Source organism: Phoca vitulina, unplaced genomic scaffold, assembly GCF_004348235.1.
Source record: "Phoca vitulina isolate PV1807 unplaced genomic scaffold, GSC_HSeal_1.0 scaffold40, whole genome shotgun sequence".
Taxonomy (NCBI): Eukaryota; Metazoa; Chordata; class Mammalia; order Carnivora; family Phocidae; genus Phoca; species Phoca vitulina.
The window spans coordinates 4,165,216-4,234,805 of NW_022589743.1; the positions used below are offsets into that span (position 1 = coordinate 4,165,216).

At 54.7% G+C, this 69,590-nt stretch overlaps 2 protein-coding genes across 2 annotated transcripts; one reads left to right on the forward strand and one right to left on the reverse strand.

Moving 5' to 3' along the window:
* Positions 1-26,263: 26,263 nt before the first annotated feature.
* DLX4 (distal-less homeobox 4) lies at positions 26,264-30,833 on the forward strand. Its single transcript, XM_032428512.1, has 5 exons — positions 26,264-26,534; positions 26,964-26,977; positions 29,455-29,458; positions 29,978-30,174; positions 30,591-30,833. The coding sequence occupies exons 1-5, from the start codon at positions 26,264-26,266 to the stop codon at positions 30,831-30,833; spliced, it is 729 nt and encodes a 242-aa protein (XP_032284403.1).
* Positions 30,834-47,087: 16,254 nt separating this feature from the next.
* Positions 47,088-50,578, reverse strand: DLX3 (distal-less homeobox 3). The gene is made up of 3 exons (XM_032428478.1): positions 50,254-50,578; positions 49,031-49,221; positions 47,088-47,435 (listed from the first exon to the last, which is right to left on the reverse strand). The coding sequence occupies exons 1-3, from the start codon at positions 50,576-50,578 to the stop codon at positions 47,088-47,090; spliced, it is 864 nt and encodes a 287-aa protein (XP_032284369.1).
* Positions 50,579-69,590: the final 19,012 nt, after the last annotated feature.

The following is a 69,590-nucleotide window of genomic DNA, read 5'->3' on the forward strand; positions in this document are numbered from 1 at the left end:
ACTATTTTGATATTCATTAAGTATGGTTTATATTTTGCCTTTCAGTTTTGATAGTTACACTAGAATATTTTAGTCCCATAAATATCGAGCCGTATAAAAACCATGGTTTTACACACATGTTTAAATTTTATTGCTATGAAGGTTGAGAAAGGCAAGAAGAACATATTGTACTTAGCAGTTTGGCATCTCGATTTGTGGGCCTCTGCTGTCCCCTCATCCCCACACATTTTAGGGGTGCCAGGCTTCATTGCTCCCCTTTTCCTGTTGGACTCAGCAGCATGACCCACAAAGGCCTCCACAGCCCAGCTGCCCCCGGCTTCTCTAGTCTTGTCACCCGATGTTTTCATGCAGCCCTGATGTGGGAGTTCCCAGGAGAACATTCTGGGCCTGCCGCGTGCCTGGGGTGACCTCTCCTTGCCTCGCCATTGTTTCAGTGGGAAAATACCAACTCATCCTTCCAGTCTGAGCCCACGTGTGCCCTCCCCTGGCCCCAGCAGGCACACAGGTGCCCTTCCGGGTGTCCCACTGTTTGGAAGGTGCCTGTTGAAGCAGTTCTTTCGGGGCGGGGCTCGCAGGCTGCCTGCCTCATGGACCTGGACCTTTCTGTGGGCAGGGATGGGTAAGGGCTGCGGGAGTAGGCGGGGGCTTCAGGGGAAGGACACAGAGGCTGTGTGTGGTGACCAGAGCTCAGTTCTGACCTCCAGTGCCAGGACCATTGAGGCTTTGAGACCTCTGAAGTCTGTAGAACTTGGGCCCTAAAGAAACAAAAAATTCTAGGACAAACTAGCTGAGACCTTGGTCTCTGCCCAAGTCTAAACCACCTGAGGAGAAGCCAGAGAGCCAAGTCCCGTCTGTGAGTAGGTTGGTGGGAACCCCCAGCGGCCTCCCTGCCGGCACCCTGTAGCCATGGGGAGCGGAGGGACAGGGGAGGCGAGATGCCTGGAAGTAGCCAGATGGGGTGGTAGGGTCAGGATGGCTGGAAAGAGGCAGAGGTCAACCAAAGAGCCCAATTGGTACTTTCATCATCATCTCTGGTTCCCTAGAGGAGTGTCCTCTTGTTGGCAGAAATGGGAAGGGGGACAGCTGGAGTATGAAGGGAACCCTCCCTTCTCTCCCTTCAGAGGACAGCTTCAAACATGTGGGAACCCCAATATTTGTTGAGCACTTACTATGTGCCTGCCATTGTGCTGATGGGCTTTACCTCACTTCCCTAGAGAACCATGGCCTGTCTGTCGGGGTGGCATTAGACACGGCCTCTTCCAGTTCTCCCATTGGACAGAAGAGGAAAACTGAGGCTCAGAGACAGGGGGGTAACTTGCCACAAGGTGAGTGAGAGGCAGAGCCCAGACTGGGGTCTGAGTCTCCCGACTCCGTGTCTGGGCTGCTTTCACACTGTCCCTGGGACCTTCAGAGCCGAGAGCCCACAGCAATGAGGACACAGCCCCAGTCCCCAGCAAGGTAGTAGGCTCTAAGGGAGAGCTTCCTGATGCTGCCACTTTCTGCGCCCCACCCAGAGCATGGTCCATAATGCAGAGCGGCAAAGGAACTAGGAGCTGGTTCAGCCTCAGTTTCCCCTGTCTCCCATTGGTTGGAGAGCCTGGTCTCCCTGGGCTTTGCCCCCTGCTGACCTGGCTATCTCCTCTCTGGGTCTCTGAGCCCCAGCCCACCTTCAGCTCCCCTAAAGCCCAGCCCCCTGGGATCCTGCTTCCTCAACCCAAAGGCCAGAACAGGAGTCTGAGACAAACCCCAGGGGCTGGGTCCCTTGTTTTACCCTATTTATTTTTTTCATCATCATCATGGTCATCAACATCCTCACAGCAACAAAGAGAACATTTGAGGGCTTGCTCTGTGCGTTTCACTCTGCTTATAAGCCAGAACTATTATTTGCTCCGTTTTTCAGCTGGGAAAACTGAGGTCAGAAAGTGTCAGAAAGGGGCTGACTTCGCGGTCTGTGGGAAGGGCATAAAGCCAAGCAGTTCTACCCTATCTCTAGTAGCTCTGAGCCATGGCCCCTGGCTCTTCCTGCTTCCATTGGAGCACCTGAGAAGCCTGCCATGCCCCTTGCCCGTGTCCTGCCCTTGCCCTACGGCTGCAGCTTGGTCTACCAGAGCAGCTGTCGGGAGCCGTGTGCACCTGCGGCCCCACCAGAGAGGGAGCTGGGTTTCCTCCTCTCTGCTTCTGTCCTCTGGCTCATCCTGCCCTTGGCCGTGCTCGCATGATGTGCCGTGAATGGACAGAAACTCTGCTGATGGCCCCTGTTCATTCGGCCAACAGACATGGACTTGAGCTCCCCTCCTGTGCCCCACACCGTACTAGGTCCTGGGCAGACAGGGCCAGGCGTGAACTCCATCCTCTTGGAGCTCCCCATCCAGTGGGGGTGACGGGGGAGAAATCAGTGCCCACCAATCATTCTGTAGGTGAGGAGCCCCAAGTGCCAGGTACTGTGCTGGGCACTGAGGACCCACACATGAACAGAGCCGCCCCCGATCCCAGCCCTCCTAGAACTCAGATTCTAGAAAAGGGAAACAGAAAATAATTAAAAGAAATAAGCAAGTGATATGGCCTGTGGAAGGGCATGGGCTGTGGAGAAAAGCAATGGGGGAGGGGGGCGGTCAGAAAATGGATTGGGGCTGTGACAGCCTCGGGGCTCCAGGAGAGTAAAGTAGGGACCTCAGACCCTAGAGGGAGAGCGGAGCAGAACTGGGGAGTTTGGAGCGCCTGAGTCTCAAGCCAGTGGTCCCTATGCATCGTGGCAAAGAGTGGGAACAGCGGGGCCTCCCGAAAGGATCTCTGATAGCCCCCTGTGTCGGAACCCGCCGTCTCCATGAGTACCCAGAATGCACAGGGGCCGGCCCATGCCCACCTGGACGTGGGGGTGCGTGTGGGTGCCTGCTATCCAACAGACACCCAGGTATGGAGCACCCATGCTATTTCATGCACCCTGTCCCCAAGAGGCTCAGAGTCTTGTGGCCAAGAAGAGAAGTCATGGAACCACAGGTGGCATGAAGGCAGGGAATGCTAAGGGCAGAGCCACAGAGCGAGAGGGTACAGCAAACTTCCAGAGGGCAGCAGAAGTGGAACCAGCCTGGGTTGCCTCCACCCGATTAAGCCCAAATAAGTACTGCCTTCCCAGCATGAAATGAAATGGGCCGGCTCAGAAGGTGGTGAATTCCTCTCTGGGACCTCAAAGGAAGCTTGACGAAGAGGCTTCACCGACTGATTGGGGGATAGTACTGATGTCTTCTAAGGTTTCCGGGGTCCCGTGAAGTTGGGGAAGCCCCTGGAGAACTGGAAGGAGGAATGGCGGGGTCCAAGTCCTTTGGACTTTGTTTTAGAGGGCAATGGGGAGCCATGTGGGGTGTTGGAGCAGCAGAGAGATGCAAGGAAAGCTGGGGCTCAAGAAGGTGAATCAGACAGCAGCACTGTGCTGGACCAGATTGGAATAAGGAGGGATGTGGAGGGGAGGAGACCAACGACTAGACCAGCCAAACGCCCCAGTGGGCGTGCGTGCATGTGGACACATGTACAAAGTGTGTGCAAGCAGAAATCTCCAATGACTGGACAACCATCAGTTGCGAGAGTGCTGATTGGTCTCGGGTCTTAGAGCAGGGGCAGACCTAAATGGTCCTTCAGCCCCGTTTCCCAAGTTTTAGTCACCTGCACAGGTATGTGTGAGCGTGTGTGCACACGTGGTACACGCGAGTATACAGCTGGCCTTTAATAACAGGGGTTTGAACTGCATCAGTCCACTTACACACAGGATTTTTTTATATAAATATAGTACAGTACCATAAATGTATTTTCTCTTTGATTTTTTTTTTAAAGATTTTATTTATTTATTTGAGACAGAGAGAATGAGAGAGAGAGAGCACATGAGAAGGGGTGAGGGTCAGAGGGAGAAGCAGGCTCCCTGCCGATGCGGGACTCGATCCAGGGACTCCAGGATCATGACCTGAGCCGAAGGCAGTCGCTTAACCAACTGAGCCACCCAGGCGCCCTTCTCTTTGATTTTTTAAAAAAATATTACTACCTTTTTTTTTAAGATTTTATTTATTTATCTGACAGAGAGAGACACAGCGAGAGAGGGAACACAAGCAGGGGGAGTGACAGAGGGAGAAGCAGGCTTCCCGCGGAGCAGGGAGCCCGATGCAAGGCTCGATCCCAGGACCCTGAGATCATGACCTGAGCCGACGGCAGACGCTCAACGACTGAGCCACCCGGGCGCCCCACTCTCTTTGATTTTTTTTAAAGATTTTATTTATTTATTTATTTATTTGAGAGAGAGAGAACACAGAGGGAGAGGGAGAAGCTGACTCCCCGCTGAGCAGTGAGCCCGATGTGGGGCTCGATCCCAGGACCCTGGCATCACCTGAGCCGAAGGCAAACGCTTAACTGACTGAGCCACCCAGGCGCCCCACCCCTCTATTATTTTCTTAATAGCATTTTCTTTTCTCTAGCTTACTTTATTGTAAGAATACAGTGTATAATACATACAAGATACAAAATGTGTGTTAACTGTTTATGTTATTGGTAACGCCTCTAGTCAACAGTAGGGTATTAGTAGTTAAGTTCTGCGGGAGTCAAAAGTTATACACAGATTTTTGACTGAGTAGGAGGGGGTCGGTGCCCTAAATCCCCAGTGTTGTTCAAGGGTCAATTAATGTGTAGTTCAGCACCCTTTATTCATGGAGCTCTGGACAGTTAACAAGAATGTACACTGTGCAGGGGTTGGGGCTGGGGTGGCTTTGCAGGCCTCCATTTGGGGTGTAGCTGGGGAGTTAAAGATATGCATGCCCTTATGGGAACCCGTGGGAAGGGAAGTTCAGGAACTCCGCTGTCACAGGTGTGACAAACAGGCATGTGTGTGGGTATATACGGGCAAACGGAAGGAGTGGGGAGGTCTAAAAGGTGTGCGAGGTCTTGTGAGTAAATCTGGCTCATGAAGGCGCCGATAGAGGACTAACCTGGCGTGTGGCTCCAGGTGAGAATCTGACTTCCATTCGGGCTGGGGACACCCGTATTGAGGATTGCTGCTGGCCAGAGGCTTTCTTGCACAGCAGCCCCCAATCCATCCTACTGCCCCACGAGGTGCAGACTACTGTTCCCATTTCGACAGGTGGGAAACCCAGGACCCAGGAACCCGGGGTCACGGTACGATCCAAAGCCAAAGCTGAGACCAGGCTTTCTGACTTTGAGGCTAGCACTCCTGCCTCAGTGGCCCCCTCCACCATCTGGAGAGCTGGGTCACCAGAAGACGGCTGTGGGTGACAGTGCTCCCTTCAAGCATCTCCTCCCAGGCACCCATATGTCTTCAGGATCCCAGGCTGAGTGCACCTGCCTAAGTTCTCTGCCTCCATCCCTGCCCTCACCCTGACCCCCTCCTGCCACTCACTCCCAGGCTCATCTGCTCCTCGCAGGCCCCCTCGCCCCGCAGATCCACATCCCTGCCACCTCCCAGGAGCACCAGAGCAGCTCACCTGCTCCGTGCATTATCCATATGTTTGCACCCCCAGCTGGGTGCTGGGTTATTGTTCTGGCGCAGGAGGGCGAGGGGGTGGCTTGTGGGCGTAGCGACGCCGGGCTGTCTGCTCATTCTCTGCTTGTTATTACCTCTCCTCCAGGCTCCCATTAGCCAGCCTGCCCCAGAGGCCTGCGCAAGCTCCCTGCTCCTCGGCACCTTTGTTCCTTAATTATCACTGGGGAGACCCGCTCACCTGCCTGCCACTTTCTAAGAAGCTGTCTGGCTCCCCTTCCCCACCCTGCACCCCCAAGACCTAAGCCCCTTCACCTCCTGGGGCGGGGGCTGGTGTCTAGCTGCCGCTGGCCCCAGGCTTAGGCAGGCTCCTGGCCAATTCGGCCCCTTGTAGAAGCCCTTTCTTTTTGTCGCCTCCTCTGAGAACCCCGCCCAGATTGATGCTGTCTTGGATCTCAGGGCTGGAAGGGACTTTAAACTATCATGTGGTTCAGCACCTGCCTCCCCACTTACTGCCTGGATTGGGCCACCTACAGAAGGCACTCAATGAATATTCAGTGAGAGTGTGGTTAACTTCTGTAGCCTCTACTTGAATGCCTCCCCAGCGGGCAGCTCACTCTCTCCCGAGGCAGCCAGTGCCACCTGGAGATGGCTGGGACTTTCAGAAAACCACTCACCCACACCCCTCCCCAGGGCCCTTGGATTTTTGTGGCCTTCCATCTAGAGACCACCTTACTGTATTTCTGAGCCTGGGGCTCAGTCCTGTCCTTCCTGCTGGGGGCTCGCTGATGCCACCTCAGGCAGGAAACCCCCAGGGTGAGACTCTGTCCAGGAGGCATTCGATGCTCTTGTTGGGCTTGGAGACAGCCGTGGCCCAACCTGGCTCTAGCCCCTGGCTTGCCTCCCATCTCAGACCTCTGGCTGCTCTTCTCGGGCGGAAGGTAAGGGGGAGGAGGCACCAGGGCGAGAACCCTCAGGCCAAACAAGCTCTGACAGCCGACAACAACCTCGGAGGAGGGCGCTTGCTGCACACACAAGCCAGGGCTGCGGGAGGGAAGGCCTCAGGGAGTCGGGGCAGGAGACAGGAATCTCCCCTCCCCAGCCAGGCTGCCGCCCTGCCTCCTGACCCTTGCACAACTCCCTGCCTCAGTGCACTGTGGGTACGAGGGGGTCAGAGACGGAGCTTCCAGATGCAGGAGCCAGGGGTGAGCGAGCTGGCCCACGTGGGCACCAGGGGCCCCCTCATGTTGGGACAGTGCCTGCCCGAGGCTCCTAGGGCACAGCGCTTCTCTGCAAGGGCAGGGGAGTGGTTGCCAAAGCCTGTGGCTGCCTTTGGGCCGAGCCCCTCACCCACAGTGGCACACGGGAAGGAGACAACCTGGGCAGAGGAACACTGTGTGGACAAAGGGTCTCAGAGCCGGGGCCGGCCTCATTCCCACTGCCCTCCTTGGGGGCCACTCCTCTCCATGCTCCCTCCCACCACCACCATTTTCTATTCCAGCTTTGATCCAGTTGGAGAGTTTCCTTTTGATCTCCAACTTTGTAGTCTCTAAGTGTGTCTTGGTCTTCTCCGAGGCCCTTGAGGGCAGGGGCGTGTCCCTCCCTGAGTCTGGGGGGTTCTGGGGGACCAGGGTCACGCCTCTGGGCCCATGGGGAGGGTGGAGATTGGAGCCCAGCCACCGACTGGTCTTGGCCCTGAGCGTCTCGTGTCCCAGGAGTGCTCCAGCGAGGCCAGGAAGGCGCCTGGTGCATGTCAGAAGGCCCTCTGGACAAACACCAGCTGGGGGTGGAGGATTCGGGTTGGGAGGCCACCTCCAGCCACCAGACTGTGACCTCAGCCAGGCCACCCCGTGCTGCTCTCCGGATCTGACTCAGGCCCTTCCCAGTGCTGTTGGGCGTCCATCCCCAGGGTCAGACCCCAGGAGGTCTGCCAGACTCCTCAGGCCCCACCCAGACAGAGGCCGCCCCCCGGCCCACCTGGGCACCCAGGGGCTCTAGCAGGACTTGAGGGGTCAATAGAGGGCAAAGGTCACCTGCTGAGCCATTGGTTCTACCACCTCATCCCTTCTGTCCTCATTCCATTTCTCCAGACCTGAAATTTCTGTCTAGGTGTTGGTGTGGACCCTGGTCAGGAGCCCCTGACCCACAGGTACCCCCACACCAGGCTGGGAAGGAAAGGAACCCCCACAAGGCAAACGAGGCAGTTCTATGACAGCCACTCCCCTAGGGGTCTCTCAAGTCACCCCCAGGACCTTCTCATTATGAGACAACAAGGGAAGGCACTTCTGTAGAATGTTCCCTGAAGCCTGTGTATAGTCGTGCGGAAGAGGCTGGGGCTGCAGGACATCAGGATCCTGGAAGGCAAGGATGAAGGATGACTGACTGATCAGAGCTCAGCCCCTCAGCCAAACAGGTCTTGATAAATGTAAACAAGAACACGTCCCTCCCCTGCAACAACCACCCTTGCCCCAAGGGCCTCTCACCTCACTCAAAATAATACGGAAACTCTACAGGCCCTACACCCTCTGGACTCTGCCTACCTCTCGTGCCTCATCTTTTCCTACTTTCCCCCTCATTTATTGCATTCCAGGCTGACCAGCCTTCTTGCTGTTTCTCACATTTGCCAGGCTAGCTCCCACCTCAGGGCCTTTGCACTTACCATTCCTTCCAACTAGAATGCTCTTTCCTATTCTTTTCCTTATTTTTGTCATTCAGAGCTCAAGAGATCTCTTCTTAGAGATGCTCTAAATGACCCGATCTAAAATTGTGCCTCTCGGGGTGCCTGGGTGGCTCAGTCGTTAAGCGCCTGCCTTCCGCTCAGGTCATGATCCCAGGGTCCTGGGATTGAGCCCCGCATTGGGCTCCCTGCTCAGTGGGAAGCCTGCTACTCCCTCTGCTTGTGTTCCCTCTCCCGCTGTCTCTCTCTGTCAAATAAATAAATAAAATCTTAAAAATTAATTAATTAATTAATTAATTAATTAATAAAACATAAAATTGTGCCTCTCTGTCTCTACGACTCTGCCTTCTTCTTCCTCATGGCCCTGTCACTACCCAAAATGAGTTTCTCTTTCATTCCTCGGTTATTGTCTGTCTCCCCCACTAGAATGTAAGCTCTCTGAGGACACAGTTACATCCTTGGGGCCCAGAACAGGCCTGGCATGGTGGGTGCTTAAGTGATAATTTTTGAATCAGTGAGCGGCCTGAGGAAGGAGAGAGACTGTGCAGGTAGCCCAAGGGCTGGTGGCCTGGGTACCAACAAGGACCAGGGAGCTGGTCCTTTGGCTCCCAGGCCTCAAAGGGCACGCCATGGGCTGAGGTAGGAGGAGGGTGGGAGGTGGTAAGGGAGGCTGCCAGTCAGCATCTTTCCAGATGCCCCCCAGGCTCCACTCTGAGGGCCAGTGGGGAGGCTAAGGAAGGAGGTAGCACAGGCCCCATTCCCTGGGTGTCTCCAGTCTGGAAGGGACAAGCAGAGTACTTGGAGTTCAGTCTTTTCTGCTAAGCTTGAAGCCAAGGCCCTTTCTGCTTGACCCCTTGTGTCAGGCTCAGCGTGTCCCAAACCCGACACCTCATCCTTCCTGGTTCCTGGACAGGCAAGGCTCGAAGGCCCAGCATCACTGCTGACCCCCCCTCAATCACCCCTGCCCTCCAGACTTGTCCTTGGGTAGTCACTGTAGACTGGTCCCTGTTGTCTCCGTCAGCCCGTCAACCCGCGGAGGCAGCTTCACCTCCACTGGCCCCAGACACTCCCAGCCCCTGAAGCAAACTCCACCAAGGGGTGGGGGAGGGCGGGGAGAGGAGGAGGGGTCCTGCTGGAGTCTGACCCCCATGCTCTGGCGGAAACTGGGTTGTACTGGCAAGTGCAGGGGCTCTGGACTTCAGCAGACTTCAGGTCTCTCACTCTCTCCTCATTTCTATGATCTTGGGGAAGTCACTTAACCTCTCCAAGTGTCCATTCCCCCACCCATAAAATGGAGACAATGCATATTTTACTGGGTTTCTTGGAGGTTAAGTGGGAACACATAATAAGCACCTAGCAAAAATCTGGACAACAGTTAATGCTTAATAAATGGAAGGCCCATCCCTTCCCTTTCAAACTCCATTCCCTTGCTCAAGAACCTGCTGTAGCTCCCTGTTTCCTACTGTGTCTGATCAAAATGCCTCTACTCAGCACTCAAGGATCTCCGTGTCTGGTCTGAACATCTTGATCCAGTCTTCACTCCCGACATTTCCCGTACATTCTCTCTCTACTCCTGTGTCCCCGGTGAGCACACCATGGTCATCCCTCTGCCGTGCCCTCTGTCCACATTGCCTTTCTGGTCTCCTCTGCCTATCCTACTTGTTGTGCAAGGCCTCCTTCTCCAGGAAGGCCCCCTGAACCCCTCCTGCCCTGACCATTCTCTGTCTCCTCAAACCCTGCTGTTGACTTGGGCTGGTATGAAAACCACACTGCTAGAGTGGTCGGATGTTCCAGTGCTAAACATACAGTAAAAGGGTACTCAGTAAATATCTGTCTTTTGATTTGTTACAAAGCAATAAGTAGGGGAAGTCAGTATATGGTAAACTGAGGCATTGGGGGGATTCTGGGAAGGGTGAAGGTGTTGAGCTTCTCACCTGGGGCAGGAGCTAAGTTTGGTGCTTCATGTGTTATATCTTCATTCTCACTACCCTGGGAGATAGTATTAGCCCCATTTCACAGATAGTAAGACTGAGGCTCAAAGAGGTTTAGTGACTCGACCAAGGTCACTTGGCTAGAAACTGGCAGGGACAGGACTTGCACTGAGGCTGAGGGAGGTGTCCTGGAAGAGCTGCTTTCCAGAAAGGGAGTAGCCTGCTCAAACGCTCAGAGGAGAAGGCTGAGCAGAGTATGCAGAGGGAGAGAGTGGGCAGATAGATTGGAGGAGGCAGAAGGTACATGAGGGAAGGCGTCAGACTGCCCATTTAAAGAGGAGGGAGAAGGATCTGGAAACATCTCTCTGGCAGGCTAGAGAAAGATTCAACACGACCCTCCTGGGGAAGTGGTTACGGCTCCAGAATTTCCCTTACCAGAAAGTGCCACAGCTAATCCCGAGTCCATGCCAGCTAACATGCTCAGCCTCCTGTCCCCGGGGCTCAGGGACAGAGGGGCAGAGAAGATGGCCTCTCCACCCCCTCCCTGCAGAGGCAGGGTTGTCAAGAGAGGCTGGGAGTGATGTCACTGGTGACCTCAGGTTTCTCACCCATCTTCTCAAAAGCATATTCTTCAGAGTCACTTGTCCAAGTGACCGGCCCAAAGTCCTTATTAGATCATAGACACTGCCGCTGTCGCCCCAGCACTTGTCCCCGGTGTGGCCTCCGCAGAGCCTCGCCGGCCCCCAGTTCTCATTAGGGTGCCAGTCTTGAATTCTCCAGTTGTCAGCGCTTGGCACAGAGACCCTCACACTTCCCCAGCCCCCCACCAGCCAAGCCCTCCCGCAGGCAGCCAGGCCCAGCTGGAATAACAGCTTCCCTCCCTCCCTTACACAGACACGGGACTATTTATGGCTCACCAGGGCCTTCACACCCATGAGCTCACTGGAGTGCTCCCCACCCGCTCTGGGAACCCAGCAGGGCAGGCGTCATCAGCCCCATTTTGCAGATGGAGAAACTGAGGCTACATGCCTTGCCCAGTGATTTCCCCAAAGCCTGGCCTCCTGACTCCTTAGTCTGAGGCTCTTCTCAATTCCTCCAGGAGGATGGCCCAAACACCCCTAAATTTGAAGTGGGGGAGTTTGGCGCCAGGGCCAGGTGGGTGGAGGGGTGGGCTCTGGTGACTTAGCCAGCTCCGGGAGTGGGAAGGAGCCTCCAAGGCCGTGGGTGAGAAAGGTGGCCATGGAGGGAAGTTTTCACGGCCTCAGCTATAGTAAGAGTCTGGCAGGGGCATCTGCAGGGCGGAGGTGGAGGCCTATGGTCTGAGCAAGCAAGCTGGGTGTGCGGTTGGGGTGCTGGCTTGCTGGGCTAGGGCAGGGGAAAGGGATGGTCCCCAGCCTCCAAGCTCCCTCCTGGACGAGCAGACACGGCTAGCTGTATGCTCCTGCAGCTGGAGGGATGCGGGGTCCACACCAGAGGGGATTGCCTGTCCACAGACTGTTCCGTTACAGCTCCTCTGTCACGTGGCCAGAGTCTAGCCCAAGCCCTTCCTATCACCCCACGCGAGGACTCTGCCATCTCTGTCTTCCCCCCTCACCTCGCCTCCCGTATCTGCTCCACCCCCAGGCCCTCCTAGTTGTCCACCGTCCAGGATGCACTCCCTCCCTGCTTGCCCCGAATCCCTTGCGGCCCTTTCCAGAAGCCTTCTCTGATCCATCTTCAGACTGGGAACATGACTCGTCTCTCAGCCCAGGGAATGATCGTTTGAATTCTCCTTGTTCTTTGTCTCAGAGCCTGTGCATGGGAAGGTTCTGACTCCCCCATAAGACTGGGGCGCCCCGGGGGACCGCCACTGTGTCTCTCCCACCAAACTGTGCAGGTCTCCATCCTGGAGCTACTCTACCTCCTTCAGCCGCGGCAGCCTCCGCCCATAGGGGGCGCCCAAACAGTGCTGCTGAGTCAGGGCATCCCTGCTACTGCGTGAATTACCTGTAGGGACACGGGTCTGGGTGAGATGTCGCGTGTACCCTCAAAGCTCCGGCTTGCTTTTCAACTGACCTGGTCACTTAAAGGGAGGGGAGAACTCTTCCAGAAGGAGAGAGGCCTTCCCGTTTGGGATAGGAGGCAGGGACCAGACAATGACCTCTATAGAAGGCTCATTGACCTTCCAAGCTCGCGGAGGGTGAATGGCTTGAGGTGCTCACACGGCCTGCAGTGGACCCAGATGTCTCCCTTGGCCCTGCTCTGGAAGTTCCCGGGGCTCGTGGGCAGAGGCCCCAACCAAGCAACCCCTGTTTCCTTCCCCAAGTCTCTCGGAAAGAGTGGTGAATCAGTTGCGGCCATGAACTCATCCGAAGCAGTAAAAACAGGAAAACAAACAGGCGGGGAGGAGAGGGTTAGGGTGAGGGGGAAACGGGTTTCCCCCACGCTGGGCAGAGAGGACAGCCATCTTTTGAAGTCCTCACGAGTGAGGCAGGCGTCCTCACGGCCCCTAGAAGCTCAACCACATCAAAGCAGCCCAAGGAAGGTGATTTGAAGGGCATGCTGTCTCACACACAGTCACAGTCACACACGGTGACACAGCCGAGTCCCTGAGGGACACACAGCGACACACACCATTGAGGGCGCCTCTCCGAGCTGCGCACACAGCACCAGCGGGCCCACAGGCAGCGCCCGGCAGGGTCCCACGCGAGCCGCACGGCCGCCACGGCCGCCTCCACCCGACGTGCACGCCGGCCATGCGGAGCAGCCTGCAGCCACACAGACAGCCACGGGCCACGCCCAGCAGCCGGCCGCTGCCCGAACCCGTCTCCCAGAGCCCCACAGAGCCCCCGTCGGCCGGCGCCCGGTTCTCTGCGCACGGTCCCACAGGCACATGGCCGTGCTGACGGGCCCCTCACACTCCCACACAGGGCCCGGGGCCACACCCAAGCCACACGCAAGAGTCACAGGCATGCAATCTCAGTTACCCACTAGTCACGTGCTGGCAGTCACAGAGGCCACATGCCCACATGACCTGCGCCGTCACTGAGACCCGGTCTGTTCGCGGAGCCCTCTGGGCCCGAGACCTGCTGGGAGCCGGCCCGTGGCTGCCGTGGGGATGGGGACGTATCTGGGGACGTGTGTGGTTCAGCTTAACCAGCTTAACCCTGTCCGCGCTCCTGGCTGCCCTTCCCTGGCGACCGTCTGTCTGCAGCGCCCGCCCTTTGGCGTTCTCTGGGCTTTGCTGAGTCCCCACACCTCCTGCCCCTGAGGAGAGGGGCCAGCAGCCCTGGAGATGATGGAGTCCAACCAACATTGGTCATCGTCCATTTATTGAACATGCCATCCTTCGGCCCCGTGTGCCCCCTGCTGCGCTAGGTGCTGGTGGATAGAGAGGTTCTTCTCAAATCAGACCACAATTTTCCGCCAGTCAGTGTGATGTGACAACCCCCCCCACCCCCGTGGATCTGCTCCCACACCTTGACGTCATGGAGGCTCCCAGCAAGTTCTAGATGCTTCTGTCTCATTTGGGCAGCAGCCATTTCTAGGAGGGTGACTAGGTCTCGTATAGTTGACACACCCTCTGTGGGGGTCCCGGGGGGATACTCAGGAAAGACGTCTGTGTGGGCTTCCCCTCCACGTCTCTCGGGGAGTGAGCCCTGACGGATAGCTGGGTTGGAAAACATCCTGGACCAGGGTCCAGAGAGCCGGGCTCCTGTCCAGTTCTGACATGTCATCTTGGGCCAGTCTCCTCCCCTCTCAGGCTCAGCTTCCCCGGGGGTATGAAGGGAGCTGGGCCAAATCAGTTTCTCAAAGTGGGTCCTTATTAATATGCAGATTTCCAGGCCCACTCCAGACCTTCTTCAGCCCAGAACTGGAGATCCCATGGCTCTGGGGACCTCTGAGGTGCCGTCCAGCTGTAAGAAGAACGACAGAACTTTGAAAGGGAGCCAAGGGCTGCTTCAGGGGCTCCTGAGGGCTCCTCTTAGCCTGGGTGCCTGGCACGCAGGAGCTACCAGCACTCTCCAGGAGGCGCCACCTCATCTGGCTGGTTTAGAGGTTTGGGCTGGTGAAGGGCTTGTGGTTAGGGCAGGTGAGGGCCAAATCAGAACTTCTGGGCTCTGTTCTTCGCTAAGGCTAGACTTCTAGGGTAGGCCACACTGTCTGGGGACTCTTGGTACCCTTTTCAGGGCAAATGATGTCCAGGCTCTCTAAGGACTAGGTCCCAAGTCTAGACCTTGGGACTCACCTAAGAAGGGGGCAGGCAGGGCAAAGTAGAGAAAGTCCATGGGATGGGTCAAGTCCCTAGGGACTCTGAATGGGAGTTCTGTTTGTTTTGAACTGTTTCCTCCATTGAGTCAATCCGTTTCCTGGTTTCTGCTTAGCTCCTTTCCTGATGCTTATGGAATAGAATCATCGGCTGTTGGAGGGACATTAGTGGGCACCTACCCCATTTCTCTAGCCCACGATGGAGCCCCTCAACCACATACATCATAAAAAAGCCACATTATGGGCTTTCCATGTGCTGGGCACTCTGCTAGTCACATATAGTACGTCATTGGATTCTCACAGCAATTTTATATGGTAGGCATTATTAACTCGATTTTACAGATGAGAAGAATGAGGCTCTGAAACTCGAAGCCACCTGTCCCGGTGGCAGACTGCCATCTGTCCCCAAGCCCAGGGTCTCAGCCCCATCTCAGAGCATCCCTCCACTTCTGCTCGAATCCCTCCAGTGATGGAGACTCTCAAACACTTAGTGAGGGCCAGTTGTCCATGTACAACGGGGGAAGCAGAGCTCTAAGAGAAGCGGACCTGCCCCCTAGAACACCTTACTCCAACAGAGGAGATGAGGTGTGAAATAATCACTCCATACAAGGTAAAAGGAGTTGGTGCCTAAGACGGGGTGGAGAGTGTGCTACTTTTGGAAGGCTCTAATTATTAAAAATGTTTTCCTTATATTACCCCTAAGTCTACGTTCTTCTGACTTACATTTGGTTCTCAGTATTCTGGCCTCAAAAATCACACAGAATGAGTCTGAAGCCCATCGCGCTCTTGCACACAATTCTCACGTCCCCGCTGCCCTAATTCTCTCCCAATCTTGACTCCTGTCATTTTACCACACCACCCCCCTTGCAGAGACCGGGGTTTCACTCAGACCACCCTCCCACACCTGGCCAGAGGCCCTGTTAGGCCATGCAACAGCCAGTTGCTAACAGCTCTGTCCCTATCTCCTCCTTCACACATTCAGAGACAGCTGGGCTGCTCTGGAAAAACCCAGAGAACCTCAGAGTCAGGAAGCTGGGGCTCCAATTCCAGCTCTGCCCCTTAACTGGTTGTGCAATGTTGGGCAAGGCGCTGAGCTGCTCTGAGCATTGGTTTCTTCATCTGTGAAATGGGGACAGCAATACTTGCCCCACCTGACCGGGTGGTGAAGGTGAGCTGAGATCCCCAGTGTGAAAGTATTCCACATGCTGCCAAGGGGTCAGACCCTCACAAGCATCCCTGGACTTAGGAGGAGCTGAGAGAGGCTTCAGGATTAGCTGGAGAATGAAGGCTGCCCCGCACACCTCGGTATTCAGGGCATGGGGAGGATGAGGTGCTGAGGAAGGCAGGTTGTCTGCCCTGCAGCGTTCTGTCCTGGGAGTGACACCTCCAGCCATCACCAAGTCCTCTGGGAATAACAGCTTTTTCATCAGATTGGCTCTGGTACCCTCCGGGTAGATGAAGTGATGGGGACAGGCATATTCCTTGTGGGTGAGTCAAAGGAACCGAGACCAAGAAGGGGAGCAAACAATTTAAAACACCTACTATGTGTCAGTCACTTAGAGTAACTCACTAAATCTTCACAATCCTGTGAGAATGGGCTTCTTATTATGTCCATTTTCAAGGATGAGGAAACTAAGGCACAGGGAAGTTTTATTTGCCCAGGTCAGGAAGGTGTGGAGGTGGGGTTAGAATTCAGATCTGCTTGGCTCCCAAGCCAGTGGGCTTCCCATGGCACCTGGCTGGGCTGTGGAGAGGGCCAGGATATAGAGATGGTACGGCCGCTCACCCCTGAAGAGCAACAGGAGGGTGGGGAGGGAGAAGAGGCCCTTCGGTAGGAGCTTACCTCCTGAATGTCACCCTATGGCCTCCTATAAGGCCCCTGCCCTTGGGATTTCTCATAAATGCAAAATAACACAGGTACACCGTTTCATTCATCCTCATTCATTCATTCATTCATTCATTCACTGCCTGTGCACCGACCAGGTCTTACACACCTGGTCCTGTGCTTGGATGCTGTGTTCCCTGAGATGGGACCCATCCTTGCCCTCCTGTGGGTGGCCGAGAGCATCTCAGAGGGATGGTGAGGCTGAACACATGCTCCAGAGGAACAGGAGGTGGTTACAGTCTGGGATGAGGAAGTCAGGGGAGGATGTCTTAGAATCTACACACTGTCAAAAGAGAGCAGAAAGAATCCTAAGTACCGTATAACTCTATCGATGTAAAATTCATCAGCAGGTAAGAGTAAGCAGACCTAGGTGACAAAACTGTAAGGAAAAGCAGAGAAGTGATGAACACAAAAGCTGGGGTACCAAGGAGGAGAAAAGGGTTATGATCCAGGAGGGTCACTCGGGAGTCCTGGGGAGCTGGCCGAGTCCTACTTCTTGACCTGGTACCTAGTTTTCAAGTATTCCTTCTCTCTCTCTGTGTGTGTGTGTGTGTGTGTGTGTGTTTTAATTCATTCTTCTTTATATATATTTTTAAAATATTTTATTTATTTATTTGACAGAGAGACAGCGAGAGAGGGACCACAAGCAGGGGGAGTGGGAGAAGGCGAAGCAGACTCCCCACTGAGCAGGGAACCCGATGCGGGGCTGGATCCCAGGACCCTGGGATCATGACCTGAGCCGAAGGCAGACACTTCACTGACTGAGCCACCCAGGCGCCCCTATACATTTTTTCCACAATTTTCATACACATAAATCGCTAAATTCACTGTTGGGTGGGACCGAGGCCAATCCTCCACAGTGCCCTGCACAGATTCTGTGCCTAGTAGGTACTTAAAAAGAGAGGATTGACCTGCAGTGAGTCTTAAGGAGCTGGAAGTAGGCTGCATGGTCCAGCCAGACAGGAGGGGTATGGCCTCAGGTCCAGAGACAAGAGCTCACTTACTCGCTGAAGTTCTTGAGGAACAAGAGGCTTAGAGGCACCTTGACCATGAATATCTAGACATCTGAGGGGGCAGCAGTTCCCCAAATGGAGTCCCAGACTGCAGAATTAGCTTCCCTTCCCCTCAGCCCAGCACCAAAGCATAGGGTAGTATGGAGAGCACTGAGTCAGAGGGCCTGGATTGAAAATCCAGCTCTGTACTAAGCAGGCTTTTCCTGGCAAAGCACTTCATGACATGAGCCTCAGTGTCTTTATCTGCAAAATGAGGCTAATAAAGGACCTACATCACAAGTTACTATGAGCCCCCAGTGAAATCGTATCTGTGAAAATGCTTTTAGGAATGTCACGTGCCTGGTATACTTACACATGCCATATTACCCAGGTGTTCTTCCTGCCCCGTTTGTACACAGTTTTGCAAGGAGAGCTCAGAATAAAGCTTTACTCTGATTTAGAAAGTCCTTGGCCTCAGCTCCCCCGGGTCCTTTGGGCTGGTGATCTGGGTCTGAGCTGCGGGGCGATTCCAGGAGCAAGTTCCCCGAGTTGGAGGAAGCCTGGCTGGGGAGGTGGCATTCCATGCGGCATGTCCGAGGGTGAGTCAGGGCGAGGGCGGCACTCCCCCTCCCCTGGCTTTTGGCGACCGGCCCAGCCTGGGTTGTTTTCATTTGCATACATCTGCATATATGCAAGTTTCACCTGAGCACCCGGGAAGGGCCCTGGGGAAAGACACCTGTGCAGGGGCAAGGAGGGAAACCAAAGTGGCTGGCTGCCTGCTGGAGCATCCAAACCTAGAATTTTGGTGCATGGTGCATCCGCCCATCAAATGCCTAAATCTCTGGACCAAACACACAGCTTCTTCCCCAGACTCCTGTGGTTGCCCAGGCCAGGAACTTCAGAGTCATTCTTGCCTCTATCCTCTTGTGGTACAGTCACCGGGAGAGTTTCTCTTTGAGCCACCCTCTGACACTTGACCCCCATTCCACCAACCATATTTGCAACAGCCTCCTAACTGGGCTCTCTGCCACCTGACTCTCCCCTTCCCACATGCTTTGGTACCAGAGATGCTCCAGGGAAGCCCCTCAGCTCCCTAACCTGGTCCTCCCCACTGCCCACAGCTCCATTCTAAGCTCCTGATTGGTGTCTGAGGCCCTCCACAGTGCAGAACCTCCTGACTCTGTCACAACTCCTTCCTCCCATTTTCCCCTTCCAACCGGGTGGGTGTAGACCCCGCACACACCTTTTCTGTGCCTCAGTCTCCCCACCTGGGGGATAATAACAGGACTCCCTCGCAGGGTTGTCTGACGATTTCAATGAGGAAATGCACACGGGAGGCACGGTACAGAAGCCCACAATAAATATTAGCCATCACTGATATTATTACTCCTCCCACCACCCTTCCACAGACGGCATTCCTCTCCTGGGGTCCCTTCTGCCCCCTCAGCCCTTCCTGCTGTCCTTGCTGAGTGGAACTTTGCCAGGTAAGACAACTCCGTGGTAGTTAAGAGGACAAACTGGCCAGCATTCCAGTTCTCACTTTTAGGCAAGTTACTCAATCTTTCTATGCCTCAGTTTCCTTATCTGTAAAGTGGAGATAATGTGGCTACTTAGCTCATAAGTGTGATAAATGGAATAATGCATGTAAGGGCTTAGCATAGTGCCCTGAACACTGAAAACACTTAACAAGTGTTATCTATATTATCATTACTGTTGTGTTAACCCAAGACACAGGGCCTCAGATCACTGTTGCTCCCCCTTATTCCCCAAAGGCTCCAGAAGCTTCCTCAGAGGTGTTTCCAGGAAGAGCGCCTCCATCAGGATCCTCCTGTGCTTCAGACAGCCAGAGAACCACTCCCTGGCCCTCCCCCATGCTTTCCTGTGGACAGAAACTGAGGTAGCCAGCGCCCCATTGGGTTGGCTGGCAGTTGGGGTGTGGGGCTGAGCTCCTCCCTACTAGTTCTGGGGGGCACATTCCCCCCAGAATTTGGGCTGGGGATGGCTTGTCTCCCCCAGAGCTTGAGAGCCATCCCTCAGCCAAGGCTGAGACTGGACAGGTGTGGGTTAGCTCACAAGCTGAGAAGGGTCTTTAGGGGAGGGGAGGGCAAACTGGTCTGAGAAGCTGGAAACAGATAGCTGAGCCAGGAAGGGTTCCCCTCAGAGGCCGGGACCAGTGCACAGCGCCCACAGCACCCGGCAAGTACCAACCCTTCCCCCCCTGTGCACTTTCTCTTCCTCCAGCCTCTTCCAAGCAGCAGTGGATGAACTTCCAGTGAGTGACCCTTTTCCAAAGGGAATTAATGAGGGTGACTGACCACAGAAGGTGGAAGCTGGTGGGAAGGGGTGTTTGAGCCACTTCGACCCCCTTAAACAGACTTGAGGGGGCCTGCGCCCTGCTGCTGGCTTAGTGGCCCCACCCCCCATAGCCGAGCCCGGTGGGGGAGGGTTTGGAAGACAGAAGAGTGGGGGTGGGACCCAGTTGCCTCTCACCCTCCCCCCATACCCTCCCCCTGCCTACCCTGCCCCCACACTAGGTCTGACACCTGCGGGCCCAGCACAGAGGGAAAGGATGAGGGGGGATTTTTTTTTTTTTTTTGGTACTTGTGATTATTTTTCTCATTTGGGGGGTAGGTACAGGGGCGCAGGGGCCTCTGCGGTGCCCACGTGGCCATCCCACTCTCCTCCCCAAGGCAGTATTCCCCTCATTCTCCCAGGCCCAGCCCAGCAGAGGTAAGGCTGTCTGTCCCCGTTCTCCCTGACTGCGCAGCCCAGGCTACGATTCAGGGACCGCACCTACCGTTTTCTTACGAAAGAAAAACCGTCTGGACCTCCAAAGGGTCTGGGAGGGAGTGAGAAAGTGAAACCGGTAACCCACTCCTATAGACCTGCCACAGAATAGAGGGAGTCACGGCGAGCGTAGTGTGCGTGTGTGTGCGCGTGCGTGCGTGTGTGTGCGCGTGGCGGGTGTGTGCTGGGCGTCTTGTGTATGTGTGCTTCGGCTGTGTATACGTGGCAGGTGTCGTGTAGCTCATGGAGCGGGTGCTGCAGCTGCTGGGCTCTGCGAGTACGTGTCCGTGTTTGCCGAGGGCGCGCGTGTTCGGAGCTACGCGGTGGGTGTCTGAGCACACACCCGCTCGGTTCCCGCCGGCTGCATGCACTTCCCCACTCCCGCCCCGTCCTCCCGCCGCCTGCCCCCGGGGACCGAGCGAGGGCGACCTCGGCGGAACGCCCTAGTTTCCGGGCCCGGGTCTGGAAAGCTCTGCAGAACTCGGCCGAGCTGCCTTCGTTCGGGGCGCGGCGAATTCGTCGCAGCCGGGTTGGCCTCGGGGCCTCCCGCGGGCTCTCCGCGTTCCCCGGCATCTGGCGCGGCGTCCCGCGGTCCGTCCGCCCGGCTCAGGGCGCGGGCTCCTCGGCCAGGCCCGCCGGCTCCGGCGCGGGGACAGCAGACCAGAACTCCGCGCTGCGGCCGCCGCCCCCGCGCCCCCCACCGCGTCGGGCTCCCTCCCGCGCGCCCAGATGCAGCCTCCGGGGGGGCCCCCCTCGCCGCGCAGGGCGGCGCCTCCAACGCACCTTCCAGACCTCCCCATTGTTTGTGAACCGTTTTCTTTTGGGGGGTGGGAGGGTTGTGGTATGTCCAAGAGTGGTTATAGTTTTGTTTTTAACATGTTTGGTGACTTCATATATACGTGCGGGTCATTTAAACGTCCCGGTCAATCCCAAATACAAGACTTTTCCTGGGGCGGAGGCTGGCGTTGGAAAGAAAAGCAAAGAGGACGCGGGGAGAGTATGGCTAGAGACCGAGCGGAATGACTCCTGGGTCTCGCCTGCCGAGCACTGTCCAGACCTCTAAGGGGTGCAGACCCTGAGATCTCTCTCCTCCCCTTCCCTTGGAGCTTCTCCAAAGTTATCTGGAAAATAATAGTGGGGGGAAGGTCAATCATAGAAAGTTCTCCGGTGAGGGAGCGCAAACCCAAGTGCATGGCCAGTTGGCGGTGACCTCAGTCAGTAGCCCGCAATCCCGCTTGCGCCAGCGCTTATTAACTGATCAGCCAGAAAGAAGAAAAGAGACACAATCATTCAAAATTTCAAGACCAGGGGCGCCTGGCTGGCTCAGTCGATGGAACCCGCGAGGGTCGATCTCAGGGGTTGTGAGTTCCAACCCCGCCTTGGGTGTAGAGCTTATTTAAAAATAAAATCAATAAAAATTAAAAAATTAAAAATAATTTTAAAATAATCACCTTTAAAAAAGTTTAAGACAAGTAAAATCGGAGAGTGCGTGGCGAGGCACGCAGGCCTCCATCCACGGTGCCTTCCCGGGGCCTTGCCAAAGGTGGGGGCTTTACCACCGTGCATACAGTGGAGCGGAAGGAGGAATCCTCACCCCCACACACACACCCCGCCAGACCAAATTATTCACAAGGTTTCCACAAACCAGGTTATCACGAAAGCCCCGCCAAATCGCACTTAAATTCCGCTGAGGGTAAACGAGACCCAACGAAGATTTCGTTTTTGAGACGGTGGGTGGGATGGAGCGCGAAGGGCGCGGATAATCCCGCGGTAGCCGCCCAGGGCCGAGGACTGGGGTCCAGTGGAATCTCGATTCCCCTGAGCAGGTCCATACAGGTGCTGCGTGGAGTCTGCACCGGGTTAGACCCCAGCGCCGGGCTAGCGTCGCAGAAGCCCGAGGGGCACGGAGCCCAGGGACTGTGCCGAGAGCCCTGCATACCCACCACGTGTTTGGGGTGTTGAATATGAACCGCCTGGGAGAGGGACTGGTTCGGATTGAGTTTCCCGCTTCAGGGGAGAGTCCCTCAAGTAAGGCATACATCCCACCGCCGAGGGTATTTATTCTGCGCAAAGGAACGTTACGGGATCGGGTGGGATTGCGTTTTCCCGGCGACCCACAAAGAGCCTGCAAACCACCGTGAACGGCGCAGATCTATCAGGTCGTCGCCGACCCATGGCTGGCTCTAGAGACCCCGGTGGCGCGGTGTCCCTCACTCTGGACCGTGCTGTGGTTTCCCTCGGCCTCACTCCAGTGCGGGCGTTCTCCAGGCGGGCCCCTTTTGCTAAGCGAGAGGACCTGCGTGAGAAGGAGCTAGGAGGGCCACTTCTGGCTTTTGTGACAAGCCAGAGGCTCAGGTATTGGTAATGGCAGGAGAGAGTCCGTTTGTTTTGCCTGCCTGCCTTCCTCCTCCCCCTTCTTCTTAGTTTTATTATGTTTTGGGCTTTCTGTTTTTGCAATTCATTCTAAAGCAAATGACAAAGCCTTGGATGTGCTGAATGCAGCTCCCTCACATTATCCTTTCTGGATAAAATGCGTCTCAGAGATGGGCAATGGCCAACCCAGGCTATCACAGCCATCGAGTTTGTGAGCTGGGATGGAAACCCAGGCCTCAGGCTTCTTGGGCCAGCCCTCCTCCCCCTCCCCTCTTCTCAAACACACCCTTCTCACATACAGCCCTCCCTAGCCCCCATCCCGGCCCCTTCCACCTTTCCTGTCTCCCCCCAGGCCCACGGCTGGTGGCTGGTGGGCTGTGATACAACTTGGAGGGACCTGTCCTTGAAGAGTCTGCTCTGAGGAGACAAAAGGGTTTCTCAACCAAGTGCCCCAGCCCTACACCCTCCGGCATGTGGAAGAAAGGAGCCCTGAAGAAGGAGGTGATGATGGAAGGACATGTTTCCTCATTTGTAAACTGAGGGTCATAATAGTACCTACTCCATGGGCTTTTTGTGAAGATACACAGGACTTGAATGTTGTGTTTTATAAATTCCAAAGGGCTGTAGTGTGTGTCCTACCACTGCATAGGAATGAGGATCCTGCATGAGTTCAGTGAAGCCCCCTGGGAGTTTAGGAGAGGCTCTCATTATGGGTCTCCTGGCTTTGGAGGATGCCCAAAGTCAACTGCTACAGAGGCCTGCCAGAAAACCCACCCTTGCCTTTTTTTTTTTTTTTTTTTTTTGCTAGGTCCAGCACAGAAGGGACTCTGGGTACATGACCAAGGGACAAAGTGTCCTTCTACTCATTCTTTCGGTTCCACCTCAAAAGTACCTCCTTTGTGGGGCGCAGTTGGTTAAGCGGCTGCCTTCGGCTGGGGTCACGATCCCGGGTCCTGGGATGGGTGCTCAGCAGGGAGTCTGCTTCTCCCTCTCCCTCTGCCCCTCCTCCTGCTCGTGCGCTCTCTCTCTCTCTGCTCTCTCTCTCTCAAATAAATATATAAAATCTTTTTTAAAAAGTACCTCCTTTGTGTAACCTTCCCTGACAACCAACTCCACCCCAGAGATCATTCTCTTCCTTTGTTGCGCCCTGAGATGCCATCCTTGGAACCCACCACACCACTGTTGTGTGGCTGCCTCCTTCCAGAAGAAAGTGATGGTGGTAGATAGAAAGATTTGGAAGGACATATCCTTGTATGTTCATAGCCCCATCTCTAAGCTGGCATGGTAAGCGGCAGAGCTGGAGTTGGGTAAGAAAGGGGGAAAGTGGACCCATGTGAAAGTAGCATTTCTCAACGGAGCAAACCCTGCATACCCTGTTGGATGAGAGGGACTAGGTTCTCCAGCCACCCAAAGGAGGAGTCTTCCTTTCTCCTGAAGCACCAAGGCTTCGGGGTCGAGAGCTCAGAGCCAAGTGCTTTCTTGGAAAAACTCATCTTTATCCATTCCAGAGGAGAGTCCAGTTTGAAGCCAACTTGCTCATCTTCTCCTCAGGACACTGACTGGGGGGCTCAACCACCCCTGCACCCTCCCCCTTAATCTTTCTGTCTCTCTGAGCCTGGCCACCCTCCAGTGCCTTCTCTTCCTCTTCTAAGCCTCCCTCTTTGTCTGATCCTGGTCTTCTCCTACCCTCCAATTCTTTTTTTTTTTTTTCTTTAAAGACTCTATTTATTTATTTGACAGAGAGAGACACAGGGAGAGAGGGAACACAAGCAGGGGGAGTGGGAGAGGGAGAAGCAGGCTCCCCACTGAGCAGGGAGCCCGAGGCGGGGCTCGGTCCCAGGACCCTGGGATCATGACCCGAGCCGAAGTCAGTCACTTAACCAACTGAGCCACCCAGGCGCCCCAATCCTACCCTCCAATTCTAAGATTGCTGCCTCCACTCTGAGCCCTGATAGTGGGAGTAAATACGTGTATGCAAACATGAATATGCCAGTCCGAGTTGCATACTCAAGGGAGGGGCACCTGGGTGGCTCAGTCGTTAAGCGTCTGCCTTCGGCTCAGGTCATGATCCCAGGGTCCTGGGATCGAGCCCCACATCGGGCTCCCTGCTCTGCGGGAGGCCTGCTTCTCCCTCTCCCACTCCCCCCTGCTTGTGTTCCCTCTCTCGCTGTGTCTCTCTCTGTCAAATAAATAAAATAAAAAAATAAAAATAAATTGCATACTCAAGGGAGAAAAGATGTATAGGTGGGTATGCTGGGGAATCTGTGGGGACTGGTGGGTTTGGGGATGTAACTGTCTCTCCCACTAACATGAAACAACTTAGATGTGTGTGGACAGTTATCACTCAGAGGTTGGATACACTTGCCTAAATGCTTATATGCTTGGATTTCCTGCATTTTTGAGTGTGTACAATGGCAGTTTGACTTGTTATAGTTGCGGGTCTGTGTAAGAGACAAGTATCGTGTTTTTTCAGGGATAGTGCTATTTATCTTTGGGCATATAGATGTGCTTTACATCAGAGCCTACACTCCGTATTTGCAGATCCATTAATGGATCTCTCCGTTCATGGAGGGATGCTAATGTGAACATCAGCATAGACACCTGCGTTGTATCTCTGTTGTATCTGAATGGAGCCTGCGTGTGGTTGTCTACCTGTGGCCATAGATAACTCGTATACGTGGACACCTGCCTGTCAAGGTCTCGGGTACCGAAGTTCAGAGGCAGGTCCTGCACAGACTGGAAAACGCGGCCACCAAGACAGGCCCGCCGTGTTTCCTGCGCCCTCGCGATAGTCATCGAACAGGACTCGCCTCCTACTCGGCGGATTTTGTCCCGGTTCGTGCAAGACTTCAGCCTCCCAGGGCGCCCGGAAAGGCGGGCTGCCGCACGGGCAAAGCCAGGATGGCGGATCCCTCCAGGGGCCTCGGGGGCCGGCGGGAGCCTCGGTGTCGCCCGCGCACCTGGGCCCCTGCCGGAAGCGGAAGCCGGGACGGGGGTGGGGGTGCGGTGAGGCGCGGTCGCGGCGGTCGCGGCGTGTCAGGCCCAGGGCGCCCCGCGGGGGCGTGTGTGGCGCGCGCGTGCGGGACAGGCTGGCCGCGGGGCGGCACCTCCCCCGACCCGGCGTCTGTTTACCAACAAACTGCCGGCGCTCGGCAGCGGCGCATTCCGACGAGCTGAATAAGCTGCCGGCGCTGGCGGTCTGGTCTCGAATCCCCTGCGGGTCGGTGGCGGCGGGATCAGAACGGCGGTGCGGATCCCCGAGAGCTGGAGAGCGCGACAGGCGGTGCCCGGAGCCCCCGCAGCCGCCGCGCCTCCGCCTCGGCCCTGCTCCCTTCGCCCTGGGCCGTCCCGGCCCCGCTAGCTCCCTCGCGTTTCTGCCACTGAGACCGCGGTTCCCAGACTGCCCAATCGCCACGACACCCCAGCAGCCCTCTCGGAGAAGCCCCCGAGGTGGCTGGGCCTGGAGCGTGCGCACCGCCCCTCTGCTCTCGCGGTTCTGAAGTTCCCTGCGGCGGGCTGCCCCGGGGGGGCGGGCGCCGGCTCCAGCCTCCGTGAGGTCACCGCGTGCAGCAGCCAATCCGCGGCGTCCAAGTGGGCGGTGCCCCCGTCGGGTCCCGGGAACCGAACCCAAGAGCCAGACGAGGGGGGGCCCCATGGATTTAGGGGGGAGGGGAAAAGCCATGGGGGGCACCCCTTCGGAACCCCTTTCCCAGGCGCGCGCTCTCCGCTGGAAGAGGCGCAGAGAGACACTTTCCGGGGAATCTTAAGTGTGCGGGAAGCTGGCTGGGGGGCTCATCCGGTCCCAACGCCCGAGGCTCGGAAAAAAGAGAGTTGGCGGAGGGAGCGGACTACGTGCCGGGCCATGGCCTAGGCCCTTCGGCCCCGGCCCCGGCCGCAATGACCTCTTTGCCCTGCCCCTTCCCTGGCCGGGACGCCTCCAAAGCCATCTTCCCGGACATCGCCCCTGTCCCATCGGTAGTGGCTACCTACCCGCTTGGTCTGTCCCCCGCAACCGCAGTCGCCTCCGATTTGCCCTACTCTGGGCCTTATGGCCACCTCCTGTCCTACTCCTACACTGCGCCGGCGACCCCGGGAGACTCCTACCTGTCCTGCCAGCAACCGGCGGCGCCCTCTCAGCAGGACCCGAAGGCAGGTAAGTCCGGCCACCGCGGCTCTTCCCACCTCTGGGGTCCTGATCCTGTGCGTCCCTAAACTTCGCCCTCGCCTGGTTGGGCGCAGCTAGCGGGATTCAAACCTTACTCAGATTCCACGGGATCTGGGGGTGGGGGGAGGGCGAAGGGATGGGGCGGGAGACGGGGGGGGGGGGGGGGCGGGGGCGAGTTGATCTAGGTCTCCTTTCAAGAACGACCTGGTTTCGATTTGCAGTTGTGTGAAGCCCGGGGGCAGAGCTCCCTACCCCACCCCCTGGAGCAGCGGGGTTGTGTGTACCTACGTGTAACGGAAAACTGAAACAATCCAGATGTGGGTGTGGGTGCCTAGCCCCTGCCCCAGTATTCTTTCCGTCGTGCCCTCCTTCCCTTCCCCAAGTCGCCTCTCCCCGTTTGTCTTGTCTCAGAAAGTGGGGCTCAAGCCAAAGCCAGACAAATGGAAGTCAGGTCACAGCTGGAGGGCAGTGGAAGTGGGGGCTGCTTCGGGGCCCCTCCCCCTCTCCCTTGGCCGGCGCCTGAATGTGCCTGACAGAGACTGGAGGCTGGCCTGGCAGAATCTGGGGCCAGGACCCCACCACTCCTTGTTCTAAGAAAGTAGCCACAGGTGGGTCCGGCAGTCTCTAGTTGTAGATCCTGGTTCCCTCGGCCTTCCTGCTGAAGGAGCAGGCTGTCTGGAGCATCTCCACCCCTTGCCTTTGTGGGGGATGCGTTAGGCCCCAGTTCCCGTTGTCTGGAGCAACTTGGAGCCCCTGAGAAAGTGCTTACTGGAAGGCCTCAAAGAGGCCAAGGAGCTAGCCTGTCTTCCTGGTCCTGTGCCTGGTACGGGCAGAACGCTTGTAACACACTATACGTACCCACCTGTACTAGCTCCAGATTAGAGTTCAGGTCCCCTGCCCTCCCTGCTCCCACCTAATTGCCCCCACAATTGTCTTTAGCTCAGTCTCTTCCAAGGCTGCACATCCACTGGGTGGCTTTGCTGGAGTCGGCCTGGACCAAGACATCTCTCTCCCTTACTCCAACACAGGAGCTCAGAAATCATCCAAGCCAGAAGTGACCCTAAAGACTTGGGAGCTCAACCTCCTTGGTGTACAGATGGGCAAACTGAGGCCTAAAGAAAGGGTGTGTGTGCCTGTTTTCCAGGCACTTGGCCCTTGCAAATTGACTTTCACTGCATGAGGCCAGAAAAGAGGATTTTAGGGAATTTCCTCAGAGCCCCCAAAATTAACCTCCTTCTGTGCCAGAACTGGGCTGCCTCTCCCAGGCTGCTGGGTCTGTCCTTGTTAGAGGAGGAGCAGTCGGGAGAGGAGGTTTGTGTGTTTGTTTGGTTTGGGGTTTTTTTTTATACAAATGATCTAGTTTCTACAAAAGAATCCCTTGGACTCTTCCCTTTAGTACACGGCACATATGTGTGTATGTGTGTGTAGTGGGGGTGGGAATAAGATAGGCTTGTCCTTCAGAGAATTGTTTATAGGGTTAGTATTTTCCTTCCTGTCCTCCACACTCTTAGCCATCCCTCTGCTTGGTCTAACGACGAGAGAGTGGAGAGCTCCCTTTCTTTACAGAATTTCCCCGGATCCAACGAAAACCATACACATGCTTAGTCTAGATGGTAGCATTTTTCTCCCGAAACTGGTGGCTTTGCGCATTCTAGATTGAATGATTGGGGTGCAAGAGAGGGCTTGAATCCTCCTTTTGCCCCCACCCCATGTCCACCCCTGCTTCAGGGAGAGGTTTGGCTCCAAGCGAGCTGCACAACCACCCCGCTGAGCGGACGGCTGCGGCGCCGGCGCCTCGAGGGAGGCCTTTGGGCTCCATGATCCCGACCGGGGCAGATCCAGTCGCGACTTGCCGCAGCGGGTGTGGGGAAAGGCAGCTGTCGGGGAAGGAACTTGAAGGGGCGCCCCCGGGAGAGCTAGGGCGCCGAGGGCTGGGGGAGTTGAGTAGCCCGCGCTGCCTCCCAGGCGCTGCGTCCCCGCCTGAGCCGCGCACTCCCCGAAGCCAGAGAGGCGCGGGGGGTCGGTCCCTCGGCGGCCGGCCTGGGGCTGCGAGCGGTAGGGTCGAAGCAGGGGAGGCCGGACAGGCGCGGGCGGGAGCGGAAACCCAACGGTTTTTCTGGGAATTGGCCGAGGCGGGGGTCGAGGAGGGTGGATCTGAGAAGCCGCAGCGCCCGGGGCCACCGGGTAGGGATGCGGGGGAGGTGAAGGCAACCGGTCACCGTGGCCGGCCCAGCGCGGGGAACCACACATCTGCGGGAGCACGGCCGGAGGGAGGAGCGCGGTGAGGGTCCGGGACGCGGGCGGACACCAGCTGCGTCTGGGCACCGGGGCCACGAAGCTCTCTCGGCTGGGACGGCCCGGCAGACCCGCGTGGAAAGCTGCAAACGTGGCCCTAAGCCCGGGGGCATTCCGGCCACTTGGTCCTCCCAGCCCTATCACCCGAATGGAATGGTCCCGGGGTGTCCCCACAGATTGGCGCAGGTTGGGGCTGCTCAGACGGAAAGAAGAGGACCCCTCGCCCTGCACCCCCGGCATTCGAGGGCCACTGTTACCCCGCCGAGATTCCTAGAGTGGCTGGGCCTGTGGGCAGGAGGTGACCAAACCTCGTGGGGCAGCATGGCAGCGCGATCCTGGAGCGGCCCCGAGCGCCTGCGCTGCCGGGCGCTGCGTGCTTTCCGAACCCGGGCCACCTTCCCCGCGGACGGTGAACCCTTCTGTGATTGTGGCGGGGCGCAGGAGGGGGCCGCCTCAATCCCACCGGGCTTCTAGGTCCCGGAAAACCGTCTGCCCCAGCCAGCCGGCCATGGGGGAGGGGAGAGCTGATCACCTTTCCTGCAGGGTGCGCCCCAGGGGAGGGGCTGTGACTTGCAATAGGGGATAGCAAACCCTGGGGGCCCTTTCCATACTCTGATGCTGGGGAGAGGCGGGTGCGCATCCTGGCCTTCAAGGCCCGCTTGGCCGGGCCCCTCTGACCCACCCCTCCTCTGGCAGCGGGGAGGCTGCCACGCAAACACTGTCTGGGGCCTCTGAGCATTGCTCTGGAGTTCCCTCCGCCTGGAATGCCCTGCCCCCGTCCGCTCTAGGCCTCAGCCCAGCCCACGACCGAGCCTTTCGGCCCCGCCCCACCCCAAAATGGCGCCACCGCACCCGCCTGAACTCTGACCTCCCGCTCCTGGCGCCACCTGTACCCTCGCTCCGGCCCGTGGCGCTCCCTTCCTAGGGTCACAGGACCCGTAAGAGTGGGAGCTCCCTGAGGGCAAGAACCGTTTCTTGTTCCACCTGGCGCACAGGGGGCGTGGGGTCGGAAGGGGGCGTGGAGCGGAGGTAGACACCTGCGCTATTGGCCCGTCCGAGGCCTGCATGCAAACGAGATGCAAATGAGCTCCTGAAGCGGCCGCCCGACCCTCTCACCTTCCCGCACACACCGCCTTGTGTTTGCCCCCCAGACTCGGAGAAGCCGCCGCTGTCCCCGGAGCCCTCGGAGCTGCGCCTGCAGGCCCCGACCAAGAAGCTCCGCAAGCCGAGGACCATCTACTCGAGTCTGCAACTGCAGCACCTGAACCAGCGTTTCCAGCACACACAGTACCTGGCGCTGCCCGAGAGGGCCCAGCTGGCCGCGCAGCTCGGCCTCACCCAGACCCAGGTGAGGCCCGTCCCGTCCTTCCTGCAGCTAGCCTTCCCTAGATGTGTTCTCTGGGAACTCACCCCCTTCCCCAGGGGGTGCCCCAGGAGTCCCCTAGCCCTGTTGTCGCAGTTCTCCAGGGCGTGTTAAGAGCCGGCCCTCAGTTAGGTGTTGGGGGAATGTGTTAAAAGGTGTGTTGGGGTGAGGGAGGCAGATGCAGGTAGAGGACGAGGGCACCCAGACCTGGCAAACTGGATACTAGCTCAGGGGCAGGACCCCCAGCAACTTCAGGGACTCTGGAGGACTGCAGTATGTCCCCAACCTCTGCTCCACTCCCAGGACTGCACCCACCACTGTTGAGTCCCTTTCCCTGGCTCACCGCCTCCCACACACATACTCCTCCTCATCTTCCCTTCTTTCCCTTCTTCTCTCCAAAGGTAAAGATCTGGTTTCAGAACAAACGCTCCAAATACAAGAAGCTCCTGAAGCAGAACTCTGGAGGACAGGAAGGGGACTTGCCTGGGAGAGCCCCCTCCTTGTCTCCCTGCTCCCCGCCCCTTCCATCCCTCTGGGATCTGCCCAAGGCAGGGGCCCTGCCCACCGGTGGCTATGGCAACAGCTTTGGAGCCTGGTATCAGCATCACTCCCCAGATGTCCTGGCTCCATCTCAGATGATGTGAGTCCCGGGAAGGGTAGGTCAGGCTCCTGTCCTCCACAAAGCCCAGGACCCAGCCCACCTGCACCCCTTCTGGTCCCAGAGGAAACCAGCTCCAGATGGATTTTGTCAAGTGGACAAGAAGTTAGAGGAGAACAAGGATGAGGTGGAGTCCTCTCTCCCTTGCCCTGTAACCCAAACTGCCTAATCAGGACTTTGGTCTTAACCACCGGCCCCACCATGACCGTGGACTGGACCCGTTCCCTCCAGCTGATCAGGGGCTCTGGAGGGAGAGTTATCGGCTGACTTCCCACCCCTTCCCTGGACTGCAGTCTACCACGGCCTGGAGGCAAAACAAAGAAACACTTGAGTATTTTTTCCTCTCTGTGTGCCTTGGGCCTCACCCAACCCTGTTACGAGCAAAAGCAGAAGTGAAGTGGGCATCCTCTGTCTTCACGATGAGGACCATCGGGTCCCCCCTCACCGATTTTCCCTGGTGGTTGGCCCATTATCCCCATGACTGATACACCTCCTCACCATCTTGTGAGTGGAAGAGATGCCGAAAATGTGGAGTTTGTGGACCTGTGGGTAACTCATGCTCTTCTCCTAAAAAAGCCTTCTTCTTCCCATGTCTATTCAGTTATGGTAGATAACACATCCAATTATCCTTGTAATTCAACGGGTATTTATTAAGAGCCTATCCCCTCCTTTCCCACCCTTAGTACCTAATAACTCCATATGCACACCCTCTTGGGAGCCTGTAGGGTAACAGTCTGGGGAGAATGGGAGGGCAGACAGACTCTCTGGATGAGTGTAAGTAAAGACACCCCCAAATAGGGAGGGTGGGCTGGCAGTTCAGCTCCTCACAGCTGTCTCTGTCCAAAGGAATTGCTCCTATTTATAATCCACACCAGGAGCTTTTGGAGATTAAATCTGTACAAAAACCTGGGCCCTGGCTGTGAGTCTGTTTGTTTCCTGACTTCTAGGGGTGGGGGTTGGTTGCTCATCTCTCTCTCTTTCTCTCTCTCTCTCTCTCTCCTCCCATTAGACACTTCCAGCACTGAGCTAGAGGACAGGATACAAGTTTTGCCTCTACAACTAACTAGCTTCGCGGTTGTAGCTCTGGAATGTTCTAATGACCATTTTCATACACTCCAGTATAAAACTGGAAGATGCCAATACTGCAAAGGACCAAAGTCTAAGTGGTCTTCACCTGCAAATTCTGTGCTGGCCCAGTTCTGGAGGGAGCCAGGGACAGGAGTCCCCCTGGGGCTCCATCTTCCGGTCCCTGCTCACTTGGAAAGATGACATGCCCACTGAGCCAGTCCAGTCCTCCCAGTGTGCTCCTTGGGCTGGAGAGGCCCCAGCCAAGCAAGGGAAGGGGGAGGAGAAGAAAATCCCAGAAGGAGCTGGACTTCTCCTCCATCCAACAAACATGTGTGAAGCCTCTGCTCCGTGTTAGATCCCGGAGACACCGGGTGACTGGGGCACATGGGGGAGCCAGCTGGACGACCAGCCCCTTGTGTGGCAAGGGCCACGATAGAAGAACTAGTGCTGGCATAAGTCAGGGGTTTCACCTGGGCCTGGACCCAGCGGTAGATTCGTGGCCTCTACACGCCACCACACACACAGCACCCAGTGGCAGAGAGGCCCAGGAACAGGGCTGTGAACTATTCAGGGAATCCAGCCCAGCTTTGGCCCAAGGGATCGGGGGAGGGGCCTCCAATTCCAGGCAAAAACTTCCCGAGTCATCTTCCCAGTCACTGCCTAAACCTGTTCCCAAGCACTGAGAACCGGGGGGCTGCCTTAGTTGGAAAAGCCCAAGCAGACACTTCGAGCCAATCCCCCTGGCCCGAGACAGGCCCACATTGGGGTCTCTGTAGAGTAGAAGGGGTACAAAGTCAGTGGAACCCCCAGTCTGGGGAGAATGGGCCTGCCGTCAGCCCCTCCTAGGCCCCTTCTGGGTCAGCGGCCACCCCCACTCGCCACAATACACCTGGAGGGTTATCCTGGGGATGGCAAGAGGCATGGAGTGGGCCAAAGCCAAGATCAGAGCAGTGAGGAGTGATGGTGCCAAGAGCAAAAACACCCCCTCTTCCTCTGGGCTTTCCCCTGCCCCTAGGCCACAGCTCCATAGGCTCTCAGGGCCCAGCCCCAGGTCCCTCCCCTGGGGCTTCGTGGAGGCCACAGGCCCTCAGGGAGGCTGTTCCTCCCACTGCAGGTTGCACTCCTCTTTCCACAGACCCAAGATAAGATCTACCGCCCCATCTCGGAAAGCCTCCAAAGGCGAGATTAATTGGACAGCCCAACACGAGTCGCATCGTTAAAACAACAGCCCAGGTTGTAAAGTTAAGTAGCAGAAGGAGTATAATTACTCTCCCAGCCAGAGGCCAGCTCCCCCCCACCCTTCCCTGCCCCCATCCACCCGACCTTTCCAGGGGAAACCAGAGTCCTTTCCACTTGGGAGTTGGTCCAACCTCCCTGGGCTCCTGGGTGAGGATGGACTTGAAACCCCGGGGTGGGGGGGGGGGATGTGCCCCATCACCTCTCTCAAGCCATCTGAGCTGTAGAAGGGGAACCCTGGGGTTCCCCACGAAGATTCCCCTCTGGGAAAATCAGGTCAATAATGGAGCGGGGACAAAAATCGAATGGTTAAGAATGGCAGTTTGGGCCTGCAAAGCATCCAGCTCTGCTGTGTGACTTTTGGCGAGTTACTTAACCTCTCTGTGAGCCTGGTTTTCCTCCCTCCCGCCCCCAAGATGGGAATGCTAATAGGACCTGCTTCACAGTGTCGCTGTGATCACGAAGTGGGATAGTGCTTGTAACGGGCTTGACACGGTGCCTGGAACATAGGACTCGCTTCACAAATGGCATTTGGCTGCTGGGTGATTATCGGGGAGAAGGGGTCACGGCCAGGGGGAGTGCATACTGCCGCCACCATCCATTCACCTCTCACCTCTCTGCCTCCCGAGGGTAGGGAGGAGGAATGGGGCTGGAGGCTGGAGACCTACGCGCATTCCTTGTCACCACCATTCGAAAGCAGGGCACAGGAGAGGTCCTAAATGCAGAAGGGCATCTAAAATCAGCTGAGACGGGGCGCCTGGGTGGCTCAGTTGGTTAAGCGACTGCCTTCGGCTCAGGTCATGATCCTGGAGTCCCGGGATCGAGTTCCGCATTGGGCTCCCTGCTCGGCAGGGAGTCTGCTTCTCCCTCTGACCCTCCTCCCTCTCATGCTCTCTGTCTCTCATTCTCTCTCTCAAATAAATAAATAAAATCTTTAAATAAATAAATAAATAAATAAATAAATAAATAAATAAAATCAGCTGAGACTGGAGAATGGGAAGGAGGCCAGGACACACTCTCTCACCTACAAGGGTCTCAGCCAAGGGGAAAAGCTGACTTGGGGCTTCCCTCCCCTCTCTCCATATGCTATTTTAAGACAGGCCCCCCATTCTCTCCCCCAACAAAATGAGATTCAATTAATTCAATTAAAGCAATTTTGGGAGCAGCTCCTGAAGGTTTTCAATGTGAGATAATTACAAGTAATTTGCTGCCGCGAAGAGGAAAAGGGTGCACAGGGTCTGGGGGGGGGCGGGAGGAGGTAGCCCCTCCCCACCAAATGCACACAGATCTAGAGGGATTCCACACTGCAATCTTAACTGCCCTCCCATTGGCCAAATTACTTGCAGGTGGGAAGTGGGAGAAGGCAGTGGTGGGAGGGGGCTGGGAAGACACGGAGTGACAGACCCACCCTCCCCCATCCCCAAATCTGCTGTGCAAGGTGGGGGTGGGGAGCTGGCTGTCCCCTGGACAAAATGTCTGCTTAGCGCTAGCAGCTGATTACTCAGCTCCAAACCTCATCGGAGTTTGGATGCCTGAACTTGCCTCTGGGATGGGATCCAGAGTCAATGGAATGTTATCCGGGTAGCGGAGGCCTGTGTAGACGGGGTCTTGGAGATGCAGGACTTCCGCAGAAAGTGTAAGGGATGTGGGTAGAGAGGGGAAAGGCCAGAGAGAAGGCTACACTGATTTCTTGCTTCCAAGGAGGAGATGATGCACCCATTCTCCCTCCTCCCCCATTAAGCCTTGCTAGTTCTGCTGGAGTCTCAACTCAATTCTTTCCATTCTTGTGTGTGGGGGGGCGGCAAATATCCTCTCAGCTCTCTGTCCTCAGGACCACTGAAGCCTCTCCCTTTAGAAAAGCATCCCACAGGTGTTTCCCACCCCCATTTACCTGGATAACCCTTTCCTGGCCAGGACTCCTGTGGCCTCAGAGGGGGTGGGATGGGGGGACTAGAGGTAGAAGGGAGGAGTGGGGAGCTGAGACAGAGGGGTGGGGGTGGCTTCAGGCCTCCGCAAAGACTCCTCTGAACCCTGCCCACAGACAGCTGGTTTTCAAGGGACTAAGGTCCCCCTTTACCTGGGAGCCCCTCTTCTAGGAGGTGAGTAATATTTTTGCAGCTATGGTGGAAAAGAAAAATTCTCTGACCCCCAAAGTATTTCTCTTTCATGCCCTCCCTTCTTGTTTCTCCCATCCCAAGGAGGGGTGAAGAGGAGGGCCTCCAGCTCTGGTTTCTCTCTAGCCAGCCCTTGCCCCACCCCTTCTCTGAGGAGCCCGGCTGTCGGACCCTGGGGGAGCCACTGAGCCCCAGGGTGACGACTAGCCTAGAGAGGGAAAAGTGGCCGCCTCTCCCCCTTTCCTGGCCAGCTCAGATGGGTTCAGAAGGGGGAATTAAGGACCTTTCCACCCCCATCCTCAAAATACAACAGCCCCAGACAAGGCACAGAGCCGAGCAGATGCGGGGACCCAGGCGCAGGGACTCCCCAAGTGCACACACATTTCCACTGGAGAAGGTGCACACACGGGCAGGCAGACACACAGCGACACACACGAGGTTGTCAGAGCCACACACTGGCACGTGAGAGCCTGCGCACGAAGCCCCACCATGATGGTACACGGACACGCACACTCACGGGTTGTGCATTCACGGAGAGAAGGACAACACACGGGGATGAGCCAGGAGGAGGCACGGGGACTTAAACATACACAGAAGCAGAGAGAAACATACCCAGGAACACACAGACTAGCTTCCCTGGGGGTTGTGTGTGTGGAGTGAGGACGGCTCTCTCTCTCTCGCTCGCTTGCTCTCGCTCTCGCTCTCGCTCTCTCTCTCTCTCTTCTCCCACCTCCTCTCACTCTGGCCCTTTGTCCTAGCTCTGTCTCCTATTTTCAGGGAGTATTTCCCTGGTGAGCAGCTGGGGAGGGAGGGAGACTGAATGGCCACAGAAACCCAGTAATTTTATTATGACTTTATTTTCTTTGTTCCCTGAAGCCTTGCCTCCTTCTTTCTCTGAGCTCTACCAGCAAGAGCATCTGTGCTAGCCCTTCCTGCCACAGCCCATGGCACCCAGACAAGGCCGTCGGGTCCAGCCAAGGCACAGGAACCCAAACAGGGTCCTCTCTGAGATCCCCACGGATCCCCCACTGCTTCCCAGCCCTGAGGGCAATTCCAGCAACAAGGAGGGAGGAAGGGGATCTGTGCTCCACTAATACTTGCTGTGACCTTGGGCAAGTTACATACCCTCTCTGAAGCTCAGATCCTGTCTCTTGCCAAATCCTCTGTGTGTGTGTGTGTGTGTGTGTGTGTGTAGCGGTTTAAATGTGTCTTTCCACTCCAGTCTGGAGCTTTATTTTTTGTTTTTAAAGATTTTATTTATTTTTTTGACAGAGAGAGACACAGCGAGAGAGGGAACACAAGCAGGGGGAGTAGGAGAGGGAGAAGCAGGCTTCCCACTGAGCAGGGAGCCCGATGCGGGGCTCGATCCCAGGACTCTGGGACCATGACCTGAGTCGAAGGCAGATGCTTAACGACTGAGCCACCCAGGTGCCCCAAGTCTGGAGCTTTGTAAGGCAGAGCCTGTCTCCCATCAGACTGGACGCTCCTGAGTACAGGGCTTTGCTCCCCTCATCAGAATAGATGTATTCAGCAGCTCTTTCCAACCCCATAGCTTGATGACTCTAAGGTACTCAGCCCCATTGGCATCCTGGGGGACATGTCTGGCCAGCCCAGGAAGGGAAAGGAGTTGGCCCCAAGCTTCCTCCAAACATCAAGGATTCTGATTCAACGCCTCACAATGCCAGGCCTTCAGCTTCTCTGGCCCAAAAATGGAGAGATTACTTCATTTCCAGGGGAGGGTGCCACTCTCTATGGAATATATGTGGAATATATTCCTCTCAGCTTCGTCTGAACCATCCCCTTTAGAGTTCAATTGAATTTGGGGTCAGATGGAAGAAAGACCCTTTGGCCAGCATGAGGAATTCCCCTCTGGTCTGTGGCCCCCACTCTCTTATCCTCTCCACTTCAAGCTAATGAAGAACATACAGGCTGAATCATGAGGCTGGGAGCAGGGCATCAAATTATCCAACTGAGATCATGAGGTTCCCTGGGGGGCATCATTCTTTCCCCCTATGCTCAGGAATCCCCTCAGCTGAGAAGCCCACTCCCACGATCACCTTCTCCGTCCCGTTTTGCCTGACCCTTCAGGACTCGTACTTCCGCCCTCAGCCTGGGTTGCCGGAGAACAGGGCCTCCGCTCTCAGACTGGGGGCTCCCCCACTCCGTGGTTCCTTCCTCTGCCTGACCGCCCCTCTCCCAACCCTGGTGCGCACATTCTCTTTGGGGTGGTGGGCCAAGGGCTGAGTGTAGATGAGGGCACGTGACTCTTGCGCAGGTCCCACCCCTCCCACTGCCCACCATGCTGGCTACAGCGCCACTAGGCCACTCCCCTAGGGCTGGACCCAGCACTTGCTTTCTCGGTCTCTGCAAGCTGGGGCCTGTTGCAAACTCCTCCTCCCAGCCCCGGAGCCACCGGGAATTCTTTGCTCCAACAGATCCTGGGGGAAGCCAGACTGCAGGAGCCTCCTGACATGCCTCTGCTGGGCTCCTGTCACATTCCCCAAGCCCAGGGGGATCAGCTGGATCCACCAATGCAGGCTTCTTCCATTCCTTGTGACCTCCTCAAGTCCTCCAACCTCCCTTTCCAAAGCCTGAATCTGCCTTGGGACTCATCCCTGACTTCGGATCCCTCCCACTCCCAGCCCCTTGGCAGCCCCATCTGCGCAATAAGACTTATTCCTCCTGGCTCCTTGAAAAATAGAATTTGTCTCCTCTGGGGAGACTTCATGAAGTCTCTGGAATGCAGACATATAGCTCAAAGGCTTTGGGCCAGTCACTTTACCTTCCTGGGTCTTCATTTCCTCACTGATGCAGTGGGGATAATGATCAAACTATCTCAGAAGGTCATGGAGACGGGGAGAGTGTCTCCTTGGTATGTTGTGAAATATACCAAGCATGCCAGGGGATATGGTAACTTATGTTTTCACCTTGGCCATACCAATTTGGTGCCAAAATCGTCCCTCTTCCCCCACCCACCTAAATTCTCCTCTGAGTCACCAGCTTGCCATGCAATGGTGAAGAGGACAGTTCCATCTCCAGGAACACAAAATAATAAAGAACCAAGGCCTGAGTTCAAATCCAACTCTGTGACCTTGGGCAAGTTTCCTAACCTCTCTGTACCTCACCTTCTTCAACTGGAAATTTAAGATAATGATAGCATGGTCTTCACAGAGTTGTGGTGCAGACTACACCCCACAAGTACCCCACAAAAGGTACTATAATAGAGTAAGGATTCAGCAAGGATTAATTATCATCACTATCTCTGACCAGAAAAACCTTCTCTGTCCAGAAGAGATCTTGCCCAAGCACCCCTGTTCCTCTGTTGATCTCCACCTGTGAGCAGAACCCTAGTCTAGTTGTCTTCCCCAGAAACCCAGCAACATGGGTGGTGGGCTGCATTTCAAAGCTGCTTTGAGAAGAGGGAAGGAAGTTGTGCAGGTGGCTGGCAGGGTGAGGGTGTCTGGTTATGCTTCTAGGAACCCCAGAACTCCAGTTCCCAGCCCTCTAGGAACCCCAGGGGAGGAGGTACCTAAAGAGGTGAGACCATCCAGCAGCTGCTTGCCTCAGAGCTAATGCAGAGGCACGTGAGGCCGCTGACTTCTGCATTCATGAAAAGTTACTCTTCCTATAATCCCAGAATTCCTTCCACTAAGCTAAGAAGCACAGGAAAAACCATTCCTTTTTACTGATATTTGATTGTATACCTAGAAAACTCGACAGATTCTAGGGGGGAAAAAGCAGAATTAAGAACATTTTGGTATAGTGGCTGGATTCAAGATATATATAAGACATCAGTAGCTGTTCTCTAGCAATAAATAAGGGAAAATATTCCTGTTACAATGTAAATACAAAATAATACAGTACTGTAAGTATATAGGTGGGGAGAGCAGCTCTTTAGCTGATTAGTAACTGAAAAGTATTAACCCCTGCCCTTTTCCCTTCTGTTGGCACTCGGCCCAGCCCATGGCTCTGTCCTTGGTGGCCATCCTTCCATTACATCTGAAGCATGGCCGACTTAGATAGGAATCGAGAAAGCAATTTCTCAGTACGAGAGCTCTGTCCCACTCAGAGAAGGAACAGGTCAGCTTTGGGCCCACTGAGGGTGCCTAGAACTCTCTAGGCCAACTGAGGAGGGTCTTAGCTGCACACAGGCTGGTTCCATTGAAAACTAATAGTATAGTTTGTTGAGCTCCCAACATGGTGCCAAGCTACGTGCTAAGCCTTTTATATGTATTATCTCATTTCCTCAGCAGCCCTGCAAGATAGGTGTGATTAGCTCCATTTTATAGATGATGGAAAGGGAGGCTCAGTGACTTACCTGAAGTTACACAGCTAGTAAGTGTCCAGACCAGGGTTTGAGCTCAGGAGTGTGCATACATGTGCCTGTTTGGACGTGTGTGTCCTAGTTTACGGAATGACAATCCTGGTGTCTCTAGGGTCACAGGGCAGGTCTGAGAACAAGGAGAAAGGTCAAGCCTGGCCCCCCACACTCCTTCTCTCCATTTCACTCTTGGAGGCCACGGGGTGGTAAGAAGCCCACAGACCAGGGATTCAGAAGGCTGGACTCTGTTTCAAGTTCACTGGGAGACTTTAGGGGAAGCTACTCAACCTCTCTGAGCCTCAATGATCTCACCGTGAAATGGAATAAAAAGTACACTAACTTTTCCATGCAGTTGAGAAGATCAAATGAGACAATGCCCGTGAAAACTCCCGGCAAATGGTTGGTGCACAGGAGATACTCAGCATCTTCCTTGCCCAGATCTTGGGAGGATCTGAGTCTGTGCTTGGAAGCAATTTTCTCTTGCTTTCCTTCCTTACCAGCCAGCCTCCTACTCCCTCTGGCCTCTTGTTTTCCTCAGCTTCCTCCCTACCCTCCCTTAGCCAAGGGTATGTCTCTTTCCCCCCACCTCCCCCATGGGTGATTCTTGAGCTGGGGCAGACCTGCCTGGCCCCAGGGGTGGGTGTGGGACAGTGCCACACGCGTCGCATGACGTGGCCAGGTCTCAGGGCACAGGGAAAGGCACACTGTTGCCTTTTGCCAGGTTCAAGGTGAACTTCCCCAGAGTGGGAGGACACCCCCTCCCCCATACCAGCTAATCTTCCAGGGTGTGGAGTTTCCATGCCCTGCTTACTCAGCAGACATCTCCAATCCTGCTCCAATTTGCCCCAGGAGACAACCAAGAAGTTTGAGCCTCTGGGCTCTGCCCCCCCCACCCCTGTCAGCCCCCTCCCCAGGTCTGCCTCCTCCTAGGGTGCTTATCCTGGCTGCCTTGCGCCCCTAAGCCCCTCTTCTCTCAGACTGCCAACCTTGGGCAGACCAGCCCCCGGACTCCACACTCTTCCCAAGTGCTTCCAGGGCCTCCGAACTTTTCAGGACTCCAAGGGGCCCAACAGGCCAATTCCATACTCCCCCCCACCCCCACCCCCAGCAGGAGCTTCCAAAATTCACCAGCCAGTGGACTGGACCCATCGCAGCCCCTGGGAGGTGGTTGCTCAGATCATTAGTTCTGACCCACTTGTTGTCCAGAGAACATTCTTGGTTCTGCAGTCTGGAGGCCAGGGTTTCAGAGCCCACTTAGTAGTGCCTGTCCAGCTGTGGCCGGCTTATGGGCAGGGGAGCCCCCACGGGCACTCTGTAGCACTGCCCCGCATTTTGCTGTGTGACCTTGGGCAAGTCACATGGTCTCTCTGGGGCTGCTTCCCAACAATTTGAGGAGATGATGTGCGGGGGGGTGGGGGGGTGTACAATCCCCATCAGCTCCTGCGCTGGCTGGGGAGCAGCAGTTGGGTGTTGGGCTTCCCCCTCATTGAACCCCCAGGAGCTGAAAGACGGGGACAGGTATCATTCCCCCTTAGGCTCACCCTCATCTGCTGGGAGCAGGAACCATAGCCGAGAGGGTTTGTGTGAGGCCCCCCCCCAAATGCTCACTGGGCATCCTGCCTGTGCTGGGCATCGGAGGGGGGGTGCGTCCCGTTCCGGGGAACATGCCCAAGTCCCTGCCCTCGCCCCCCCGGGCCCTCCCCCGCTTCAGATCCTCTCCCAGCTCTGCCCCCAGGGACCTTGGTATAAAGACATCCGCTTGTCCTCCAGCCCAGGGTGGACAAAATATTTACGGTGTCCATGCCGGCGAGATGCACAGATGCCTCCACAGAACTGGGAACTGGGGCCTGGGAAGTCACCCTGTCGGTCCTGACAAAGGAGAAAGGCGGGGTGCCAGGGGCCCAGGCTGGGTGTCAGAAAAGGTTAGCCCAAGGAGCTGACTCCAGGGCTTCTGTGGAAGGGGCCTGGGCCTCTACGAAGAGCTGGAGGCTGGCCTTCTGGACCCCCTGGCCTCAGCCTTCTCCACCAGCCCTCACCTGCCCCCTCTGCCCCAAGCCCCCCCACCCCCCGCCCAGGGTCCCCCAGTCAGCGCTGCCTCCCCTTCCCTTGGGGCTGCAGGAAACTCATCTCCAAGCACTTTCTGACTGCTAAGTCTCCCAGTCTCAGGCTGCTGGGTGGCTGGTAAACAGCTTATTAAGGTGATTAACGCTGCAATTAAAGCTGGAAAAACAGAGGCCAGGGTGCTGGCAGCAGGCGCCCCCTTCTCCTCCCCCCTCCGTTCTCCTCCCCTCTCTGTTCTCCCCTCTGCCTCCCCTCCCCTCCTCTTCCATCCCCTCCGAGGCTGCAACTCATTCAGCCTGCCTTTGCCAACCCTCACCTAGGGGCTAGGAGGTTGCACACTAGGGGTCCTATCTCAGCTGTTCAGAACCCCCTTCCGCACTGAGGTCTGGGGGCTCCCCTAGACTGGGGAGCAAGTGGTAGTGATGGTGTGTTGCCGAGGTGAATGGTGTAAGCAGGCTGAACGGGCGTGAGAGCTCTAGGATCCCTGCCCAGGACCCCGTGAAGGGAGGGGCGTCGGGGATAGGGATAGAGAAGGGCCAGGGGTGTCTCCTCTCCGAAGGGGGGCAAGGAGCTTCCTTTCCCCAAGTTCACGGTGTCAGGGCCGCTACCAGCACATCCGAGGGGCTGGGAACTGCCAGACCCTGCCCTTCTCTGAGCCCAGCATCCGGAGAAGGGCTTAGGGACTTTCTGGATCCCGGCCGCCCCTTCCTTCAGCAGCCCTCTCCCCAGCCTGGAGCTCTCCCCTGAGCCTTCTTCCTCTCCACCCTGAGTCCTGGAAGGGGAGTTCTTCCATTCTTCCATAGCTGCTGCTCCAAGGAGTATGTTTCCAGGCCTCAGCTCTGCCTATCAGGCTGTCATCCTTCTTTCAGGGCATAATTCAAATGCTACCTCTTCCATGGAGCCTTGGAAGGACTCCTTCCCACCCACGGCCCTGCCCTTTCCCTGACAGCCCCTCCGGTCCTCCCGGACCATGTCAGGTCTGCAGGGGCCCCTCCACGGCTGGCCCCGCTTCCGGCCCGGAGCAGGTGTGTGCCTCCCTTCCCCAGACTCCGGGCATCCGTTTACCAGCTCCCGGAACTGGCAATAAATACTGGCTGATTTACTCCTCTGGGGAGCGCACTGACTCCTCTTCGAGATGGCTGGGTCAAGGGTAGCCAGCGGCTCGGGTCTGAATTGGGGGCAGGAAGCAAGGTGGGGACTCAGCCCCTTCTCCCCACCCCCATCACCATCCTCACCATCCACCCTCGTCAACAGCAACTCCCATTACCTGAGCAGTGCTCCCCATGTGCTGGGTACCTTGTTTGTTAAGCCTTTTACTCACATTATCCTATTTAATCCTCTCAACAACCCTACTAGGTAGGCAGGTAGCATTATCCCCACATTACAGATGGGGAAACTGAGGCTTAGGAGGTTAAAGTGACTTGTCCAAGATCACCCAGCCTGTGAAGTGGTGGAGGCAGGATTCAGTTCAGGTCAGCTGACTCCAGCACCACATTCCTGACCACAGCATTAAGCTTTTCCTCGGACCAGCCCCTCCCCCCCTCCACTTCTCCTCCAGGGAAGAGCCTGGGGAGGAGGGCTGGCGGGCTGGGGTGGGTGGAGTGGCGGCGGCGGCGGCGGCAGGCTCCAGCTCCCTGACGCTCTGCCCTGGGGCGCCTTAGTAAACTGAGCGGCAGAAAAGCCCATTAAGAGCACCCAGTCTCCAGACAGACCCGGGTGCAAATCCCAGCATCGCCACATACTAGTTATGTGACCTTGACAGAGACTGAACCTCTCTGAGCCTCAATTTCCCCATCTGAAGAATGGGTACCCTATCACCCACCTCCCCGCCAAATGCCTGGCACAGAGTTGGGAGGGTCCCATGCCAAATGCCTGGCACAGAGTAGGACTGTAGCGATCGTCAGCTGTTCCTGAGGTTTGGAGAACAGTGACCCCAGGGCAGACTGGGGTTCCCTATGCAGCGCCCCCCGCCCCACCGCTTCCCCCAAGCTTGTCACGAGGCAAGCACCTGGCAAAAGATGGGCTCAGCGGCCCCACCCTGGCACCCTGCCAGGTCCCCCACCCAAGCCCTTTCTCTGCGCCCCCTGCCCAGGGCCAGTGAGGAGGGCGAGCTGAGTGGCCCCCCGAGGTGAGGAGAGGAGGAAGGGGAGCTCAGGGGTGGGGCTGACCCCCCGCAGGAGGTCACCGGGGCAGTTAATCCAGCCTGACAGAGCAGGGATGAGCAGGGAGGAATTAGGGAGCTTACAACAGCCTTTCATCCCGCAGCAGCCCGCCCGCCAGCCTGCCTGCCCAGCCTCCTCCTTCCTTCCTCTCTCTTTCTGCCCTTTTTTTTTCCCTCTCCCTCCCTTTGCTGGCAGCCCAGCCCTAATAAAATGCAGTGTCTCCAGCAAGTCTGCCCGGCTGCCGCCTCGCTGCTCCTGCCTGCACGCAGCCCTCAAACCAAACTGCTCAGCGCAGCCCCGCCTGGCAGCTACCACTTAACCCTTTGCCAGCCCGGCTGGCGTCCGTGGGCGGAAGGCCCTCCTCCCTTCCGCCTCCCTCAGGCCTGGGGGAGGGAAGGCCGGCCTCCTGAGAGGGGGAGAGGGGTGCAGGGGGGCTGGGCGGGGACTCCCTGCCCTTCTGGAGCCCAGCCCGGGGAACCCCCAGGCCAGGTGCCCGGGACTGCGGTCTACCCAGGTCCTCGGGTGAGCCTGAGAGACCCTTCCTTCTGACTTCTCATTTGTATTGGCCTTGGTGCCTGGCAATAGCCCCAGAGGCCAAAGGGTGGGGCTCGCTGTCCCCATTTGACAGATGAGGAAACTGAGGGCCTCACAGGGAGGTTTCAGGCTGAGCTGGGTCACCTCGGCTGCTGGGTGGTGTTGCTGATTCTCAATCCAAGACTTTTTCCAGTACGGGGAGCTGCCTCGGGCTCGTTGTGTGCGCGGGCGCGTACCTGTGCATAACTCTGGGGTGATGTGACGGATGTGTGTTTGTGCACCTGTGTGTTGGGGGTCTCAGGTGTGTGTGTGTGTGTGTGTGTGTGTGTGTCTGGCTCAAGTGGGAGTCCATGTAGGTGTGAAGAGGGAGAGATGTCGCCCTGTGTCTCAGTACGTGTGTATATGGGAGAAAGGTAGCTCACAAGCGTGTGCATGCATTCACACTGTCTCCCAGCTGCACCAACATGTGTCACTCACACCCCTCCCTTCATTCTAGTACCTCCAGCTCCCTGGCTTCAGTCTTGGAGGTGAGCAGCTAGAAGGGGAGAGGTGGCAGCAATGCTGGCCCAGGCGGTGGGCCGCAGGGCGGGCTGGGGGCGGGGGGCAGTAGCAAGAGGGCTCGGAGTCAGGGCTGAGCCTGAGAAGGGAAACACAGAACCCCCTCCGTCTGTTTGCTTCCCTCGTCCCGCTTGTTTCCCCAGCATGGGCTGGGGTCCCTGCCAGCTGGGGGGGCAGTGGTGTTCCCCCTGCCTGAGGCCCCACCCTCACCCCAAGCTGGAAGGGACAGACCAGAGAGTGAGGGACTGGGGAGTGCCTGGGTGTGGAGGCTGGGGGTTTACACGCGTGTGCAAGCATGTCTGCGTGTGAGCCCAAGATCAAAGAGCAGCCCTGAGGTGACCTGGCGGCGGCGGCAGGCAGCTGCCTGGCAGGGAACGCCAAGCCGCCAAGCAGAGTGGAGTCAAGGAGGCCACGGCTGGGAGCCTCCCACCCACCCAGACCTGCCCAAGTCGGGGGCAGCCACAGGGTCAGGAGCACCTGCCACCAGGGGCCAGGCCCAGCCCAGCCCTGGAGCCCAGAGTCCCAGCAGTGGATCCTCAGGGCTCTGAGTCCCCCACGAGCCCCTGGAGGCTCAGAGGCCTCTCTGCGTCCAGCACCTTCCCCAACTCCCAGGCCCTCCCCAAGAGCTGTCTGCCTCCAGCCTCCAGCCTCCAGTTCAAAGAGCTCAGTGGTTATTTTCTTCTTTTTTATTAACGTTATATATAAAGATGGATCCAGTAAGAAAGCAGAAATGAGAAGGCTGGGAGGAGTCGGCTTCGTTCCTGCCCCCCTCGGGTGCGACTCTGAGATCTACCTCGTCTCTCCTTGCTCCCGCACATCCCACCAAACCCAAACCCAGCCGGAGCCCACATCCCTGTTTCTCTCTGCTCACAACGCACAGGCAGGTACATCCAGGAGGAAAGGGCCACATAAATAGGAAACCACAGTAGGGAGGAGGCTGCTTCTCTCTGTTGCTCTTTAAAAAAAAAATACATACTATATATATAGCTAGTCTTCCACCTCCCCTTTTCTTCAATGTTTGACCACATCAGGGTGGAGGAAGGTTAGCTCTGGGGGGAATCTGGGCCAAGGAGGGGCGGCGCTACCAGCCCTCCAGACAGCCACCCCCTCGCCCCTAAAGGCACTAAAGGCAAGGAGCTGTCGCCCTCCCCTCTCCCCGTGCACCTCACCCGCCATTCTCCATCTGCGGGAGCAATCTGTTTCCAAAGTCACCGGAAAGGGGATGTTTTGGGGTTTGTCTTGCCTGGCACGTTTCCTTGGAGATTTGGGGTTTGGCACCCAAACTGCCAACTTACTGGAGGAGAGGAAGAGGTGGGTGGGGGTGGGGCAGAGCAGAGGTGCCCATGCAGGGGAGACTGGTCCTATCTGGTAACAATGCCCTTTGTTTTCCTAGTTTTCAACAGCTTTTAAAACCAAAGTTGTGCCAAGTCCTGTACACGAAAGAAGAAATGGGTCCTTAGGAAAGACACCTGAGACCCACCGGCCCTCTCCCATCAGAGGGGGAGAGAGGAGAGAGATGGCTCCTTGAGTTCTTCCCTCTAAAGCCACAGATATTAAACGATTCCCTCACTTGGCGGGGGGGGGGGGGTTCTTTGGTTTAACCCTCAAATCTGAAATGAGGGCTAGAAGTGCGGGCTGGGGGCTGCCTGACGTCCCCACCCTGAGTCCTGGTCACGATGTCCAATGTCTTTTTGGCAGAGGGGATGCTCAGGAAGTGGGGAGCCACAGGTGGCTTAGGAGGGACCAGGCCTGACCTGGCATCCATGGTGGCTGGTGCCCCGGCCCAGGCCTGACTTGCAAATGCTTCGCAGTCTCCCTGGTCCCCAAGGTCTCCAGTCTGCGGAGCGAGCACTAAGTTTTAGAAGCTGGAAGGCGATGGGCCATTGAAAGCCAATCCAGGCTCCTGGAGCAGGAGGGGAACGGCTGTCCCAGCTGGAGTGGAGTGCCCCAACATCTGGAGGGAGACCCCAGTGCCTAGGCAGGGGGAGGGAGGTTCAGGGGACATCCTTGGTCCATGCAAATTTCATCTGGAAGCTCTTGGGTCCCTGGAGGAAGGGGCAAGGGAAGGGGGAAAGAGGTGCCTTGTCCCCCCTGTGCTCCTCGATGATTCCTGAGTGTCGGCTAGGACGGAGACGCCTTCTGCCTGGTCCCGGGTCCTTCGTGGGAGGCTCAGGCCAGGTGGGGGCTCAGTACACAGCCCCAGGGTTGGGCGGGGGCCCGGGAGAGGCGTGATGCAGGGCGGCCGGCTGAGGCGGCTGCTGCTGTAAGTGGGGTCCACTCAGGTTCTGTGCGTGGTACCAGGAGTTGGTGGGGTCGTCCAGATAGCTCGGGGAGGCGCTGTACGGGAGCGGCGGGGGCAGCTGACTTCGGGCAGGGGCCGGAGTGGAGTGGGAGGAGGTGTCCCAGAGGGCGGGGGACGGCGGTGAGTTGCAGGCCATGGAATCACTGTTGTTGGGGCTATGCTCCAGGGGCACCTCCCCGTTCTTGTAGAGCTTCTTGAATTTGGAGCGGCGGTTCTGGAACCAAATCTTCACCTGCGTGGGAGGGCGTGCAGCAAAGGGGGAGTGAGTTAGCCTCTCAGGATGCTTAGTGAAAACCCCAAGGAGACCCAGCCTAGAGAAGACAAGTCCAGCACCCCACGTTACACACAAGACCCAGGCAAAACCCAGGTGTCTGACCCAGGGCCAGCATCTTTCTTCTATCTGGGATAGAACGCAGTGAGGAACATTCCACTGCCTGGGTCCAAAGTCCGTTCTGCCGCTTGCTAAGCGTGTGACCTTGGGCAAGTTACTTAACCTCTCTGGTTCTTGCCTTCCCCATCTGCAAAATGGGGATGCTGACAGCCCCTACTTCATAGGGTCATCATGAGGCTCAAATAAGCTTGGACGGATAAAGAACTTAAGGTCACCTGGTATATAGTAAGCACTCAATAAAAGACAGCCCATGAGGTGGGGGATGGGCAGTTCGTGGCATTTTGTTCACATTAGAAACTCATAAGCAGAGGCGCATAGATCCACAGAGACAAACACACACCCACATAAGCATCTCCATGTGCAGGAATGTGCCCACTCACAGCATCACACTCAGACACCAGATTATGAAGATACACACACGCACAGAGGCACCCAGGTAAATGCCCCATGAACGTGAGCACCCGTGAGCGCTCTGGAGCTGGCTCCTGGGGGTGACCTGGGGACTCAGGAGCAGGTGAGCCATGATTCCCCAAATTTCCCTTGGGGTATCTCCCCCTCCCCCTGCTGCTCCCCACCCCATGACTGGTACAAACAATGAATCAGCTCCTCACTGGGTGACCCAGATTCCCAGCGGACCGGGCCCCACGCAGCAACCCAGGCCCGCCTGTCAACACCTGTAGGGAGCCAGGCGTCCACCAGCCACTCCTCGCCTGAGCAGGGACAGGCTGCTGGGGGCTCTAGGAACTGGCTGGGGGGAGGGGTGGAGCTCACCTTTGAGTTCCTCTCCCCCCTTGTTGGGGAATCTCCCTTCCTGGCCTGGGGCAGAGGAAGGGGTGAAGCATTCGGGCGCTGAGCATGAATGTGGAGTTTTGGTAGAAGTGTACATTTTTGTACACGAGCTCACCAGTGTGCACAGCCACGTACACGTGTCCCTCCATCTATAAACACAATGACCTTTGAAAGGTCACTCTCCTTATGCGACCATTCCCACATGTACACAAACCCATTAGCATGTGTGCAAATATACACGCACACACACGTGTATGTACACACGCGCCTGGCCTAGTGGCGGGGGAGAGCGATGTGGACTCCTGTTAAGTGAGGGACAAGCGCTGCGGAGAAGCGCAGGAGCTAGGGAGTCTGGAGTAAGGGGAGGATACCTCTCCTTGTGGCAGACACACACAGTTGCACAGGTTCACAAATATGCACGCCTGTACACGTTTTAATGCAGAAACTTCCGACAGCAGTTGAGACTTGGCATGGGGGAGGGGTGGCCTTCCCTCTACAGGCAAAGGGTTTCTAGGGCCTGCAGGGGCTTTCGAAGGTGAGCCAGGTTCGGCGGCGCCTGGGGAGCCCCGGGGTCCCGCGCGCCGCCCCCCCCCCCCCGCCCCGCTCTCGCCCCGAGCCCCAGCGGCCGTCGCCGGCCCCGCACTGACCTGTGTCTGCGTGAGGCCCAGCTGCGCGGCCAGCTCAGCGCGCTCGGGCAGCGCCAGATACTGGGCCTTCTGGAAGCGGCGCTGCAGGGCGGCCAGCTGGTAGCTGGAGTAGATGGTGCGCGGCTTTCGGACCTTCTTGGGCTTCCCGTTCACCATGCGCACCTCGGCTTCCGGCTCCTCCTTCACGGATACTGCGGGCAACGCACCGGGCCGGGGGCGGGGGGGCGGCTCAGCCTGGGCCTGCGCCCCCTGCGCCCTCCGGGGCCCCGCGGGCCGCCCCAGCCTCCCGGCCGCCCGGCTGCGCGCTCCGCCGCCCGCGACCGAGCCGGACGGGGACCCGGACCCGGCGGCCGCCCACGACGCGTCCCCCCAGCCCCCGCCCCAGCCCGCAGCTCGGCGCCCGGCCCCCAGAGCGCCGTCCCCGGCGCCCGCCACCCGGGCGAGGACCGCCGAGGCTTCGCTCCGACGCCTTCCCGGCTCGCCTCCCAGCCTCGCGGCTCCCCGCCACCCGCCTGCAGGCCGCCCCCTTCTCGCCCCACCTTGCCCTCGGTCACCTCTCTCGCTCTTTCCCTCCGTTCTCCCCTCCTTCCTTTTTCTTTTTTTTAAACTTTTTTTATTTTGGAATCGTTTTAGATTCTCAGAAAAGTTGCAAGCATAGTACAGACTCCCCCTTCCTTCCTTCCTTTCTCCTTCCTTCTCTTTTTTTCTTGGCCTTTCCTCTGTTCCTTTCTCTCACTTTGTCTCCCCACATTTCTCTTTTGCTCTTTCTCCACCTTTCTCTTTTTTTCACTTTTCCACTTCTCAGTCTCTGCTTTCCCGGTGTGTGTGCGTGTCTGTCTGTGTATCTGTGTGTCTGTCTTTCTCCATGTCCCCCTTACCATTCCCCCCTCTCCCCGACCCATATCCAAAGGGTTCCTGGAGCTTCCAGTCCCCGCTGCCTAACTCCAAGCCCCTGCCACCTGATGTGCCCGCGAAAGCACCTCGATTCGGAGGTCCCCTCACACCCCTCTTCTCCTTCCTCCCCTAGCTGGCCCCATCTTCACCGAGACCTGGGGCGCACAGCGAAGGGACTGAAAGGTCATCTGTCCCCTCTCGGGCTCAGCTAGCCCACCCTGTCTAACTTTAGACAGCACCTTCTTTTTTTTTTTGCCCTCGACGCTTCCCTAGATTTGGGCTTCAATTCCCCGCCTTTCTCTCCCTAGGGGAACCCTCCAAGCTCTCACCTGGATCCTGGGCGGGCAGCGGCTGCTCCCGGTACGCCCCGTACTGCCGGTAGGAGGCTCCGTAGGTATATTCCGACTTGGGCGAGTAAGCGCCCGTGCCCGCAAGCCCGTTGAGATTGAACTGGTGGTGGTAGGTGTAGGGGTTCACGGTCTGGCCGTAGGGCTGGCCCGAGTAGTAGTCGTGCTGGGGAGCGCTGTAGTAGCCCAGATCGGTGACCGAAGACTCGGGCAGGGTGGGCGAGTCCTTGGAGCCCGCATGGCAGCCCAGCGAGCTGGAGATGTCGGTGAGGATGCTGCTGAGCTTGCGATCGAAGGAGCCACTCATCCTGGCGGGCGCCGCGCGTCCCGGGGCTGGCCTGGGCCGCCGAGCCGAAGCGGGCAGGAGCGCGGAGGAGGCGCAGGAGACGAGGCGGGGGCGTGCGTCCGGAGGCCGAGGGGAGGGCCCGCAGGGTCTCGGGGGAGGGGAGGCCGAGGGGCGCCTAGACCATCGCCGGCCTCTCGTCGCGTCCCAAGCCACAGTCAAATGCCGCCAGCTCCGCCCGGCCAGCCGGTTATAGACTCAATAGTGGAGTCGCGGAGGGAGGCTCCAGCGCTCTGATTGGCTGCAAGTCTTGCCTTCGAGGCAAAACATGCTCTTGCGCTCTTTCGTTCTCTCTCTCTTTCTCTTCTCTCTCCCCCCAATCTTTGTTGTTACCCAAAACACACACACACACACACACACACACACACACACACACACCCCTCGTTACTCCTCCTGTGGCTCCCACCACCAGTTCAGATAACCCCCCAGTGTCTCTGAAGGAAGGAGTGGGGGGAGGGTTCTCTGCCCGGCCGCCAGGATTTGTCAGTCAGTCTGTCTCCCTGGCTGCGGCTGGGAGGTGGGCTCAGGTGCGATGGGGAAGCAGGGGAATTTGCCCATTGGGTGTTTGTGAAGGGAGGTGGTCCAAGGTGGTGTGTGTGTGCATACACTATGCAAATGACAGGCAGACAAATGTGCCCAGAGTGGGAAGGACCCAGGGCTTGTGAAAATATTTTAATTTCTTTTACAATCAGAAGAAAAGGGAAAGACATTTGATTGAAGAAAATGTTTGGTTATATGATATTGATATTATTTACTGCAATGCAGTCATAAAATGTAATCTTGAATGTCTTTACAGAGAAAGGGGCCCATCAGGACAAAGTGCCTTGGGACTGTGAAAGTCAGAAGGGGGCCAAGAGGGTCCTGTTGGAGAGGCGGGGGGGTGGGGGGCAGGTGTGTGTGGATTTAGGGGCTTATGCAGATGGTGGAGGAGCATAACCTGTCCCGTGATGCAGGTTCAGAGATTGCCCAGGCTTGCTGGAGGGAGCAGGGGACCTGGGGTCCCCATGAGGCTGGGTGGGACACAGCCTGGCTCTCTGTGTGCCTCAGTAAGTTTGGGGGCAGACTCTGTGCATTGGGGACAACACTGGGGGAATGCGGGCATTTTTAGAGATCAGGTATATGGGGCGGGTGTACTTGGGGTGTGTGGTGTAAGGGTTTCACGTGGTCCACAGTGTACAGAGATGGACAAAAGTGCAGGAGTGTGTGTGTGTGTGTGTGTGTGTGTGCGCGCGCGGGCACAGGCATGGGCGCATAAGCAGTGTGAGTGGAGGGCCATGGGAGGGGGTGTCTGTGTGTGAATGGGTAGTTGTATGCAGATGTGTATAAAACTCTTAGCACCTTCCCAGTCTCCAGGAGCTGGGAACCATGATGCTCCATTGAGTCCTGTCCCTCCGAGAAGGCCCTGAAGAAGCTCCCCTTCCTGCGGACTGGCGGCTTCTAAGTCCCATCTGGCCTGCAAAGTCATCCAAGTTGTTCTGAACGCCTACAGCATTTCTCCATTCCACCCCAGTTCTGCTCTCCGCCTTCCTTTTGGGGGAGGGGGAGCTCCTCTAAATCTCAGTCCCTGGCCACGTAAGACCTTCACACAGGGCAGCCCTGTCAATTCTCCCGTCCCCTTCGGCTGCCTGGCAGGGCTAAGGCGACCCAGGACACGCAGTGCCAGCGCGCCACCTTGTGGCCATTTCTGGGCTCTGCAGCCTCCCCAAGTCTCGCCAAGCCCGGGGGAGGGGTTTCCCGCGTAAGACTCCTCCGCCAGGCAGAGAAGTGTGCAGGGGGTTCTGTGACTCTTTCCCAGGTTAGACTCCGCAGGCAGGTTGCCAAGGGCTCCCAGGGCTTTGGGAGCTGCAGTTGGCGGAGGCAGAGGGTCCCGGTCCCCGGGCCGAGGGGCAGGAGTGGCCGCCAGGTCTGAGCGGCTCCGGGGAGGCCGCAGCGTGGGAAAGGTGGGGGCGGGGGCCGGGCGAGGGGAGCGCTATCTGTCTGTCTATCTCCGCGTCCCCCCAGCGCCTATCGCCCGCCGCTCTGAGCCCGTGGCGGGGCGAGTTGCCACCTGCTCGGGATGCCCTCTGTTCTGTTGCCAAGAGGGCGCCTAGAAAGCCCTAGGCGTTGGGGGCAGCGAGGGCACTGGCCCGGCCGGCTCTCCTCCCAGGATGGGAGCGGGGGAGGCCGGCAGGGCCTGCTTAGGAGCCCCCAGCTCCCCACGGAGAAGGAACAGCATATGGCAAGCCCCCTTCTCCGGGGTTCATTCATTCATTCACCACGGAGGCAAGGAGGGCCAGGTGATTCAGAAATGGCAGGGAGTCAACCTACCTTCCTCATGAGGTCCTCGCAGAAGCCTCACTCCTTTCTCTCCTTGCCCCCGCCCCAACCTGCAGCTCCTGAGTTCAGTGACTGAGCACTGGACTGGGAGTCCGGAATCCTGGAATCCTGAAAAGGTGGTGTTGGTGGCGCACTACATTACCATCGTTTCTGTGCTCCATTCTGCTCTGAACGTCTGAAAGAAGTGGACAAAACTGCACACTGAAGACTTAAGTGAGCAATTCAACAATTGTTGGGTAATGTGAGGTTAGCATCTGGTCCTCCATTGCACTCGGTGCTCCAAGACTCCGGGGACTGTATCTTGCACTTCACTACTACCTTCCAGGTACCTTAGAGCAGGTTCCGACACACACAACCTCAGTCTTCAACAGATGCTTGTTGAATGAATAACTGAGACTCTCTAGTCCTGGAGAGGGACTGAATCATCTTGGCTGAGTGTGCTTGCAGAATGACAGAAAGGGGAGGCATGGAGCCGGCACCGCATTAAGCGACCGCCTTCCAGGGTGGAAGCAGCAGTAGCTTCCCGGATGGGGCCGTGTGTGGCCTCAAAGGGGCCCATCAGGCCAGCAGGACTGGAGCCACCCGCTGTGGCATGGGCACTCGGTGGCGAGGTTGCCGGAAGATGGGGGACCAGTGCCGCCTCCTGCGCCTCATCTGGGCCAGCAAGATGAGCAGGTGCCAGTCAGGCCAGAGTCCCGCCCCTGGTGGAAGGATGCTGCGGGGAGTCTGTTAGGGGCCTCTGGGAGGCTGGCAGGACAGAGGAGCAGGGCTGGCCAATGCCCAGGTCCAAGTCCATCGTCCACCCTCTCCCTGGGCATGAGAAAAGGTAGACTGTTGAAGCAAGCTGTTTCCTGGAACCCAAGTATCATGCTCTCTGGGCATGGCCACGGCCAACTGGGCTCACAGAGAGCCAGGTGCAAGGGGAGGAACTCAGGAAGAAGGTTGGAGGCAGAGGGTGAGCGGACCAGCCCTCGCTCTCTCTCTTTTGCCTGGGGAGCTGACGCCATCTAGTGGTCGGTATTAGGAGGCCAGAGTCCCGCTCCACTGGGGAGAGACCGTGGAAGGCAGCTCCAAGCAAAGCCCCCACCATCATACCCAGAAGGAATATTCTCTTCACTGATTTTAGGAGCCCTATCAGCACTAAATATCCACTTTTCATCATCACATTGCCTTACTCGGCAGCTGCCACCTCCCCCCTCCCACCCATCCTCGTCCAGCCAGTGGCTCCTTCTCTTAGGTTTGTCATTTGTAAATTAAAAAGTGGACTATTATGGGGCGCCTGGGTGGCTCAGTTGGTTGAGGGTCCGACTCCTGATTTCAGCTCAGGTCATGATCCTGGGGTCTTGAGATCGAACCCCATGTCTAGCTCCAAACTCACGGGGAGTTGGCTTCCTCTCTCCTTCTCCCTCTGCCCTTCCCCCTGCCCCTGCACTCTCTCTCTCTCTCTCAAATAGATAAATAAATAAATCTTTTTCAAAAAGTGGATGGTTAGATGGCCTCTGAGGTCCCTTCAAACTCTGGTTCTAAATTCTCGGACTCTTGTCACTCAAGGGGAAACTCGCCTTTACCTTCTCACCAACTCCCCTGGACATATACCCCAGACCTCCAGCCCTCGGCAAACTGGATGTCTCCTGGAGTCCTTCATCCATCCAATAAATCCCTCCTGAGCCTCTACCATACTTGCTGCTGGGGATGGAGTGATGAACAAGACAGACACAATGCCCTTTCCATGGAGCCCAAGGTCCAGCAGGGGGCGTGGACACAAAAGCAGCCAGCTTCACTGTCATGTGACATGTACTGGGACAGGTGTGGCATACTCTGCTGTGACATGGTGACATGGAGACAGGAGGATATCTGGACTGAGACCTGAAGGATGTGTGAGATTCGGCCAGAAAGAGCAATGATAAGGGGAAGGAGGGAGTTCTGGAAAAAGTCTTTGCAAAGGCTCATGGGACTGCCTGGGACACAGCATTGGGGGATGGATGGCTAAAGGTAAAGCTGGAGTGGAGCCGGAGACCCAGAGCACAGAGCCCTTTGAACCCCAGAGCAGAAGAATGGGCTTTATCTAGCGGCTACAGGGAACCACTGGAAGATTTTAATCAGGGGAGAGACATGATTGGATGTTGGTTCTAGAAGGGTCCTTCTGGCTGCTGTGTGGGGATGAATCAGGGGGGACAAGATTAGAAGCTGGGGGAACAGCCAGGAGGCTACCGAAGGAGTCCAAGCAAGAGGGCAGTTGGGTCCAGGGTAAGGAGGAGGTGGTGAGGTGGGGAGAAGCAGATGGGTTTGAGAGACAGCGAGGAGGCGGAGCAGTAGTGTTTGGGAATGGACAGGAGCTGCGTGCCCAGGAGAGGGGACAGTGGGGAATAGCCCCCGTGCTTCTGACTTGGGCAACTAAAGTTGAGACCATTCTCAGAGAGAGAGGGGGGCTGTTTGATGAGCAAGAGGATGCCCTTGTTTTGTTTTGCTTTTTAAAGCTTTTATGCAGAAAAGTGCACCCGTCATAAATAACGAATTTGTGCAAACCAAACACAGCTGCGTAACTGGCAGCCAGGGCAGGAAGCAACAGTACCAGCACGAGAAGCCCCTCAGGCTCCCTTCCAGTTATGACCCCCAAAGGTAAAGTCCCAGCTCCTGGTACTACAGGTCAGGTTTGCAAGATTTTTGACTTTTGAAATAAATGGAAGTATACAGCATATACTCTTTTATGTCTGACTTCTTTTGTTGACCATTATGTTTGTGTGAGTTTGATATTATTGTATATATTTGTAGATCATTCATCTTCATTGTTGTATGCAGGCTCCCATCATGTGAATATACCACATATACCAATATACCTCTTGGTGAGCATTCCTGTTTGGGGTTATCATGAGCAGCGCTCTGAGCATTCTTTTGACACACATATGTACATACTGCAGTTGAGTACCTAAGAGTGGACTTGTGGGCCACAGGATGTATGTTCAGCTTTAGAAGATACTGCTGGGGGGCGCCTGGGTGGCTCAGTTAAGGGTCTGCCTTCAGCTCAGGTCATGATCCTAGGGTCCTGGGATCAAGTCACGCATTGGGCTCCTTGTTGAGCAGGGAGTCTGCCTCTCCCTCTCCTCCCGGCTTGCTATCTCTGTTTCTCTCTCAAATAAATAAATAACATCTTTTTTTAAAAAAATTTAAAAAAAAGAAGAAGATACTGCTGGGGCCCCTGGGTGGCTCAGTCAGTTGGGTGTCCAACTCTTTATTTCAGCTCAGGTCGTGATCTCAGGTTTCAGGGTCGAGCCCCACGTTAGGCTCTGTGCTCAGCGCAGAGTCTGCTTGAGATTCCTTCTCTCCCTCTCTCCTGTCCTTCCCCTGGCTTGCGCTCGTGCCCTCTCTCTTTCTCTGAAATAAATAAATAAAATCTTAAAAACAAAAAAAGAAGATACTGCTAAATCCTTCTCCCAAGTGGTTAGGCGCTTCGCTCAGTTCTGACCACGTGGAGTCTGACAGTGTTGCCGGAGCTGTCCAGCAGACAGTTGGCTCCATGGGTCTGAAAAATCAATAAAGAGTCTGGGGTGGGAGATGCAAATTGGGGGTTTGGGGCATCTTGTGGTAAGTGAAGCCACAGGCATGGATGCGATGGTTCTGGAGGGGAGGGAGAGAAGAGAGCCAAGGAGGGTTTTAGGGCAACACCTGTGCGAGAGTGGCCAGATTGGTGCGAGGTGGTACAGAGGGAAGTGGCCCTGAGTGTGTGTGTGGGTGGTGGTGGTGGTGGTGGTGGTGGTGGTGGTGGTGGTGAGAGTTTCAAGGAGGAGGGAGTGGTCAGCAAGGTCAAATCCGGCTGCGGACGTGCGCTTCAGGCAGGATGAGGACTGAGACGTGCCCTTTGGATGACATTTCAAGGGGGCAGTCAGTGATGCCAGGAAGAGCGGGTTCGTGGAGGGGAAGCGGGAAGGCTGTTTACAATTAGCTGAAGGGCAAGTAGGAGGGCAAGTAGGAAATGGAGAGAACAAGTGCAGGCAACTCTGTCGTGAAGCTTGGCCATGAAAGGCAGGAGGGAGTGGAAAGCGCGGTAGCTGGAGGGTATTTGGCATATTGGGAGGGGTGTGTGTGTGTGTGTGTGTGTGTGTGTGTGTGTGTGTGTGTCTGTTTTAAATGGAAGCAAGCTTGTTTAGATGTCATTTACAGCAACCAATAGAGAGGGGTTAATCAAGAGATCCATTCCTGAATAGGTGGGAGGGGAAGGATCTGGAGCCCCACCCAAGGGGTTAGACTCACAGCAGATTCTCCCTCCCATTGAGTCAAGAGGGAGCAATGATAAAGCGATGATAAAGGCTGGCTTTCAGGAGCACTCACTGTGTGACAGGTACTGTTCAAGCATTCTACACCTGAGTTGATTTACTGCCCCACCACTCTATGAGGTGAGCACTCTCATTTCTACATTTTGACAGAGCGGGAAACTGAGGCACAGAGAGGCTAAGTAAGTGATGCATTCAAGATTTGAACCCAGGCAGTCTGATTTTTAACCCCTATAGGATGCAGGTACGTTTGCAGGTTTTGAGTCAGAAGTAAATGAAAAAAAATGTTTTTAAGTAATCTCTACACCCAATGTGGGACTCAAACAATCCCAAGATCAAGAGTCAGATGCTCTACTGAGCCAGCCAAGCACCCCTCAGAAGATAATTTGATTGCATTGGGTACAGGACACATGGGTGTTTGCTATGTCATTCTCTGTACCTTTCTGGATATTTGAAACATTTCAGAGTAAAAAGAATGGTTCGAGGTATTTGGGGGTTCCTGTATGGGTATGTATGCAAGGTAGGTGTGAAGTTAACAGCTGAGGAGAGGGGAGGTCGTGGGACCAGAGGCTTAAAGAAAGTGCAGAAAGGTGAGCAAGTCTGAAGTGTAGCATTTGCCATGGGACCAGGAAAAGGACTGATTAGGGACATAGAAAAACAGCCCTCTCTGTGGTGGGAGACTCTGAGGTTGTAGTGACCCAGGGTGCATGGTGGGAGTCATCCTAGGTGGTGGGCTGCTCTCCAATGGGGCTCCGTGGCTGGCTGTGAAAAGACAGTTGGGTTGACCAGGATGGAGGTTTGTTGGACAGGCAAGGGAGAAGCAGACATTAGAGAAGTGGTTGCCCAAGTGGTTTCTAAGGGAGTCCAAGTTGAGAAAAGAAGGAAGTGAAGAATGGGGTGATTTGTGGAGAAGTGGAAGAAAGGTCCAAGCTGGAAGTCCCCATGTGATCAGAGGGAGGCAGCAAGGGCATGATGGAGGGAGTACTCTTGGGTTCAAAGAGCAGGAGGTTGGAATTTATTCAAACTGCAGAAACAAAAGAAGAAGAGAAAATCTTGAATGAAGCCAAGGGGAAAATACCACCTTATTTATAGAAGAACAAATATATGAATTATAGGGGCACCTGTTGGTGGAGCATGCAACTCTTGATCTCAAGGTCATGAGTTCAGGCCCTATGTTGGGTGTAGAGCTTACTTAAAAAAATAAATGACATTTTAAAAAAGTTAAAAAATATATATACGAATTATATTGGATGTCTCAGAAACCACGCAAGCAAAAAGAGAGTGGAGTGACATCTTTAGTGTTGAAAGAAAAAAAAACTCATAGCATTCTGTATCTAGTGAAAATATCCTTCAAAAGTGAACATAAATAAATATTTTCTCAGTCAAACAACAACTGAGGGAATTTCTTGCCAGCAGACCTGCTTTGGAAGAAATGTTAAAAGAAGTTCTTCAGGGAGAAGGAAAATGGTAAAAGTAAAAACAGCAGTTCTATGTAAAGAAAGGAAGAGCATAAGAAAAGGAATAAATGAAGATAAAATAAAGTATTTTATTTTTCTTATTCTTAGTTTATCTAAGAGAAACATGTATAATAATAGCAATAATGTATTGGGTAATTACAGCTTATGGATAAGTGAAATGAATTACAGCAAAGTTATAAGGGACAGGAGGGAGAAATACAGAATATTCTGTTATAAGGTACCTGTACTGGCCACGAAGCAGGATAGTATCATTTGAAAATGGACTTGGATCAGGTTAAGTGTATATCACAAACTCTAGGGCAACAACTAAAAAGATTTTTAAAAGAAGTATAATTGGTATTTTAGAGAGGAGAGAAAATGGAATAATACAGAATGCTCAACTAAAGCCAGAGAATGTAGAAAAAGAGGGGACAGATTTCAAGTGCAATAAATAGAAAATAGCCACCAATATGGCAGATATTAATCCAACTATATCAATAATCATTTAAATGTGAATGATATAAATACATCTATTAAAAGACAGAGACTGACAGAGTGAATGAAAAACAAAACAAAACCCAACCATGTGTTGTTTATGAGAAACCCACTTAAAAATAAAGATACAGTTGATTAAACATACAAGAATCAAGAAAGATATACCATGCTAACAATAATCAAAAGAAAGCTGGAGTAGCTATATTAGTTTCAGACTAAGCAAACTTCAGAACAAGGAAAATAATCAGGGGTAAAGAGGGGCATTATATTATGATAAAGGGGTTAATCCTCCAAGAAGACCTAACAATCTTTGATGTATATCACCTAAGAGAAGTGTCAAAATATGCGAGGCAAAAAAATAATTGAATGACAAGAAGAAAAAGACAAGGGCACCTGGGTGGCTCAGTTGTTAATCATCTGCCTTCTGCTCAGGTCATGATCCCAGGGTCCTGGGATTGAGCCCCACATCGGGCTCCCCGCTCAGCGGGAATCCAGCTTCTCCCTCTCCCTGTGTATGTTCTCTCTCTCGCTATGTCTCTCTCTGTCAAATAAATAAATAAAATCTTTAAAAAAAAGAAGAAGAAGAAAAAGACAAATTGCTATTATAGGTAGAGACTTCAATCACACCTTCATTAGTGATTGAGTTTGAATTATGAACGGGGTTGAATAACAGCAAAGAGGCCAGTGTGGTTGGAGAGAGAGTGAGCGAGAGTGCCAGAAGATGAAGGCAGAGAGGTGATGTGACAGGGATGGAGGGATTTGGTAGGGTCTCACAAATGTGGTAAGGACTTTGATTTTTACTCTAAGTGAGATGAGGTGCCATTGCAGAATTGTGAGCAGAGGAGTGACATAGTCTGACTTTTTTTTTTTTTAATTGGAATGTGTCTCAGTGTGGATTCAAATTTATCCTACTTGGAATTCTTTGAGATTCTTGGATGTGTGGATTCATGTATTTCATCAAATTTGGGCCATTTTTGGCCATTGTTTGTTCAAATATTCTTTCTGTCCCCCTTCTCCATCTGGGACTTCCATAATGAATATGTTAGTATATTGATGGTGTCCCACAGTTCTCCTAGACTCTGTACTGTTTTCTTATTCTTTTTTCTTTCTGTCCATCAGGCTGGATGATTTCAATTGACTTTCTTTCCATCACCAACTCTTCTCCTTGTTCAAATCTACTGTTGAATCCCTCTAGGGAATTTTTCATTTCAGGTATTGTACTTTTAAGCTCCAGAATTTCTATTTGGTTTCATTTTGTAATTTCTATCTCTTCACCGATATTCTCTATTTTTTCAGACACCATTCTCTTTGTTTCCTTTTGTTATTTGTCCATGCTTTTCTTTAGCTCTTTGGGCATATTTTAAAAACAGTCAAGGTCTTTGTCTAGTAAGGCCCATGTCTTTGTTTGTTTTTGTTTTCAGTAAGCCCAATGCCTGTGCTTCCTTCCTGTTAGTTTTTTTTCCTGTGAATGGACCATATTTCATTTCTTTATAGGCCTTGTAATTTTGTTGTTGGAACTAGGTACTCTGATTTTATAATGTGGTACCTCTGGAAATCAGATTTCTCTTTCTTTCCAGGATTTGTTGTTGTTTTTTGCTGTGGGACGCAGTCATCCATTTGTTTAGGGACTTTTCCAAACTCTTTTTCCAAGGACTATATTCCTTGTCATGTGTGATCAATGAAGTGTCGACTCTGATATTTTGGCAAATGCCATTCAGTGTATAAACTTCTTACCAAAAAATAGGAAAGATCTCACCTGCGATATGTCCTGCACATCCTTTGCACAATGCTGTTAAAAGGGGAAATGATGTATTTACTTGCAATACTGAGGCTTTCATAACATTTTTATTTTTTATTATTTTTTAAAGATTTATTTATTTACTTATTTGACACACACACACACACACACACAGAGCACAAGCAGGCAGAGTAGCAGGCAGAGGGAGAGGGAGAAGCAGGCTCCCCACTGAGCAGAGAGCCAGACATGGGGCTTGGTCCCAGGACCCTGGGATCATGACCTGAGCCAAAGGCAGACACTTAACCAACTGAGCCACCCAGGCGCCCCCATACCAAACATTTTTAGTAATGTTTCAGTTTCTTCAAAATGTGCAGAAGCACTTAGTGAGATTACTGACCTTATACACATAGAAGGAGATCGTCCTTAGACACATGCTTACAAGATGATTATCAGTACTGCTGTCCATGGCAGAGATGTTAGAACGTCGGCCTGTAAAGTCATTTTTAAAGGGTGAGAGAAGAGGAATGCCCTTCTCTAATTTGGAAGCATATGAAAGGCAAAAATGAAGAAAGGAGGGGCACCTAGGTGGCTCAGTTGTTTAAGCGTTTGACTTTGGCTCAGGTCATGATCTCAGGGTCCCGGGATCAGATCCAGAGCTGGCTGCACACTCAGCGAGGAGTCTGCTTCTCTCTCTCCCTCTGCCCCCATCTTTCTCTCTCTCTCTCTCTCAAGTAAATAAATAAAATCTTTAAAAAAATGAAAGGGATCACAGTAAAATGAAAATGTATATGCTATTTCTCCAAAATTGATGATCTTTGGAGAGGCCATAAGGAGCCTACAGAAGGATGAACTGACTGCATTTGAGTTGTTCAATATCATGTGTACGTTGTGACAAAAACTCATACATGAAAAAAAAGACTCATATTTAGGAAATAAGACTGCTTCAGCAAAACAAAAACAAACAAAAACAACAACAAAAGCCCTAAGACTTTCTTAATTTTTTTAATAAGAACTGTAACTTATTTGAAATCTGCATTAGTCTGGATTCTCCAGAGAACAGAACCAACATGATATCTGTCTGTCTTTCTCTCTCTCTCTCTCTACCATCTATCATCTAACTGTTATAAGGAATTGGCTCAAGTAGTTATGGCAGATGGAGTCTCAAGATCTGCAGTTAGCAAGCTGAAGATCAACGAGAGCTTGAGGGTTTAGCCTGAGTTCTAAGGCCAGAGACCCAGGAGCACGGGATGATGTAGGTTCCAGTGTGAAGGCAGGTAAAGACTGGTGTCCCAACATGAAGATAGTCAGAAGAGAGAGCCTCTTCTCTCTTCCTCAGCCTTTTATTCTATGCAGGACTTCAACAGATTGGATGCAGGGACCCTCCCTCCACTGCCCCCCTCCGCAAGCCACCACACCAGAATAATGTTTAACCAAACACCTGGGCACCCCATGACCCGATTCAGCTGACATAAAATTAGCCATCATACAATCCAACTCGGATTTCACAGTTCAGATCACCTCTGTGGGTTTTTTAAAAAGATTTATTTATTTATTTGAGAGAGAGAGAGAGCACACAAGAGAGAGAGGGAGAGAGAGTGGGGAAGGACAGAGGGAAAGAATCTCAAGCAGACTCCCCACTGATTGTGAGCCCCACGGGGGCTCAATCTCACAATCCTGAGATCATGACGTGAACCCAAATCAAGTCAGACGCTTAACTGACTGACCCACCCAAGTGCCCCCACATCACCTCTGTGTTGTTGTTTTTTTAAAGATTTTATTTATTTGACAGAGACACAGCGAGAGAGGGAACACAAGCAGGGGGAGTGGGAGAGGGAGAAGCAGGTTTCCCGCTGAGCAAGGAGCCCAAGGCGGGGCTCGATCCCAGGACCCTGGGATCATGACCTGAAAGGAAGGCAGACACTTAATGACTGAGCCACCCAGGCACCCCTCACCTCTGTGTTTTAAAACCATTTTCCCTAAGAAAGAAGTCAACCTTCTAAAGACATCTGAGTATTTAAAAATGATGGACGTTTTAGACATGGCTAGTCTGTATGATAAATTCATAGACACAAAGGACCAGTTGTTAAACAGCTGGTCTACCAAAACAAGCCTGTAGATACAAAGTAGATGGAAATTTTTGAGGAGCCATAATGGATCCCACAAGTCTAAAAATCTGCTGTTACAAGTAAGTAAAATCCTAAGTATTCCATGCTCACGTCTTTTTGTTGAGGGCGGACTTAATTGGAAATTATCACACTGGACGGACATAAGGAATCAATATGATGTGGGCTTGGTAAGCGCAGGGCTGTGGGTCCAAGTGAATTTTACATTTGACTATGTGAAGTTTCAGCACTACATAAAAGAAAAGGAGGCCGTCCTAAATAAAGGCTGCAGGAAGTTCAGAGAAGTATTATTGGAATAGAAAACTGAGAGTCACATTATTCTACGATGTCATGGGTCAGACAGAAACATGCCATTGTTTTATTATTATTATTATTAAGTATGAGCAAGATCTGCTTAATTTGTCCTATTACATTTATGTTCTCATTTTTAAAGTCTTACACTTATGTATCTTAAGAATATGCAATCAGCGGTGCCTGGCTGGCTCAGTTGGAAGAGCATGCAACTCTTGATCTCAGCGTTGTGAGTTCGAGGCCCACATTGGGCGTAGAGATTACTTAAATAAATGAATAAACCTAAATTTTTAAAAAAAGAATGCATAATCATATAGCCCACAGAATTTAAATGCCCAGCAAAGAGTTCTAAAGAGTTCAAATAATTTTTCTATATCAGGTAAAAAGAGATGTCCTAAAAATATTGTTGTATTTTTCTCACACATATTATTTAATTGGTCCTATTCTCATTTGGCACTAATTGCCTCTTTTAACTAGTCCTATTATCTCATTTAAATAACAGCATTTATGGACCAGGAAAGAAAATAATAAGAGAATAACATAATTTCAAATAAATAACTATTTTCATACTTTTATGTTAAAGTCATAAAACATGCTTAGATCATATATTATCAAGTTTTCATTTTTTTTTTTTCTGGTATGGCTGCATCCCTCTAAAAAGATTGGTCCTCTAAAAAGCTAGTCACTATGGCTGAGGGACTTCACTGCCTTCTGGAAGCCTGGAGCTTCACAGAGCTCAAATGAGATCTACTCCTCTCTCCATCTGCTTTCTGTGTGACTCCAGTCCTAGCCAGGAAAGCGCTTCCTCAGACACAGTCCTGGAATTGGGTCTCAGTGGATGCCCTGAGTTCACACGCCTGTCTCTGAACCACTTACCATGTAGTGACAGAGCCTGGGTTATCAGCTCTCCCCAGAGCCGGAGGGAACCTGGAGGGAGCCCGCTCCCTCAAAGACAACTTGAGGGTGGAGAAGAGGCAAAGGGAAAGGGAAACCCGGGACTCTTCCCAGAAGAGGGGATAGATGCTGTGCAGGCAAATGCATACTTAGCCATCCATTACTCTGTCAGTGGCCAGCCAAAGTGCTTTCTGCTAAATCGCTTTGGACCAGCTCCCTGGAGCCAAACAAACATGCATCCATTTTATCACTTATCATATTATATTGAGATGATCTGTCACTGTGTCTTTCTTACTGATTAGACAGCGAGTTTCTCAAGGACAGGGGCCATGTCTGATTCCTGCTCTGTCCCCTGCACCTTGCACTCAGCCAGGCACATCATGGACGCCCTGGGATCCCATTCTTGCCTCTGTTCTCAGCCCTCAGTTCACTTGTTCCTTGCACAATCTCTTCCGCTTCTATGGCTTTCGACGACAGCTCCCGCACAGGTCTTCCCCTTGGGTCCAGAGCTGGGTTTCCTACCGCCTTCTGGACGCTCTAACTTGGACATCCCACGGGCAGCTCAAACTACGTCGGAAATGGAACCTCCCATCTTTATCCCCTAAACATTAACATTCTCCTCCTCCACTGCTGCCTTTCTCAGGGACCATTGGTCACTCAATTTATTTTGGTCTCACCTGCCACCATCAGTTTACCCCCACGTGTTGTTTTTGTTTTTGTTTTTGTTTTAAGAGAATTTATTTATTTATTGACAGAGAGAGAGAGAACACAAGCAGGGGGAGGGCAGGCAGAGGGAGAAGCAGGCTCCCCACTGAGCAGGGAGCCCGATGCGGGGCTCGATCCCAGGACCCCGGGATCATGACCTGAGCCGAAGGCAGACGCTTAACCAACTGAGCCACCCAGGACTCTCTCCCCCCACCCCCACCCAACACATGTGTTTTTGATCCTGTCTCCCAGATACCTCTGGATGTCCCCGCTTGCCTCATCCCTCTGCCCGGCCTCAGCACCCCTCCCCCGATGGTACAGTAGGCATCCTGCTCCAGGCCTCCCTCAACCTGTCCCTCGGTGCTTCCTGTCACCTGTCGCCTTCACCTTCCGGCCACAGCAGCAGCACCTGCAGGCTCTGGCCCAGCTGCTCTGCTCATTCTCTGAGGCTCCAGCCCTGCCAAGGGCCTTTCTTGGTGTCTGCCTTCTTCTTCAGGTGGCTGACTCCTTCTTGTCCTGGGAGATGGATCAGCTTATCTCCAAGAAGAAGCCCTCTACGAGGGCTCAACCCCCAGCCGAGAGCCCTGTGCTTTGCTCTTCCCTGCCTTCTATCCCCGCTGTTCATTCAGTCCTTTCAGTGGTGCGTTTGATTGCGTGGCCCCTGTTGGATTTGACAGCAATTTGACTTCCTGTGGTAAAGCCTCTGCTTAGGCAGGTGGTCTCTCTACTTGCCAGTTTCTCCCTGTGGAATGTGAGCGCCAAGGGGGCAGGTGCCGTGTCCCTTATCTCCGCTACTCTAGCCAGAGCTTATCCCGGGGCTGGCGTGTAGCAGGTGCTTATCAGTTGTTCGATGAGAGAATCAGCAGAACAGCTACCACAGAGGTGGGCAAACTTTGGGAAGGGCCAGGTAGAGGGTATTTTAGCCTTTGGAGGCAGCGTGTTCTCCATTACAACAAGAAAGCGGCCACAGACAATATGCAAACAACACTGACCTTGCAGTCTGAGTGAGGGGAGGGGAGCCCTCTGATTCTTTCCCTGCCTTGAAGACAGGAGGGAAAGGAGGAAACCATGAAGGTCAGACCATAAGTAGGATTTTCTCAGGAGCAAAGGTTAGGGAGGAATCCCTTTCCTTGGAGGTTTTATTCATTTTTTTTTTTTAAGGATTTTATTTATTCATTTGAGAGAGAGAGAGGTGGGGGGGAGCAGAGGGAGAGGGAGAAGTAGGCTCCTCGCTGAGCAGGGACGCCGATGTGGGGCTTGATTCCAGGACCCCCAGATCATGACCTGAGCCGACTGAGCCACCCAGGTGGCCGGGAGGTTTTTAAAAATAAGAGAAAACTGCCCAAGTATGCTGAAAAACAAGGTGGTGTGGCCTGGAGGCAGGAGGAGGTGCAGGGAAATTGCTATAATCCAGGGCTCTGCCCTGGGGCCAGGGCGCCGTGCCCTGACCATGGGCTGCAGTTAGCACAATCGCCACCAGGTGGCAGGCCTGCCCATTTCTAAATGCTGAGGACTCTGGCTGCTGGGAACTCAAATTGGTTGATAGGTTTATTTATCCATCATTTATTCATTCAAGATTTGTATTCCCCAAGCACTTTGGACTCCTCATACGTGCCAGCAGGCATTGCGCTAAGTGTGGGGAAGAAGCAAAAGGCCAAGACTAAGTCTGTTTTCTGGGCACCTGCATAGCTCCTCCCTACCTAGCAGCAAGTCAAATGCCCAGACGAGGGTCCATAGTGGTGGCTGGTGTCCGTGGGGCAGGCCTGCTGCTTGGGTCTGTTCCCACCGAAGCCTCGTGGAGTGGTGCCCCTTGTCCTCCGTTCTCATCCAGTGAGAGCCAACGGGCAGCAGGCCCTGAGCAAGGTTTGGATTGTTTCCCATCCCAATCTCAGGTTGCCCACAGCGGGTCTCAGGTGCAGCCGCACACTGGTCCCTGGGGCTGAGGTTTCCTCCATTTCTGTTCTTCTTCCAACGAGGCCCAACCTCAAACCACCAGTTCCTCCTCTCCCCTGTCCCTCCCTTCCCTTTGCTCTGTTCCCAGCAACTTCTCTGGAGTGTCCATGCAGAGAGCAGGAAGTGGGCACCTGGAGCAGGCCCAAGGCCTGGGGGTCTTGGGGTCGCTGTACCCTTTCTGCAAGAGGGAGGCCCCACAGATCCACAGAAAGGCAGGGTGGGCAGGGGTAAGCTTGGAGGCTAAGAGCACACCTGAGAGTAACTGCCCTGAATTGAATTAGAGGCCCCCTGCCCCAGATTCAGTGAGGATCGCAGGAACCTCAGGCTGCTCCTTACGCACTGGGACTCCAGACCCAGCAGGGATGGGGTGGCACCTACCGGGGTCGCTTTTTGGACAGGGCCCCCAGATGGCTTCCTCGGCCATCAGCCATGGAGCCCAATCCTCTGGAAGAGTGCCAGCCACTGTTCCGCCTTATTTCCTTCTCCCCTCTCCTCTTGCCCCGGCTTCCCTGGCAACTGGGTACCCCCTCCCTCAGCCCAGGCCCCGTGCCTTCTGACTCACTGTGCAGCTCAGCTGGAAAGCATCTGGCCATGCCCATGGCCCTGGCATCTGGCCTGTTGGCCCTGAATGAGAGGCACCCCTTCTTCAGACCTTCCACCAAGTGCCTCCATGAAGATTATGTCTATTGAAAACTTGCCCACCCCATCCACAAGAAGAAAACCCCCTCTGATAAGTGGGGGTGTCAAAGCACCCCCACATCCAGTACCCTGTGCCAGGTGGAGCAGCAATCTTATCAGCTCATCGCATTCCGAACATTCCTCGTGGGCGGGGCGGGGGGGGGGGGCTAGCCAGAAGAGGAGAATGCCGCTTGACTTCAACATCCCAGGTCTCGGGATACTCCAGTTTCTTCCCTCCACCTCCCAGCCCCCACCCAGTGCTCGGGTGCCTCCCAGCCCCTTGCATCTTGGTCTCTGTGTCTAGCTCCTCATCCTCTTCTGGTCTGTTCTGTTCTTCCTTTCCCTCCATTTTCTCTTCCCTCTCTCAGCCCTGTCATCCCAGGAATTTATAGTAGAAAGTGGGGGGACCAGGCTGGGGTTCTCTGCAGGGCCTTTGTCCCTGTTGTAGGCACTCAAGAACTCAGGGTTTGGTCTGGCCCCAGCTCGACATCGCTTCCCAGGACTTGCCCTCTCTGATCATGGGCTCATCCTACCCCTTGAGTGCTGGGGTTCTGGGGTCTGAGTCTTTGATCTCTAAGGTCTGCTCAGAGTGATGGCCCAGGTCTGCCCTGGAGAGAGTTCCTCAAAGCCTCCCTCCAAACTGCACAGGACAGAAGTGAGGGTCAGTTCCTCCATTGTCTCCCACCTCTACCCAGCCCAGGCCCCCTCCCTCTCTTGCTGCCTGCCCACCTACTTTACATAGCATCTGTGGGTATGGTCCAATACTTGGACAAAGTTGTTCTATTCCTAAAACACATGCACATCCTTCTACCTTCTGGCCATCTCCCAACTCCTGACCAGAGTGGTGGTTGAAGGGGGGGCTGGAATCTAACAACCTTGAGTTCTAATTTCTGGGTCTGCCACCAACTTACTGCCTGATCTGAAGCTAGTCACTACCCTACTCTGAGCTGTAGTTACCTGAGAAATAACAGGAGTGGACTGGTCATCTCATGTTCCAGAGCCAAAGGGGAGTACCCAGAGACCTAGACTAGACTGAAGTTTTTTGTTTTTTGTTTTTTAAAGATTTTATTTATTTATTTGACAGAGAGAGACACAGTGAGAGAGGGAACACAAGCAAGGGGAGTGGGAGAAGGAGAAGCAGGCCTCCCGCAGAGCAGGGAGCCCGATGCGGGGCTCAATCCCAGGACCCTGGGATCATGACCTGAGCCGAAGGCAGACGCTTAACGACTGAGCCACCCAGGCGCCCCGTGTTTTTTTTTTTTTTTAAGATTTTATTTATTTATTTGACAGAGAGAGAGAGTGAGAGCAGGAACACAAGCAGGGAGAGTGGGAGTGGGAGAAGCAGGCTTCCTGCTGAGCAGGGAACCCAATGTGGGGCTCGATCCCAGGACCCTGGGATCATGACCTGAGCCAAAGGCAGACGCTTAATGACTGAGCCACCCAGGTGCCCCTAAAATATCAAATTCTTATTGAGAAGTAAATCTAACCAGAAAAGTAAAATATCACTCAATACACAGAAAACCATAAAACATCATTGAGAAATACTGTAAAATATCTATATTAACACAGGGGTATACTGTGTTCATGGATTGGAAAACTCAATGTTGTAGAGGTATTAATTCTTCACAAATAAATCTATAGATTTAATGCAATCTCAATCAAAATCCTAGCAGAAATGTTTGTGTGTTTGTATCAACAAGTTGATCCTAAAATTTATATGGAAATACAAAAGACCAAGAATAGCCAAGACACGCTTTTTTTTTAGAGAGGGGAGGGAGAGAGAGAATCTTAAGCAGCCTCCACGCCCAGTGTGGAGCCCGACACAAGGCTTGATCTCACAACCCTGAGATCATGACCCGAGCTGAAATCAAGAGTTGGGTGCTTAACCAACTGAGCCATCCAGGTGCCCCAAGACACTCTTGAAGAAGAGAAAAGTTGGAGGATTACTAGCACCAGATATTAAGACAATGTGGTATTAGTGTAAGGATAGACCAGTAGAACAAAATAGAGAGCCCTGAAACAGATCCACACAAAAATGGCAACTTGATTTTTGACACA

Excerpts from the sequence above, each read along its gene's own strand:
- DLX4 (XM_032428512.1), top strand. The coding sequence starts at position 26,264 with ATGACCTCTTTGCCCTGCCCCTTCCCTGGCCGGGACGCCTCCAAAGCC. Across the intron at positions 30,175-30,590 it reads TCGGCCTCACCCAGACCCAG|GTAAAGATCTGGTTTCAGAA; the intron begins GTGAGGCCCGTC and ends TTCTCTCCAAAG.
- DLX3 (XM_032428478.1), bottom strand. The coding sequence starts at position 50,578 with ATGAGTGGCTCCTTCGATCGCAAGCTCAGCAGCATCCTCACCGACATC. Across the intron at positions 49,222-50,253 it reads GCTGCCCGCCCAGGATCCAG|TATCCGTGAAGGAGGAGCCG; the intron begins GTGAGAGCTTGG and ends CGTTGCCCGCAG. Across the intron at positions 47,436-49,030 it reads TGGGCCTCACGCAGACACAG|GTGAAGATTTGGTTCCAGAA; the intron begins GTCAGTGCGGGG and ends CCTCCCACGCAG.